This window comes from Microplitis demolitor, chromosome 2, assembly GCF_026212275.2.
Source record: "Microplitis demolitor isolate Queensland-Clemson2020A chromosome 2, iyMicDemo2.1a, whole genome shotgun sequence".
Taxonomy (NCBI): Eukaryota; Metazoa; Arthropoda; class Insecta; order Hymenoptera; family Braconidae; genus Microplitis; species Microplitis demolitor.
This window is the reverse complement of record NC_068546.1, coordinates 5,326,502-5,384,549: the sequence shown is the minus strand read 5'-3', so window position 1 is coordinate 5,384,549 and position 58,048 is coordinate 5,326,502. Positions and strand designations below refer to the sequence as shown.

Below are 58,048 nucleotides of genomic sequence, written 5' to 3'. Positions count from 1 at the left end.
GTCAAAGGCGGGAGTGTGTCTACTTTACTTGATGCCCACTACTATCAACAATTTGCCTCAACCAAGTAATAACCATTATCCAACATAGTTTCATTTCTTATCATTATTTTTATTATTTTAACTTATTACATATAAATTAACGAATAATATTTTTTATAATGTCCATTTTATTTTTTTAAATAACTTATCATCAGTACATCTATTTTTATCAATTATTTTTACGGTATATTCATTATGCACAAGTTTAATATTTTAATCTTTTTACTAATGGTTTGCCTTGGTCTTTTGGCTATTATTTATATTTTCCCCTAAATTATTAAAATATTACAATGTTTTCACAATTTTCATTCATTATGCACAATTTTTTCAATATAAAATTTTTTATTTTACTACACATAGTATTATTATTATTATTATTATTATTATCATTATTATTATTATTATTATTATTATTATTATTATTATTATTATTATTATTATTATTATTATTTTTTTTTTTTTTTTTTTTTTTTTTTTTACTTGAATATAAAATAATTTTATAATAATTTTAAAATAGTTTAATATATTATAATAATAATAAAAAAATTATCGGCTATATAAAATAACTAATTCATATCATTTATTATATGAAAATCATAAATAAATTTAATAAATTATTTCCTTTTTTTTTTTTTTTTTAATTTATTATAAGTATAGTATACATTTGATATATTGATAGCATTCCATTTACATATAAACCATTACAAAAACATCTTTTGGAAAATATTAAAATAAATAATATTATATTTATTTGCTATTCTCTAAACAAAAAAAGTTAGTTTAAATAAATACTTTTTTTTTAACATATTTATTTTTATTATTACTATAAAGATAAGCGTAATGAAAAAAATTTTGTACATATTTTAGAATTAAATATTTTACTAAATAATTTTATAAAGAAAAAAATACTTTCATTGGAATATAAAAAGAAGATAATAATAATATTTTTCCTATACCCAATTTTAGATTACTATAAATCCTCCAAGTAATAAAATCATGACTATCTTGATTCACTTTCATATTATTGAAACATAATTTCACTTAAGATATGTATATTTCTTAATTGACAAGATATTCCTATTACTATTAAATTACAATAACATGAATATTATTTATTATTATTATTATTATTATTATTATTTTTATAATAACATGAATATTATTTATTATTATTATTATTATTATTATTATTATTATTATTATTATTATTATTATTATTATTATTATTTTTTTTTTTCGATAAAAAAAAATGCCATAATCTAATTGTATGTACACGTAAATTTGCAAATTCAATAGTAATCATGTAAATATATTTTAAAATTTCATATTATTTCATTTAACATTCAGCAGTCGATTCCTTATGATTACTTTTGGATACTCTACTATAACAGCTAAAACACATATTCGTTCCCAACAATATCATCTTATAAATATATATTTTAACTATTTTTATTTATTTTACTTTCATATATTATCAATTGATAAAAATTTATAATAAACATTCGAATTTTAATAAAAATTTAATTAAGAATATATATATTTATTATTTTTTTTATCTAGCCTTTATTAAGTTTATTTTCATTTATATTAATCAATTATTATTTTTTCTACATATGTTAACTATATTTGAATAACATGACAGTATAAATTACATTACAATAAAAACATAAAAAATTTTGTTGATATTAATTATTAATAACTAATCATATGAAACAGTCGCAATTAAAATGAAATTACAAATTTACCTGCCACTTTTATTAATTTTTAATATTTATTTAATTTCTTATAAAACTTGAAATGACTTGGTAAACTGCGGTAGTACTTGAGTTACGCTTTGACCGCAGTTAGCGACGGCAACTGCTTCATGTTCAATAAAGCGAACTGAAATATATTGTACACTATTATCAATAAACTAATATAATAATCTTTATACCAAATAAAATCTTTCGACTTTAATAAATTGTCAACTATGTTATACACAACATATCCCCTTTTTTTTTTTTTTTTTTTTTTTCCAAATGGCAAAATTCAACTGCTCTGAATAATCAAACTATATTTAGATATCAACATCGTTCAAAGTATTCATTCTATTTTACTTTTAATATTAAATTATTAATTCAATATGGAATGTTGAATTAGTATTCTATTATGATTATTTTTATAAAATCAAAATATTAACGAATTACCTCAACCAAGTAATAACCATAACACAACATAGTATTATTTCTCAACAATATATCTATTTTTATTAAATATCTCTCTGTTTATAATATTTTTTAATATCATGTATTTATTAAAAAATTTTCTTTAATATTAAAGTATTATTTTAACGATATATCCATTATGCATGAATTAAGTATTTTAATCTTTTTACTAATGGTTTTTTGCCTTGGTCTTGCCAATTATTATAAAACGAATTGGAAATTATTCTTTAATTACTACGAAACTTAAGTTTAAATATAAATCTATTTTTTGTACATAATATCGAACTAAAGACCCAATAGTTCTCTTATAAGTTTCACTGTGTTTTTCCAATTTTTTTTAAATTTACGAACATTTTTTTTTTTTTTTAAATTCAAAAACATGAATAAAATTTTATTCTAAAATTTATTGCTCTGTAAACTAATTCTACAATATATACCTTATTAATAATTATATATATTCCAATGTATTTTTATTTATTACACATTTTATTTCTATTCTTATTCTTCATATTAATATAATACGAATTCGTAATCATTCAATTAATTTATTTTTTAATGATACCATTTTTATTATAATCATTCCTTTATTGCTCATATTTTTTTAATAAAGTGTGTGTGCTAAGAAAATTTTCTTGAATATAAATATTTTATCTTATATTAAAAAGTTTTTCACTAACTTGGTAGAATGCCATAACACTTGTTTTGTGTTTCGATTGTAGTTATAACTTTGGCTAAAAATCAATAACTTAAATTAATTTATAAAAAATCTCCATTATCGATAGACTACTAACCTATGTCTCAAAAAATTTGTCTTTTAACTTTAATAAATTTATATATTTATATTCATTTTTTTTTTAACGATAAATTTATTAAACTTTTTTTCAGATACAAATCAACTTTACATAGACCTTATAATATTCATTAATTTCGTTATATTTAATAATAAATTTTAAAGAGCTATGAAATGTACTTTCAATAGTTAAATTTTTATTATTTTTTATATATATACATATTTTTTTTTTTATTAAAATTACATATAATAACCATAAAGTTTTTTTTTTTTTTTTGTAATTTATTGATTATGTCCAAATAATATAGCAATATCTATTAAATACTGACTAAACTTTATTTCCCTCTGTACAACTTTTCAGTCTTTCACATTTTTTACATTCCTTAGAACTATAGATCAATATATATATTATTTAATATTATATTATATTTTTTTTTTTTTTCTTTAATATTTCTATCCTTTTTTTAAACTTATTTGGTTTTTATATATTTGACTTAGAATTTATGAACTGTCTTCGTGATGACACCTGATGTCTGTTTCTGACTTGCTTCTATGTGCATTTTGATATTATCTGACTATCACAATTCTCATTCTCATTAAATATAGTATCTATTATATTATAATAAACATAACTATTGTAAATAGAAATTAATTTTATTTTTGTCTTGATTATTTAAGAAATAGTTATTTTTTTAATTATGTATTATATTTCTTTTCATTACATCATTTATGTCAAGTTGATTTAAGACTAATTGATCGTATTTTATTTATCCTCAAATCTTATTTTTAAAACTATTTATTTGTTTCATCGATCATAGGGTAGTTTTAATTTTTAACATTATCTAAAAAAATTAGTTGACAAAATATCCCTATTACTATTATCAAACTATAATAACATAAAAATTAATTTTTTTTTTTTAAATGCCTTAATCTAATTACAAGTACACGTTAATTCACAAATTCAATAGTAATCATACAAATATATTATAAAATTCCATATTATTTCCTTTTTACATTCAGCAATCGACTCCTTATGTTTACTTTTGGTTACTCTACTATAACAGCTACAACACATATTGGTTTTAATCATAAATGTTTTATCTTATAAATTAATATTTTAACTATTCATGTTCATTTGACTTTTATATATTATCAATCAATTAAAGTTTTTACTAAACATTCAACTTTTTAAAAAAATTAAATTAAAATAATACATATTTATTATTATTTTTTTTTTTTTATCTAATTTCCATTAAATTTATATTACCCAAATATCTGTTTTTTCTACATACATCAACTGTATTTATGTAACATATCAGGATAAATTATATTATAATAAAAAAAAACAAACATTGTAAAAAAAAAATCAATAATAAAATATTTAAAGCTAATTTATTTTTATTATTTTTTGTGTTTATCTTTATAAATTTTTTTGATATTATTTGTCCGCAATGAAAATTAAATTACAAAGTTATCTGCAACTTTTATTAATTTTACATATTTATTTGAACGCTTATAATTAATTAATAATCAAATAAAACCCAGTATTATCACATTTATAAAACTTCAAATGACTTGGTAAACTGTGGTAGTACTTGAGCTACGCTTTTATCAATAAACTATATTGTACACTATTATTAATAAACTAATAATTTCTATACCAAACAAAATTTTTTGACTTTAATAAATTTTTTATTATATCATGTATATTTTTTTTTTATTTTTTTTATTTTAACTAAATAAAAATTTTTTTTTTGTACTAAAAATCTTTATTCAATCTAACTCTGTCATATTCAAATTTCTATTATTATTGAAATGAGTACTACTTCAATATTACTTTAAACTCTTTTTTTTTTTTTCTTGAATTTCACAAATTTTAAATACTCAAAACCTAACTATATTTTGATATCAACAGCGTCAACTACTTCATAGTATTCATTCTCTTATACTTTTAATATTAAATTATTATTGAACATGAAATATTGACCTAGTATTATACTATAATTATTATTTTTATAAAATCAACATCCTAAATAATTATAATGCGCATAACATTCAACTGCAATGAATTACAAATTTTCTTAAAGTTTTATGTTACATTAAACATCTTCTATACTCACGAGTCAAAGGCGGGAGTATATGTCTACCTTACTTGATGCCCACTGCTTTCAACGATTTGCCTCAACCAAATAATAACCATTATCCAACATAGTTTCATTTCTTATCGTTATTTTCATTACTCTAACTTATTACATACAAATTAACAAACAATATTTATAGTGTATTCATCATTTTTTCTCATATTTTACAATTTAATTTGATTTTTTTTTCGTTTTATTATTCAAATAACATATTAACAATACATCAATTTTTATCAATTATTCCTCCGTTGATTTTAGTTTTTAATATCATGTGTTTGTTAAAAAATTGTTGTTGTTGTTATTGTTTTTTTTTTTTTTTAAACCAAATAATTAAAATACTCAATTGTACAACTCCAGTTTCTTACATGTATCAAACCAAAGACCCACAAGTTTTTCTTATAAGTTTCACAACAAATATACAACAAATTTGTATTCTTTTATTATTAATTAATTTCGTAAATGATACTGCTGAACGAGGAATTTAATTAATAGAATCATATAATCGCAGCTTAACTAATATAAAGAAGAACAAAAATATTTCTTATAACGAATTATCGCAATGCATAGAAAGTAATTTTCGAATACTAAAATAAACAAATATTAATGTTACCACCAACTCAGAAATGAAAGAAAAAAAAATTATCTTTTAGTAATTCTACTGATTTATACATCGAAATTAATATTTATTTACTAAATACAAAATATTGTGTTTCTAAAATTAACAATTCTATAGCGTCTATTGTAAATAATACTTGCTGTAAGATTAAAAAATTCAAATTCAAACAAAATTTATTATCAATTATTATTAACATTTACCTTTCCAGCTCTACAACTCAAAAACTGTTGGTCGGATAGTATTTGCTCAAAGAATTTTTTCTGTAGCAAATTTAATTCTCTACAGAAGCTGTATATTTATTTTTTCTAAAAAAAATTTTTTAATACCGAAAAATCGAGTTGAAACGAAAAAAAATTTTCCCTTTGTTATATACATGGAAAATCAAATTTTTCAAAGAGCGAAGCCTCTAATTAACTCAAAATTTTAATACCGACCGCAATATTTTTTTCTTTTTTATTTTTATAAATTATCGGATTTTCAGGTAGGATCGAAAAAAATATGTTGCCTTAAAATGAAAAACCTTAATGTATTCCCATAAAAATTCTTATTTAATCATATTCGATTATTTTCAACTTTAATTAGTCATTTTTAAATATTTAAAATAAAGAAATCACTCATTATTGTGAATTTTCATTACCAACTTTATGCTATTTCATATACATTAGGGTGCGTCATTTCGGAGCAACATTTTATTTTTTTAAGTGCATGTAAGGAAAATCATAATTCAACACAAAAAAACAATTTTCGCCCAAAAAAAAAAAAAAAAAAAATTTCTATATCGATTACAAACCTAGGTCATTAAAAAATTCGATTTTCCATTCAAATAACACGGAATTTTTTTTTTTTTTTTTCACTTCGAGTGTTTTTAATTTGTTAACAAATCAATAGATAGAATAGACCAATACATATTTTTATAGAAAATTGAACGCTCTAAAAAAAAAGGTCTCTTATCATTTTTTGATAAATCCATCTGTTCAAAAGTTATTGAAGCTCGAAGTCAGATTATACTAAATTTCGTGATTTTTCTACTTTTGTAGCGAATCTATCAGACTTATCACAAAAGTCATAAAATCTTTTTTGTTGAAAATTTTATTTCTTACAAATTATTTTGGATAAAATTTTGTCGAATTCTGCATCATTTTCTAGTTATTTTAATTTTAATATCAAGCTCCTAAAAAAGTATTGTTCTAATCGATTTCAAGAGCTCGAGATTGAACTGAAAACAACTGTATCTATATTACATAATTTAAATGATTAAACAACTGAATTCAACCGAATTCAAATCTTTAATTCTGTTATATTCTGTCGAATTCTGCAAAACAGAATTCAACTGAATTGAAAATTTGAATTTGAATTAAACAGAATAAAACCGACTCAAAAATTTCAAAGTCGTTTTAATTTGGATTCAGAACCAGAAATTGAAGAATCATTTTTGAATTAATTAGAACTAAACCGAATAGGATTATTTAAATTCATTTTAATTCGGACAAATTCTGTTTTCCTGCCGAATTAGACAGTATTCATTTTTAAATTAGGTACCGAATTAACAGAATTTATCTGAGTTAAATAGAATTAAAAATTTAATTCTGTTTAATTCGATCATATTCAGTTGTTTAATCAGGATTATGTAAAATTGATCTAAAACTTATTCATAACATTCAATTTAGCCTCAAATCTTGTTCTTCAAATTATTTATTTGCTTTATTGATTGTAGGGCGGTTTTCATTCTTGAAAAAATTAATTGTCATACAAGGATTATGGTTGAAATAAATAATTATCTTACTAAATAAGATATGATTTGTTTATTTTATTTTAATTCAAGGAACGACAAATAAACATCGTGATGTTAATTCTGCTAGTCGTTGATATTAACACTTCTAGAGTTAAAAAGTTTCTAAAATTATATATCCAATTATTATCGAACCATATCATAGCCCAATGATCGACCGATCATCATTCTTTGTATGAGTAGGCCTCACAACCTGTTATTAAGGTGTAATGCACAAATCGTATTACTTTGCTATGGCAGTTAAAATACATTGGCTTTTAAAATTTTTGTAATCAGAACCCTATCAAAAAATTCCATAGTTTTTTTTTTTTATAAAATTTGAATTAAAATTGTATTTACATTCGTAATACTTTAAAAGTTTTCCAATTAGATTGCTATTACTATTAATATTTTTTTTTTTTATATTTTTTAACCGTATACTATGATTATAACAACATTGATTAACTTGAAGCACCTCAAATTCATGTTGTTTTAAGCAACGTATTTTGACGAATATACTTTCTATATTGTAACAGGGCATATTTCAACCTTGCCAAATTTCGCCCCTTTATTAATTTATTTTAATAAGGCCGCCACTGGAAGATAAGACTCGGCTTTCTAGAACTGGAGATGTTGTAGTAGAAATCATGGTCGGTGAAAATTATGAGAGTGAGGAGATTGAGGATTTAAATTTATTTAACACACAATTTATTCAATATAATTATGAACTTTTATTTAGTAATTACAACGCTGCCCAATGGGCTACTATATTGACTTATAATCATTTATACCACAATTTAGTCCACCGGACTTTACACTCTTACAATTATGTGTCCTCTGGAGTTTATTATAATGATTTATTTAGTCCCCTAGACTTTTATAAGATGGCCACCAGTCTGATCCCCTGGATCTTAATTTAAAATTTAATTCCTCTGGAATTATTCTATTTTACACACACACGCGCACACACACACACACACACACATTTTTACTTAACCAATTGTCCACCGGACTTAACTCACACACACACATACACACACGTTTTGCGATATATTCAAATTTCCTTTTACACTCTTTTTACTTAATCTCAATTTACTTCATTTATTATTAATTTCCCACTAGTAAATCATATGTTAACTCTACACGTTAAATTATCAACACGTTTTAATTTTACGTATATTTTCCTTTGTATTTTATTGTATTGCGAAAACTTACGTGAAACCGATGATTGTACCTTGGACTCCGACTTGGATTTTGGACTCACGTTCTGTTCTTCATTATTGATCGACGCACTTGTTATCCAAACTCAATCTCCATAACTTTTACTTGACCAATTAATTCAATGAAATTTTCTTATAATTTATAATTAATTGCTAAGTTTTTATTACACTAAATTAAATTAATAATTAATTGTGGATTCCCTTCCGAGAATTAAATTTTTCGAAATTATTAATTAATTTATTTATAATAAATTCTGGTTTTCCCGCCGAGAATTTATTTGGCCAAACTCGTGGTTAGTTATTACTTTATTTCTTAAAAATAAATGATGGCTTTCTCGCCGAGAATTTATTCTATTGGAGACGCTGGGTTATTAACACTTTTGATGATTTTATACTCGATATTAATTAGTTTATTAATTCTGGCTTATCTACTGAGAATTAATTTACGCACAGCACTATGATGTTAGTCGAGTTCTAAAAGCTCGAAAACATGAGTCTGAAAGAAGTTACGTTTCATATTTATCTCCGAGAATTCGAGAAATTGAAAATAACCAGTAAGGATCTTTTTCTTTTAAGTTTCGCACATGATTATGCTTGCTAAATTCATTGTTTTGAACCGAAATTGATAGAAATTTTCAAGATGGAATTATATGAACTTTGAATTAAACTAGCGCGATAATACACGAAATACCCAGGAAAAATCGTCAGAAACAGTGAATTTTCATAATTTTAGATGATAATATTATTTAAACTAACCAACCGATTTCAATAATTTATGTAGCGATCATCTAACACTACCCTGTTTAAAAATATTGATTGAAAAGAATTAAAAATGATGGAATCCGAATTCTTTTCAATAATTTAAATTCTTTTGTTTGTATATATAGGTAAACAGTTTGCATAGAGTGACCGCTTCTCAATTCTTTTTAATCAGTATTTTTAACCAAGGTATTCCAAAGGACCGATTGAGTTTTGGACAATATAAGTAATTACAATATGCGTTATCTCAAAAAATTAAATAAATTGTTCTTTTTATAATTTATCATCGCCGATGACCTTCGATCTCATTAACCGATTTTGATATTTAAGGGGGCATTCGACGTAGTTATTCAACCTTTAGCGCTGATACATTATTAGAATTAATCAGTTTTGTGATTTTTGAGTTAATTAAAAAAAATCGTTAATAGAATATTAAGTATACTAGCAGCTTGGGTAGTAGATGAGTACAGTTGTAACTACCCTGATAGCCAAGCGGCCAGCAAGCTTGCGACAATAACCTAGTGCAGCAACTTGTCATCAAGTTTGCCGCAAAAATTGGAATTTCCATTAGATTCGGCAACCTATCGCCAATTTTTTGAGAAGGTTGCAAGATTTGGAATTCCATCAATTGACGACAAATTGCCTTCAAATGCTGAAAGTTGTCAACAAGTTGTCATAACTTGATCGAAAGTAATTGGCATCATTTTCTTGATCAGAAAGTCTTGCTGTCAAAGTACTCCCCTTGATTAGAGATATTAAAGGTAGCCATGTAACATTGCGACAGTAAATTGACGACAATTACATTATTATATTAATTGTGATCAACTTGACAACAAATTGTCAACAACTTTCAGCTTTTTTTAACTATTGACTACAATTTGTCGTCAACTTTTTGGGAAAATTGAAGGCAACTTTCTGTCAACTAATGGAATGCACAATTTTATCACTCATTAAATTGGCCACTCTAAGGCTAGTTTTGGACACTTGAGAAATTTATTTTATTTTTTTATTTTTTTTTTTATTTAATAAATTTTTATTTGACCCTGAAGCTCAGCTCCCTAAGGGCCATAATACATAAAATATACATTAAATTAAATCATGGTATAGTATAATATCAATAATTATTTTAACTATTTAATAGAATTTATAAGGAAAATTTTTTTTTAAAAGTTACAAATAATGTTCATTGACTTGATCTAAAGATCATATAAAGCAAAAGAGAGGTCATAATATATACATGATTTACAGCACATGTATTTTAATTATTATAAGTCAGTAGTTCTTTCAAAAAACATAGTATAACAGGCTGTTCTAAACTCAGCATACTGATTTATAGCTACTATTTCCGATGGCAATTGATTCCATAATCTTATAGCTGACAACAGAAATGATTTTTCATATGATACTGTTCTACAAGGTGGTTGATAAAAAACATCATTTTGTCTCATCATGAATTCAAATAAAATAATTTGTAGAATATGCAATGACGTTATTAATTCTTAAAATTCATTCAAAGATTCATTTATTCCACTATTAAAATAGAAATTTTATTTTATACTTTTTCATTAATTAAATAAAAATGTATTAAACGTCCAAGTATGGAGCAGCGGCGAAAAATGGTACTTCTACCGTATTTACAATAATATGGAACAAAACTATCTTTTCATAATACCATCATCAAAACTTTGTTTCAGTGTCTTTTTAGTCAGTCGAAACAAGTTATTGCCCAAGAAAAAGCAGCTTTTAAATTGCACATCAATTCAAATTAAACAAAACGGCCCTTTTTAGGGCCACCAAATTTTTTTAAACGAAAGTTAAATTTTCCAAATTTGTCATCTGCAGTATTGTAGTATCCGTCTTATATTTAATCACCCTGATAGCCGCCTTATCCACAAGTTAACTTCAAGCTACTGCCGTATTCTGAAGCCAATATAAAGAAAAGTGTTGGAGAGCAAGCAGTTTGCTTCAAGTTACTGTCAGATAATGACGTTAAGTTAAGTTTCACTTCCAATTGACGGCAAGTTCTTCTGTCAAATTACATTCAGATGACGGACGTTGATTTGCATCAATTTGCACGCAAGTATTATCCAGCCGAGGCTTACCAGAAACTTGTCGTTAAGTTAGCCGGAATTGTTTCACTGCAAAACTTTCTGAGCAATTATTATTTCTCGCGAAGTTACAGCCTTGCAGAAATCACTAATAAATTTATAAAATTTTTCTGTTCTTTTAATTTTTTGCTTAAGTATATGTATTTGTGAATTATAAAAAACAAACAAATTTTGATTTTTATTTTATTTTTTTTTTTATTTCTCAGAAACGTCTTAAACGATCGACTTAAAAATCTAATAAGCTCTAGAACTTAATAAAACGCGTCGATTGCCGCCTCTACCACCTCAATCGGTTGATGCGTTTTATTGAGTTCTAGAGATGATTAAATTTTGAAAATATTTTATTTAGTCATTTTAAAGAAATTCGTGAAAAACCGATTTTTGACATTTCTTTCTCCTACGATTATTAAGTTTTAGATCTGATTAGATTTTGAAGTCAATCGTTTGAGTTGTTACTGAGATATTGAAAAAAAACTAAAAGAAAAAAAATTTTTTTTCGTAATTCGCAAATATTTTCGTGTCTACTGGATCAAATGACGAACTCTTTCAATTGCTGCCTTAACAATCCTGATCGGTTAATTAGTTCAAAAGTTATTTGAGGTTTACACACACACATGCATATAGACACTCGAACATCATTCTGAAAATAGTCACAATAGTTCTAGAGGCTCAAAACGTTGACATTTGATGAAAATTCAGTTTTCCAAAATTGGGGTAAAAAGAATAACTTTCCGAATTTTTGAAAATTTACAATTTTTTTAGCGCGAAGTTGAAAATTCAGGACTTTTTTTTCGTGACATTTTTTAGAAAAAAAGAAAACCCAAAAATTTTTATTTTTGAATTTCGTCTTTCTCTATCTTACATTCAATGAGTGAGTAACCTGAAATAGTAAGAAAAATTGAAAAAAAACTATCATTTTGATGATGATTACACAAATAAAGGACCAAGTTTTGTTTCTTTAATTGAGTTGTTTAACTTTAGTCGGACAATCGGTTCAATGGATCTATTTGGAAATTTACCGGATTATTAAGGGCAAAAAACCATGAAGTCATTTTTTTTGTACATTTTTTAAATCAATATTGAGGATGAAAAAAAAATTTTGTTTTTTTTCTTAAACGAAAATGCGACTTGAGGAGAATTTACTCAAGCCTATAAAGCTGCTCTCAAAATTACTGAGGGGCCATTAGTTGCTGAGATATCGATAATCAAAGACAAAAGAATACTTTTTCATTTAAAATGAACAGAACTAAAATATTTAAAAATTTTTTGTCTGGAGCTATATCTCATGGTTTCGTATTCATTGTGACTCAATACAAATTTTTGCTCCAAGATCTTTAAACTAGATATTTCAAGCTTAAAATTACCTTTTTTAGTTTTTCGATACGACCATTTTTGGATAAAATACAGCTTTTCACAAATTAATAAAAAATTTCTAAATTATAATCGTTCCTTTACTTTTTTGAATAAGTGTATATAAAATAATCATTACTTACTCAAATGATATATCTTGAGAGGTCGTTTCATATTTTTGTACATTATAATATTTTTTCATCCTATTTATCAGATATTTCTTACTTTTTAGAACTGCTGGTGTCCTAAGGGATTCGTAATTCATAACACTTTTCCTGTTTCATTTAGTTGTAATTTAAATTTGTATTATCTTATTTGTTATTATTAACCATACTTTTGCTTAATTAAAATTAAAAAAAAATTGTATTTTATATTTTAATATCCAGTCTTTTATTCTTAATTTAAATCTTTACAACATTTGATAACAAAAAGCGTGTTTCACAAATACATTTATTGTTTACAATGGTATATGCACTTTTTTCAGAAACAATTTTTTTTTTTGTACTTACATAACTAAAAATACATAAAAAAAGCTCTAATTTTTAAATTATATTTTATTTATATTTATTGAATTAAATTTTTTTTTATTATCAATTATTAATCATCGACAAACTTATAGATAAAATGAGGAAAACGGTTGATTTTGTTAATCGGCCCAAAAATATTATTAATTACTTATATAATAGCAAGTTCAGCTTCTTGCTCTGAGGAAATTTATTTGCTACACATTTACGCCTTTATTTTTATATTTTGTTCTATACTCATTTTTTTATAAGGCATTGACATATATGCACTCCGAGCGATAAGCAAAAATCGCCATTATATCATTCCAACCTCATAGGATTCAAAAAAAATTTTTTTTATTCAATGAAATTTAATAACGATTGATTGATGAACAACTGCCTATTCATTACCAAGTTATTTAAGCTGAAACCATGTTCATGTAACATAAAATACTGATAACCTTTTCAGCTTTTCGAGTTTCAATACATGTTTTCTCGAATACTTAGCAAGCAAAGAAAATTATCTGTTTTATTTTTGTGCAGTTTTGGATGACAATGCCTCCAATATTAATTGACCAATCTTTGTTCAAGTCTAGAATTTTATTCAATAAAAATTGATTAAAAAAATCATTTTTCCCTAAATCTGTCATTTACAATATTTTGAAATCATATAAATTGATTGAGACGGTTTTAATAGCAATTGAAAGCTTTAATTAAATTTTGGAACTGATTAAATTTTAAGAAAACTAATAATCCTAGTTGTTTTGTAATACAACTCTAAAACACAAATTCATTTCAATGCAAAACAAAATTGAAGGCTCAGTTAAACTTCTACGTATTGTAGTTGCTCGATAATCATGCTCAAGTAAGTAAATGCGGTAAGTATGGTTGCCCACAAACATGGTTAGCAGTTAAGCTGGATTTCATAATTAAAAATAAAAAGTGCGTAGTTGTGTTACGTCGTAAAATGGTTAAGAAATATTTTACACATAAGATAATATTCATTCGGTTAAATGAAAAGAAACTAAGTTTTCTGTGATTACTAGAATTACCAGTTCAATAAATCCCGTTATTTCTCTCGCAAGAGCTCATAATGGGAGATTGATAAGAAAAAAATTAATATCTAATTAGGTCATATTAATAAGAATATTGATAAGAAAAAAATTAATATCTTATTAGCCCGTATTAAAATTTTAAAAGTCTTTCGCAAATTCAAAGCCTACCGGTTCGTAGCCATAATTCCTTTTCTTCCATTACAAGATCTAGCTCCCTGCACCTCTGACCTAGTTACCTCTTATTTTGCAATCTCCCGTTTAAAAGTTCAAATATCGTAAGAAATAGTAAATTCAGTGGTGTTAAGAACAACAAAGAAGATTATCAACAATGTAGCCACCTTCGCACAACTTCGCCGCCAAACAACAGCACCAGCACCCCGGAAGGAGTCCAGCCACCTAGGGTCAATAATAATCATCATCGACTTGTGTATATTCAAATTACTGTTAAATAAATAACCGAAGTAGTAAGTCCTGACATTTTTTTATCACTAGATTTAAGAAACATATACACTCCTCCGTTTCCTATCCATGCTCGACACCGAATAACATGGTCCCCGTTACTTGAGTAAAGGACTTCATTGTCTTGACTCAAAATAAGGGACTGAGATATATGTTGTTTACCTGAACGTAACAATACTGCCAAATTTTTTTGGTCAACATCGAATACTTTTTTTTTTCAACATAAAAAAAAAAGTAAAATTGTGAAATAAAAGTAAAAAATTAAGTGAGAATTGAAGTGAGTGAAATAAATAATAATAAAAATTCAAATAAAATGAATTAAAAATTTAAAATGGATGTTTCTCTTCATGAAGCAAAAGTTACCATAAATTCATTATTAACTGAAATTCAAAAATTAAAGTTAGATCATGAACAAATAAAAGATACTTTTAATTAATGTTTTGAAACCGAATTAGTGCGATGCGTAGAACAGGAAATAAATAAAATAAATTTCACAAATTCAAATTCACAAATACCAACAAATCCTAACAGAACCCAAAATTTTAGTAAAACTGATAAAATTTATTACAAAAACTTTTTAAAAACCATTCCGTACTTTGATAGTGCACAAGACAGTTACCCAATAGAATCATTTACCAAAGCGTGTAAAAATGATAAGAAAATTTATAAAGACGATATTAATGAAGAATTTTTAGTTAAATTATTACAGACAAAATGTAAAGACGAACCTTTAAAAAAAGTTAGTACCGTAGACCCGACAAATATCGACGACTTTATTTCATTTTTAAATTTACACTTAAGACCAAGTAAAGAAATCTCACTATGGATGAGAGAATTTGATAACTTTCAACAACACCCAAACGAACGCGTTAGAGACTTAAACTATAGAATAAGCCAACACTTGCAAAATACATTATCAGAAATTGAATATACCGACGGAGAAAACCAAGCAGAAAAAGCTACGCTAACTAAAGAAATTCGCTAATTTATATCAGGTTTACATCCAAAATTCGCTATTTTCTTACAAGAAGATAAATACTCAGATCTCGACTCTACGACAACATGAGCTGAAAAGGTAGAAAAACAGTTACAACAAATGAGAAACGTTGATAATTTTTTTAATGTGTATGATTAATGTAAATGACATAGTCATTTACGTTCGTTCTGTAGAAGAACATAATACTAAATTTGAAAAACTGGTCGACTGTTTGCGTCGTGCAAATCTAATTCTTCAAGCCGATAAGTGTGAAATCTTAAAGAAAGAAGTAATTTATCTAAGCCATCTTATATCTGCTGACGGTGTCAAGCCTGATCCTGATACAATTAAAGCAATTAAATGTTTCAAAACACCCGTAAATACGACTCAAGTGAGAGAACTTCTTGGACTTGCTGGTTATTATCAGCGATTTATTAAAGATTTCACAAAAATCGCTAAGCCTTTATCTGATCTTACAAGTAAAAACCTAAGATTTACATAGACGCCTGAACATCAGGTAACTTTTGAAAACTTGCGGGAAAAACTATGTAGAACACCGATACTGCAATATCCTGATTTTTCGAAACCATTTATCTTAACGACCGATGCATCTAACTATACATTTGGGACAATCCTCTCACAAGGTAAAATTGGAGAAGATACAGCAGTAGCAGCAGCTTCTCATGTTCTTAATAAACATGTTATATCCTAGCTGTCAAGCAGGGCCCGTTCTCAGCTCGCTAGATTATTTTACCGACCTATAGTCTATTCTCAAAATAAGGCACTCTAATTAGCAACAATTAGAGTACCTTAAGTAGATAATTATAATAACGTAAGAGTATATTATATATCATAAGAACTATTCTATCATTTGAATGGTATATTACAAGAATATCTTTAACATACGTATATTTTTCAAATCAATAACCAAATAATAAACTAATCACCGGATGTACTTAATCCCACGTATGAGAACATTTTTCATTTTAATCTTAAAGTATACTCATGTTACGTCCCAGCCTGTATGTCAGATGACGTGGGCATTTACTTCTCTAATTACCGACCTGAAATCTAACTAATTATATCGAATATCGATAACCAAGTAATTTCCCTAGTATTTCATTAATTATATAAAATAATATAATATAATAATAATATAATATTATTTAGAATATTTGAAACATATTATAAATAAGCCCTGACGCCTCGAGTAAATCTTCGAGACTTGCAGCTGCACAAACATCTATTTTGTTTAAGATAACTTTTGTTAATAGATAAGTGACTCATTTGTTCGTAACAAAAGCGGAGAGATCGTGAGAATTCAGTATTTTCAATAAATATTAGAATGGATCATTCGAGAACATGCGTTATCTCGAATGACCCCTCCATATGAATCGATGCGTGGGTCTGATGCCCAAGCGTATTGATAAGAGTGACTCTAGTTTTTCTCGATCAAGAGAAGGCAGTCTGAAACATAGAATCATCGAGAGCAGTCAGGCTCAATATTAAAACCTCAACTTCGTTCTCACCCTCTCAAAGTTATTTGTAGGAGTACACTAACAATTTATAAATTAATTCAACTGTATATTTTCACATCACTCAAAGTTATACCCTTATAACTGAATAAATCGGATTTAGATATATGAAATAATATATATAATCAAACAACCAGTTTATTGCAACCACCGAATGGTGGCTGTTCAACCCATACTTAATTATTATTTATAATTATATGTAAGTTTTCATTACATCCAATTTAAATCGACCGCTCAACTACGCCAGCGCCAAAACATCTACCAGGATGTAACACTCAACTGAAGATAATTTAATCATCTTAAAACACAGCTGTATAAACTATTAGTAATAATTTGCAACAAACGCAGATGATATGAAAATGGACTTTGACTTTCAAATAAATAACTTTTCTTAGAAATTTACATCAGCCGAGGATTAAATCCCTTCTCGCGCTCGACGCATGGGTCTTATGCCCAATCGCCTCGCGCTGATAAGCAATAACAAGTTTAATGACCAATGAGTGTGAACTCTGATCAATAATGTAACCCTACTATTTTTGTGATTAGAATATCTTATAAAAACCCTTGCTCAGAGAGCAGAATAGATCATTCTCTCCTTAAATTTCACTCTCAGATTAGACTCAGTTTTACACCAGATTTTTGACATCTGACAACTTATAAAAACTATCAAGTCCATAGTCATACCTTCTGTAAGTTTGACTACTGAACATATTTAATTTGTACCATAAGTGTATACTTTCAACTTTTAAAATCTATAACTATCATTTGTGAATAAAGTTATTGCTATATCTTAATACAACACCAATTACTTTGGGTCACCGTGAGGTGATTTGCTGTCGAGAACCCAATACCTAGAAATACTACAAATCTAGCTGAGCTGAACATTAACATCGTGCAGCGAAAACGTAACAAACATGAGAAAAATTACTCAGCCACGGATAAAGAAATGGTTGCAGCGTTATTCGGTATGAAAACTTTTAGACCGTATCTCTATGGCAGAGAATTTACTCTTGGCACCGATCACAGAGCGCTTGTTTGGGTGAGTAATATGAATGAACCAACTTCACGTGTAATGAGATGGAGAGAACGACTTAAAGAGTTCAAATACACGGTATTATATAAAGCGGGAAAGATAAACACAAGCGCTGACGCGTTATCGCATAACCCGGTAATTGAAAATCGCGAAATATACTCAATTACAATTAAATGGAAACCCGGTAAACCTGGAATCGCTAGATTGCGATCTTCGGATCCATCTGACTCCGGAAGAGTCATAATTCAAAAATATGTCACATTACTGTCTAAAATTTTTTTTTTACAGAAAGTACTCAGTACTATCCCAGAGAGTAGTCACTACTGTTTTTTTCCGTCTAGTAAGTCCTGACATATTTTATTGGTAATTTTAAGAAATATACACACTCCCCCTATCCTTATTCATGCTCGGCACCAAATAACATGGTCCTCGTTACCCGAGTAAAGAACTTCAGTGTCTTGACTCAAAATAAGGGACTGACATACATGTTAAGTCTACATAGATGTCTGGACGTAACATAAATAAAAATTTTGGTGTCAGAAGTGGGATTCGCGTTGAAATGTCGGCGCATGTCTAAACAGACTCCTCTAGTAACGTGATCGCGTAGTAAAAATCGGCAACAACTCGAAGGCCAGATAGAGGGAACCGATTGGGAGAATATAAATCCGCTCCTTTTAACACCGAAACAGCGAGCTTTGTTTCACCAACAATTTTCACTACCGGGTTCTTTGGGTACGGTCAGAAAAAATACTGACTAACTAAAGAAAGCAGAACAAGCAAGACGGGAGCAAGAGAAAACGCTTGGACAAAACCACGGAATTAAATTAAGTGCGGAGGAAGAAGCGCGTCAGCTCGAGGAAAGGAGACGTTTATAGGAAGAACAGAAGCGGGAAGAGCGACGGGTGAGAGAAACAGAAAGGGCGCCTGTAGAAGACGACCGGGTAAGACGGGAAATTAATTTTGATAACTCGCAGATTGCACCAGTCGACGAAAACGAGCAACTACCAGCACCAGATATGAATCAAATACATATCGTTTCACCGAACTCAATTGAATATGCGATCGAGGTGGTTCCTTATTTTACGGGTCAGAATTGTAACGGGGTAGAATTCATGTAGATTATTTGAATGTGAAATCGACACGCGCCAAAAGTTGAAGCGACTTCCTTCTGCAATAACGGCCGATAAAATAACATCCTACTTATCGCTGAGGTCACTGCTATCGAGTTTCGGGCAGTCGATAATTTTTAGACGTTGGCCAGCCTGCGGGTGAGGGGTATAAGGCTCCGAGGTTGCAAGCGATCGGTCTCTTGGTTACGCCACTTTTAGTAGCCAAGAACTTATAAGCCCTCGTGTTGGGGAAGCTTATTTTTATTCAGTATACGTTAAATTATTATTTGGGAATTGGAGATTGTTGCGGAGTGGATTCGGAGAATATTGTTGGAGGATTGAAGGACTGGAGGATTTGGATGTCATTAGACTGGAGAAGATCGTCGGAAAGGAGGAGGTTGAAACGCCGGAATAGTCAGAGTTGATAAGTTTGAAGTGAGTGGAGTTGTCTTGTTGGTTAAAATCATTGTAAAATTATTTAATTATTGGTCAGTCGAATCATTTGTAATTTATGTCAATTTGTAATAATTAATCCAGTAGAGTCAGTAATAAATAACTAACACGAGCAAAACCTAGTATTAATGTTGCGAAATAAATTACGAGGCGAAGTGCGGAGAACCATTCAAGGGCAGACGGTTGCAACAATTGGCGCTTTTCTATCTTACTTACAAAAATATTATGAACCGCCGAAATCCTTGTATCAATTACAAAGAGAAATAGGAAAGATTTTTCAGCGCGATGACAAATCGGCATTATCATACATTAATCGAATTTTCGAACTAGGAAATCAAATATTAGATGTAGTGAAATCGCAGGTGCCGAATAACGCACCCTTAGCTGCGGCAGAAACCCTAAGATACGAGAACGAATTTCGAAATTGCTTAATACGTGGACTTAAACCGGAAGTAGAACAAAAAATTTCGATAAACCGACTTTTTCGTGAAACCGCAATTGAAGCCGCGGAAATTGAAAGATTTACGCGCTAAAGAATTATCAAGGGGAAAAACCCCGTCTAGACGAGACATAAATTATTCAAATCGAAGCTTTGACTACAAGTTACCAAATAGTCGGGATGGGAAACGAGTAGGAGTAATACAGGGACGAACCATTGTATGTCAAATTTGCAACAAAACCGGCCATAGTGCTTTGACATACTATCAGCGGGACCCAAATCGGGAAATTAATACTCGTGAGCGATTTTCAAATAACCCAACCAATAATTATAACAACAATCGATACAAAAATAATAATTATTCGAAAATTTTAAATTAAAATTTGTAATGCACCTTCCATTCCGTTGTCATTGTCACTTTTGAAATATCATAGTGCACAGTCGCATAAACAACAAACACTTACGATAAACCAACCGCAAGTCTAAACATTGGTTATGCGAAAGACTCAACCATTTTTTATTTCAAAAATAACCAGAAATTAAGTTTTATTTATTCATAGAAAACAATCGAAAATTATTTAAAATTGCGAATGAATTTTAATCATTTTTTATTTAAGAAGTAACCAGAAACTAAGTTCTATTTATTCATAGAGAACAATTGGGAAAAATTCAATATCATCAATTTATTTCAATTATTTTTGAATTCCGCATTAGATTGGAATTCATGAACTATTTTTTTATTCAAATTTATTGAACGCAATTAAATATTTTAATTTTTCTTAATTTTTTTCTATACTTGATAAGGTTTGAAATTTTCACATTACTTATCTATTCAGAACAATTCATTCTTGGGTGAATCAAATCATATGTGAAATAGAAAATGTTGAAAACAATTGAAATCATGTCAGATTCAATTTTTTCCATCAATAATTTTAATCAGGGACGTATCGAACTAATACAAAAAATTTTTTTATATTTTGTAAGACACTTTTAAATATTTCACGAGACCAAAGTTGAATCGGACTCTTGATTTGTCAAGTAACAAATTGATATACATTTTTAAAGATACAATAATAGATAGTTAGGTGGTTTTTATAAAGGATTAATAAATCTTTGAAATAAGCGAATGACCAAGTTCATAACTATTATTTATCGGCTATTATATGCATTATAGCAAAATATATGTAAGTCATATAATAAAGAAATGAAAAATTATGTATAAAAGAGAAAAAGTGAAACAAATTGTAATAAAACGCATATATCATTAAAACTAAATGAGATATAGATATAATGTAAAGGTCGCTTAGTAGATATTTTATCACTAAACAAAATTAATTTGAGGTTCATAGCTATAATTTCATTATTTAACAAGTTATAACTCATAAAAGATACGAAAAGGTAAAAAAATAACAAATTTTTATAAACAAATGCATACAATAGCTAATAAACAATAGTTACAAACTTGGTCATTTTTATGATTTATTAATCCTTCATAAAAATCACCTGAATTTCCAATATCGTATCACTAAAAGCTTTTAAATTACATGAATTTGTTAGTTCACAAATCAACAGTCCGATTCAACTTTGGTCGTCCGATTTCAAGTGGACTATATTTATTTATCAAATTTTTGCAGGCGTGCAGCGGCCAAAAAGTCCAAGAACATTGAAGCAATTAGCGCAGATACAGGTATGCAAGATTATGTCGACCCAGTACTTACTCCCGTTTCTGCACTTTCGCGACCTGACAGTTCTTCTGCTGAAGCCACTACTTCCACCTCTTCTGTCGAAGACTTCAGCGCTTTCAGGCGATAGTGGTTTCGTTTGTAATGTCGCATATACGGAAGAACCTAGAAGTCGTGGAATTTATGATTTATCGTGGGTGTTCAGCCAGCTTCACGAAATCTTCGATTATCATAGCCCTCACTGTACTGGACTTTTTCGCAACATCCGTAAAGTACGGTCATTCAATGAAGGCATGTTAACTCGGATGATTTGGGAATGCAGCGAAAGCAAGAAGAAGGCAACAATCTACTCGGAAAACAGAAACTCTCGAGAAGACCTTTCTCTTTCTACATACATACGCATAAACAGTGGTATACAATACCAAAACAAATATTCAAATATTGGGCGTTCGCGTGCGCGCACCCTGGAGTAAAGTGAATCAGGAAATAAACTAAGACGTCATGCTGCTTACTTCGTCTAAGCAACTTATGACTTTCGAATACCGTTTCTTGAACACAAGATTTGACTACGGATCAGTCAAAGAAAGCACAAAAGCACAAAAGATCAAAAGCAGAATGAATGTTCTCATTCCCTAGAGCAGCTCGAAAGCCGGTGGACCGCAGGGCCAAACTAGCTAAGAGCCGTGCTCGCATGGAAAAGGCCCAAGAGACTCAGACATCAAACTGTAGTTTAAGGTGTTAACCTCGAGGTCAGGGACTTCGGTTCTCACTACTTACGGGGCGATGGTTCAGACAGTCCCGGCTATGACCACTTAGTTCATAAGTGGACTGCTACGTGGATAAGGTAACTTAGCTGATATAGGTTTCAGTGGATCGGAGTACAAGCCGGGGTCCTTGAGAATGTAAGTTTATGCTGGATCTTGAAATATATATAAAATATATTCATAAGAGTTCAAAAACTCTCGAAGAGGGCAATATAACTCCCCCCAATAAGACCATAAGGGGAAGAAAAGTGATGCGCTAGGGTGTGTGCGCGCAGATACCCATAAATCAATAAGTCAATAAACAAATATGCCCACCTAAATTTGGCGAGAAAAAGTACAAAATGTCAAAACATATATGTTCCTCAGAAAGACGACTTTGATTGGTTATCAAAGTAAAGTGTAGTCCAATCTTGTGGGCCAAGGCGCTACACAAGCCTGAGTGACTACACATACAAAAACGGAGCAAAGACTCCAAAAGAATACTACGATTCTGTGAATTCAAGGAAGTTACACAGACCTGAGATGGTATTCATTTGAACGTAAAGAGGCCTAAAAACCTCGTATAGTACTACAATCTTGTGGACCCTTAGGGTTACACAAACCTGAGCGGGTACTTCGCAGCCGTCCAAAATCTCTTCCTTAGAAAGATCAACCTTTAAGTTGAAAGGAGAGATGAGGGTCAGGAAAGGCATTCTACCTCATTGCTTCCATGCAAATAACTCTGGCGGAAGTAACTCAGGAAAAGCAGCGCACTTTCGATTTGGAGGCTTTTAGGCCGTCCCGTTCCGAAAATGGATGTGTCATAATTTGTACTTGTACAACGCTGTGGACCTCTGTTACCGAAACTACGAGCAGGAAGTAATGATGTAGAATGTAACAGCCTGTGTGCGAGTAGGATTCCAACGGGACGGAATTCGAAAGGACACCGGCTTGGGATGGCAGCCCAACGCTGCCAACCCCTAAAAGTGATGCCAATCACTCAAAAATCAATGGAAACTTGAATGATTTGTCGAATATATATAAAAGTGATAAGGCCTGCTCCCTTCGGGGAAGCGGGCTTTTCACTTTAATCGATTTTGAATATATAATATCCCGATTGAGCATTCGGTCACGTGAGCCCAGATCATTGGATCGGTCCTTGATAGTCGTAAGCACTCGTATAATCGGTATATTATTTTCTACTAGCTTCAGAAGCATAATCAACGCGATATTAGCGTATAGCATCCGATCACGTGAGCCCAGATCGTACGATTGGTCCTTGATCGTTGTAAGTCGTTAACTAATATCAACCGTTTAGCACCGGTACAGCATTGATTATCTTCATCTTATTTTAATCCATTTAATTTCATTGATTTTTATATTGAAATATGCCACGAGAAAAGTGAAGAATCAAAGAATATTTTACCGCGATAAATGCGAAGATTTTAAATAATATTTTGCCGCGAAAAAGCGAAGAATTTGAATACATTGAAATTATTTTACCGCGAAAAGCGCGAAGACCTTCATTTTAATTTAACCTACAGAGATTTAAAAACGCATAAACATTGAAGCTTATACAACAAGGTAGACTAAATAAATAAATAATTCGATAAATTAAAATCACATTAATTGACCGCGAGAACGCGACGTGAATAAGTGTCCTGTGTAACTGCTGACAGTCTTGACACCTCACCAAAACCTGTTTAGGGTAAGTTTTTGAATATTGTAACCATTGTTTGGTATTTTTATTTTTATATACTCTGAAATAATTGTAACCCATATGCATGAAACATTTGCTTTTATATTTACTATTCTAAATATTGCCATTTGTAACCCTTTTGTATTTTGAGAATATTGAGTCATTTAATAAATAAATACTCGTTAACATAAAACATTTGAAAACATTATTTAACAGACAATTTTACTTTAACAATGAGATGCTAGCTTCACGAGGCTTTTCGGCAACCCACCTTCCTTTATCCCTTATTTTTCTACCTTTCTAGCCGCTCAGACCGATAGTTCACAGTAGGGGGTACACAATCTTACGTTTACCGCTCGACGTTTGATTGTGAAATTAGATCAGTCACATAATAAATTGGAAATCGTTTTGGGTTTTATCAATATTGTCTTCAACAATATTGTGTGGGCGCGAATTAAATATAAAATAGAATAAACTGAGCATTTGGTCACGTGAGCCCAGGTCATAGGATCGGTCCTTGATCAATGTAAGTACCTTTTTATTCACTATACTTTATACGAATATCGTACCTACGCCCATCACGATCTCCAATAGTGACACATACATAGATGTCACATTAACTACCCCAAAACTTGCACGGTACGTACGAAACTGGTCCATCAAACGCGAGTGGGTGCAAAGTACCGACCACTATGCGATTGAGATCAGCCTTGGAATTCCAAGAGACCGGGAGGGCCTCGATGGGGCGGACCCCAAGCGTTTCAACATTGCGTTGGCCGATTGGGAGAAGTTCCATGAGAAACTACCGGAACTCGCAAGAGTGAATCTTGAAGGTCTGGCGCTGGAATCGGTCGAGGATGTGGAAAGGTACGTTGTTGCACTCACTAAAACGATCATAGAGTCATGTGAATTTGCTATCCCACGAAAAAAGCCGCATAAGAAATCATACCCGTGGTGGACCAGAGAGCTAACAAGAGAAAAGAGAGCAGTTTACAAAGCCAGGAGAAAACACCAGAGAGAGTTGGAAGTAGATAAAAGGACTGAACTTAAAAAGATTTACCTGACACTTTGCAAGACATACTCAAAACACGTAAAAAGACAGAGAGAAAACAGCTGGCGAGAGTCTGTCACGTCGAACGGTAACAAGGAGCCCTGGGGCATCGTTTACAAGCTCCAGGCAGACAAACACCGAGTTAACAAAGTGCTCACCACACTCCGGCGTGACGGACAATCCACAGAGAGCTTTAAGGACACAGCTAACTGCTTTCTCAAGACACACATCGTAGATGACAACCCAGAGGAAGAAACGGAAGAGCAATTAACAACGCGAGTAAATTCAGAGACACCACCAGACACCGCGGACGCCGATTCATTCACCCCGCGCGAACTCTACAAAATTTTAAAGACCCTTAAAAATAAAAAAGCACCCGGAACAGATTTAGTGGAGAATGAGGTGATGAAAAGGGCGGGAGTAATTCTTTCACGGGAGTTTTTAGAACTATATAATAGATGCTTAGAGTTAGGAGTTTTCCCAACGACATGGAAAGAGGGTGGGATTATCATGCTCCTTAAGAGTAGTGACAAAGACGCGAGTGATCCTAAATCATATAGGCCAATATGCTTACTTTCGGTAATCGGGAAGGTATTTGAGAGGTTAATTAAGTCGAGACTCACTACCACAGTCTTAGCTGGGGATAAGATCTCCAGTCAACAATTTGGCTTTATGGCTAAAAGGTCGACTGAAGATGCAATCGTTGAGATGCGCCGCTTGCTAGACTCGACAACAGAGAATCTGGCAATCGGACTCCTCTTCGATATTTCTGGCGCCTTTGACAACGTGTGCTGGCCGCGAGTACTCGAAGGACTGAAGAAAAGAGAATGCCCCAAAAATGTATATAGGGTAGTGCAGAGTTACTTTGAAGATAGGACAGTCTCACTGTCATGGGGATTTGGGAAAGAAAACAAAAAGCCAACAAGGGGTTGCCCACAGGGATCAGTATTAGGGCCTTTATTTTGGAACATTATGTTCGATGATTTGCTTAAGGAATTAGAGTCAACAGAACACGGGAGTAAATTTGTAGCCTATGCTGACGACCTCCTCGTCATCATAGAAGGCACCTCACGTGCCGATATTGAGAGAAAGGGGCAAGGGACAGTAGACTCGATACTGGAATGGTGTCGTTCCGCGAAGCTTACATTGTCGGAGTCAAAGACCGAGGCAATATTCCTCAAGAGAGAGTACACCCGACGCGGTCCACGCAAGGACAAAGGTCCGTACCCCTATGAAGCGAAAAGACAGAAAAAGCCTAAGTATGATGCAAAGCCACCGAAAATCGTAATAGGTAAAACAAAAATAGCATTCAAAAAGAGCGTTAGATACCTAGGGGTACACTTCGACCAGGACCTCAGACCAACAACACACATAAAGACAAGGCGCGCGAAATTAGATAAAACTTTTGGTCGTCTACGCCGTCTCGCACGGACTGAATGGGGACTGCGCTTTCCGGCTATGTCCACTATCTACAAGGGCTACTTCCTGCCTGTTGTCACTTATGCGGCAGCAGGCTGGAGTGACCTATGTGGGGTAGAGGAATGGAAGGCTTTTAGGGCCCTGCAACGTCGAGCCCTGATTACGATGATGTCTTCATACAAGACGGCATCGTATGAGGGACTTTGTGTAGTTGCGGGGGCAGTGCCCATTCAGCTTGTGATTGATGAACGTTGCGCCCGCTACAATCTTCGCAATGGCAAACAGGCAACCCTTGGAAACGTGACCGTACAGCCAGATGACGAAGAAGGCCTTGTCTTCCTCAGGAAAGAAACCATTCGCAGATGGCAAGAACAGTGGTCCACAGCGGAAACAGGGCGAACAACATTCAACTTCTTCCCCGACGTTACTGAACGTCTAGCGAGCAAGCACATCAGCCCTAATTTCTAGCTTACCCAGATTTTAACCGGTCACGGCTGTTTTAAGATAGACTCTTCAAGTACGAACTCGCAAAGAATCGCGAATGCTCCCAATGCAACAAAGGATGGGATACCGTTCAGCACTTACTGCTAAAATGCACCGAGTTCGAGCCTCAGCGTGAGGTGCTCCAAAGCATAGAAGGGTGGGTCGCGGAGTGGCCACAAATCGGGCGGGTTCTTGCCGCATCCCCAGACTCCTTTAATATTTTTAATGGTTTCAGCAAAGATTGTCTCCACCACAAGCTCAGCAGCCAGTTCCAGCACCGAAAGGAAGGGAAGGACTACTAGATCGCGGTTCAACTGGCATCCACTCAGTTGTTGTCGGAGGTTCTAGGCATGGGTGTACAAAACTCACGATTTGTGAGGACTCTGTGCATCCCGGGTGTCAGTCTGAAGTTGGGTGTGTGTGTAAATGTGTTGAAGTATGGATGAATGAATGTTAAACAAACTGGGTGTCTTCTCAGGAAGGCAGGGGAAGAAACCACGTCCCCTCTTGACCAACTGTGGTATGTCGACCAATACATGAAATTGGTATTATGGGGGGCCCATTCCAAGCCCCACTTCGACCAAGTGTCTCTTTATTTCCTGAGACGGGAGGAGTGCATGGGCCCATTTGAGGTCGGACTCATAGTGGCTGTTGGTTTGGCACCCACACGCAAAGGATCTCTGATCCTAAGGGTTATAACATCCGCCAATATTGAGCTTGCTCAATGTTTCGCTTTTATAATATTATGGTGGAAAATAGGGGATTTGCGCAGCGCGAGTTTGCCCAATAGGGCGAGGTATCGGCCTCCGGAAGGCGGAGGTGAACTTAGGTTCCGTTACATTAATTAATTAATTCTTTGCTTCCTTCAATTGGCGCGCGCAGAAGCGTTCCAATATTTTAGTATTTTCACCAGAAATATAAAATCGTTCTAGTGTTTCTATTCTCTCATGCCTGATAGGAATAAGAAGTCCGGAAGTCGACTCCAATATTGGAGAAAACACGAGAAACTCCTCGCGGAAGTCGTAGAAGACGTAGAAAATTAATTAAAAGAGATCAGAAAAAATCACGCGAAAACCTCGCCGCGCATAACTGACGAGCGACAAGTAAAAAGGAAGTTCATAATCGCAATTTTAAGCACTAACTCGGAAGAAATAGAATCCGGTACCATCATACCCCGAGTCAAATCTCCAAGAACCGAACCGCTAGGGTTATACGTACCCTTAAAAGCGAACCATTACTATGTTAATTTAGACTAAGAATATACATTCTGATTATTTTTCCCTAAAAATTTATTTAAATTCACTAAATACACTGAGAATATGAAATAAAATTTATCCAAAAAAATTTTTTTTTTTTTTTTTTTTGGATCTGAGAAATCTGTTTGAAATATTCATTTTATTGCTATTAAAGTAATAGCTTCTTGAGAAAAGAGTATCAAATTTGGTTTGGTATTATATGAATTCGATATGATATTATCTTGGGAGTAAACAAAAGAATAGCTTTAGTTAAATTAGATAAGAATTATTTTCATAAATTTTACGAATTTTCGAGATAAAATTTACATATTCTTGAAAATTATCAAGAATATATGCTCTTGTGTTCTCAATAATAGTATTTTCTTTTCTCAGTGTACAAATATTGTAATGTGTTTGGTAAAAAGAGGTTCCGAGAATTTAAGATACACCCGATCGTCGATATCCCTTTGAAATCTGTTCATCTATGTCAGATGAATAACCAGAAAATCCCTATTCATTAAAGGGAAAAGGTGCTCCACCCTTTTCGGAAGGATTACCTCCTCCGTCTCGGAAATCGCGCAAATTTCAATTTAGCAAAGCGCCAGAAGATTCAGGTTTGGGTCAGACTCTTCAGGACCCTGAAATTTCAGAAGAGGCAGTAGTTATCCAACATGAGAATGAGAATAAATCCTTACCTGGTCCTGAGACACCGCCATATGATGTCGCCAGACAAACATCACTTTCCAACAGCTATCTGAGAAACAACCTTTTTTATCATTGGAGATGGGTCGTGTCTCTTTAGATCTCTATCCCAATTATTATATAAACATCAGTTTCACCATAAAAAAGTTAGAACATCATTTCTAAAATACGTTAAAGCAAATTGGGTAGAGTTGGGCAAACAGTGCTTAGACAACTCTGATTTGTCAACTTTTGCTTACAAGACGCAAGACGAATATCTGAGTTTTGTATCTAAATGTTCATCATATGGAACAACATTTGAATTGACGCAGTTCGCATCAATTTATAAGAAAAACATAACTGTCGTAAAATATGACGAGAGTGGCTGCATATAATCCTGTTTTAGTGTCTCAAGTGAGTGGGAGCCGAAAAATGTCGTAGATTACATTGGCTTCTTGGGTGTCGACAAAGGAGGGCATTTTTTCAGCTTGGTGCAACCGATACAATTAACTGATGATATTCCATACTCAAAACAATTGCGATATTATTATAATGTAAGTGGTAAAAGGATCGAAGCGATGGATCACAACATACACTTCATCCAAAACAGTTCCGATGTTATTAAAAACGTTTTTTCAAAATTAACCTTGAACTGCATTAAAAATGGTCAAGATGTAAAATTATTTATAGCATCATTGGGTCGCAGCGGATCAAGAAAGACGACAATGTTGTTGTATTTAATAAATGACTTGTTGGATTTGTTTAAAGACGAGGACATAAAATTCGCGGGTTGTATTGAGGCTAGCAAGAAATGCTGGGATGTATTAAATAAAACATTTGATACTATCCCTAACGATTCTGATTTTAAGTACGCCGCAATGCCCCAGGCAGAATCCCTTCTACATTGTGTTGCACAGCAGGCGACTCCAAATAATACGAATTCAACTCGGGATTTCTATCTCATAGTAAAAATAAATAATGCAAAAATATACATGCTGGATCAGACTAGTCATGAGGGAAGTGAATGTCAGGAAGACCGTAATAAAGAGCTGAAAAATAATTCGAAAAAATTGATGACCAAACTCAGTGAGTTCCGTAGAATCATAGCATCGGGAGTTGTTGGTGCCAACGAATTTTATAAGTTTATATTAACGAAATTAACAGCACAGCAGTGCGTAATTTTATGCGGATTGAATGATTTTTTGATAATAAATCATGATGTTAAGCATGTTCAACTTAGTTAATAATTAAAATTTATAAAAAAGTTGTTTAAATATTTTTATAATTATGATAATAATTATTATCAATAATTAGGGGATAATATTAACAACAATAATTATTATCGTTTGAGACATCGTAGCAGCTACAGTAAAACGACCCGATAAAAACCAGAGTTCTACCTTTAAAACAAAAAAGAACAACGATAAATTACTGACCGAGTTTTTTTTTGTGGGATCTGTAATTTTAGCACAGAGGCAGCCAACAGATGGTTTCTTGCAAGTGGCACCATCTATTAGATTCTCCTGTAATTAACCATTTTTGGGAAGTATATTGGCCCTTAATGCAATGCAGCGATCAATATTCAAAATCAGTTTAAATGCCTGAAAATACGAATGTGGAAAGATTTTAGATGGGATCCTACACAAAGACATTAATGAAGGCACCAATGACGACCAAGAAAAATATGTGATGGATAGATTCGAAATGCCGTCACACGATAATATTAAATATGTTGTAGTATACGTAGTTGACTATATTCTTCGAAGAGTTCAAAAACGAAAAAAAAACTTGTGAAATATGTATGAATTCTATTATAGCAAAACCGAAAGAACACGATAACAGCTTATATACAATGATACATTTATTAAATCGAGGTGCACTGATGTACCCCTCATTCAAACTAATAAATTTGTCAGATTGCATTGAGCAAGATTCGGAAAGTGACGCAGATTAATAAAATTAATAAGAATACATTATTTCAAAGTTGCTGTGTCGCTTTTGATAGCAAAGAAGCGATACAGGTAGTTGGATGCCACAAACATCAATAAGAATTCCGGGAATCACACGTGTGCATGAGTTCTTTTGGGAATCAAACTCTGAACCATACTGAACTCCGAACACTTGACGGTGTTCGTGGCTAGAGGATTGATATCTAGATTGAACATTCGGTTCACGGTAGCCGGGCGTACGAACTGGACCTTGGTCGTCGTAAGCACTCGAATAATCGGTATATCATTTTCTACTATTCTCAGGAGAAAAATTAGCGTATTATTAAATTCACTATTCGATCAACGGTAGCTGGGCGTACGAACTGGACCTTGATCGTCGTAAGTCGTGAATTAATATCAACCGGAAGCACCGGTAGCGTTGATTATCTTCATATTATTTTAATCATTTCATTTTTATTTTAATATTGAATTGTACCACGAAAAACGTGAAGAATCAAAGAATATTTTACCGCGAGAAAAGCGAAGATTTTAAAGAATTATCTTACCGCGAAATGGAAAGAAATTAAATACACTGAATAATACTTTACCGCGAAAACACGTGAAGATTTTAGAAAAATAAATTTATATTACGGCGAACAGCGCGAAGACTTTTAATAAAGTGAGCCTCGAAAAAAATTAATAAACCATAAAATTTATTATCCAAGAACGATTCGATGAAGAAAGTTTTTTCGCTGATGTAACTGCCACAATGTAATTATATAGAAAAGTTACAAAAAATATACCACCACAATCAGAGTTTCAAGATTGTAAAGGAACAGTAGTTTTTATGGGAACAGTTTAAAAATTTATTGAAGTAATGGTTCGTACTCCAAAAGGCAGTTTAAGATTAAATTCAGAAGAAAAAGAAGTGATTTCAGGTTTTTTAGATTACCCTTATCTATGGGAGGAAAAAGTAAATAAAATTGTCCGTTCATAACTGACAGCACTTGTTATGAGCTAAAAGTTACATTGAAAGGAGTTTTAGAATAACTTGAGTTTTTTATACTACAACACAATTATGATTATATTTTGACGTCCCGTCTAAATAAAGATGCTTTGGAGCGATTTTTTAGTATGACTCTTCAGGTTTGTTGTTCCAATGACCAGCCTGACACCATTTTATTTGGTCAAATGTTTAAATTAATGAACACGTATTCGTTATTATCAACACTGAAAGGTTTTAATGTGTCAGGAAAAGATTAATAATAATAATAAATTTTCACTATTTTATTAAATACCAAGAATACTGAAGAAATTGTAGCTCAAACAAAAAAAGAAGAATTGGATAAAATATATTAAATTTTCCATGTAAAGATCACGTTGGTGATGTGCTTACTTCTATTATATTGAATTATATTCGAGTGCGAATGCATAAAACTGCAACTGCGATTAATATTTCCAGTATAAAAAAAATTAAAGAAAAGAAAAAAAATTTCAAAATTTTATTTTATGTTACGTCCCAGCTTGCTCATCAGCTGGCTCTGCCAATTTTAAATCCTAAATAATAAGAGACCGACCTGAGACCTATTAAATCGATATATTTAAACAATAGAATTGTTAATAATAATATATTTTCTTTAAACGTAATTTACAAGTATGCATCTAAAAATAGTCAAATAGATAAGATATTTTTAATGCATTAGAATATTTCTTAATCACCGACGATTTCTCTAAAAGAATGTTGATGAATAAAAATATATAAGAATGATTGTACGACAAATAATGAATGTCAAAAGAATAAAAGTGAAATTAGTTTTTCCATGAAAAAGTGAAAATGCCGAAAAACATCGTCCGACTGATAACGCAACAGCACCCGCGTCGGACGATGATAACAAACTCCCACTTTTGGGAATAAGGCCCTAATACCTTATCGCACTTTTTTTTTAGGGTGTTGGCTCTCGTAATGATATAAAAAGCCGATGCCCAATGCATCACTCTCGCAAACTCTCAGATCAACCAGAAATTATAACAGTGCGACTTAGGACACGCAAGTAAACTCCCGGTTTAATTAAATTACATTATTCTTTTGACTCGAAGTTATTTATCAAAGAGTAATGGTAAAATTCAAGTGTATTTTCAACCGAATTCTCTGACTATTCTATTTTATTTTATTTGAATAAATCGAACATATTTATTCTTTAATTAACGACCAAGTTATTTCGAGTTTTCGAGAACTACCCATGTATCCGAAGATCTACAGTCACGTCCAATTCAAATAATTCGCGCTGGCAGATATCAAGCTGACACGACTCCAGGACGTAACACTACATGAGAACAACCGAATTAAAAGTTTTAACTTTCAATTTGTATCGGTTTTTTTAAAAAAAAGCGCCAGGTCATCAGCCTACTTAATAGTCAAAATCTGTTTTCGAGAGATCACACGTGTGCATGGGCCTAGAACTTTCGGGCGAGTCCGAGTCCTCTCGTATGGGAAACTGGTTACCACCACTTTTCATATGTGAGGATCATATAAAAAGACCATGGACTTTAGCTCATCAGTTCTTTTGGGAATCAAACTCTGAACCTTACCGAACTCCGGACACTTGACGATGTTCGTGGCTAGAGGATTGATATCCCGATTGAGCATTCGGTCACGTGAGCCCAGATTATTGGATCGGTCCTTGATCGTCGTAAGCACTCGTATAATCGGTATATTATTTTCTATTAGCTTCAGAAGCATAATCAACGCGATATTAGCGTATAGCATCCGATCACGTGAGCCCAGATCGTACGATTGGTCCTTGATCGTCGTAAGTCGTGAACTAATATCAACCGTTTAGCACCGGTACAGCATTGATTATCTTCATCTTGTTTAAATCAATTTAATTTCATTCATTTTTATATTGAAATATACCACGAGAACGTGAAAAATCAAAGATTATTTTACCGTGATAAATGCGAAGATTTTGAATAATATTTTGCCGCGAAAAGCGAAGAATTTGAATAATATTTTGAAATACTTTTACCGCGAAAATACGCGAAGATTTTATAAATGTATATTACCGCGAAGACGCGAAGAATTTGAATGCATTGAAATTATTTTACCGCGAGAAGCGTGAAGACCTTCATTTTAACTTAACCTACAGAGATTTAAAAACGCATAAACATTGAAATTGATACAACAAAGTATACTAAATAAATAAATAATTCGATAAATTAGAATCACATTAATTGACCGCGAGAACGCGTTGTGAATAAGTGTCCTGTGTAGCTGCTGACAGTCCTGACACCTCACCAAAACCTGTTTAGGATAAGTTTTTGACATTGTAACCATTGTTTGGTATTTTTTATTTTTTATATACTCTGAAATATTTGTAACCATATGCATGAAACATTTACTTTTATATTTACTATTCTAAATATTACCATTTGTAACCCTTTTGTATTTTGAGAATATTGAGTCCTTAATAAATAAATACTCGTTAACATAAAACATTTGAAAAACATTATTTATCAGACAATTTTACTTTCACAATGAGATACTAGCTTCACGAGGCTTTTCGGCAACCCACCTTCCTTTATCCCTTATTTTTCTACCTTTCTAGCCGCTCAGACCGATAGTTCACACTAGGGGATACACAATCTTACGTTTACCGCTCGACGTTTGATTGTGAAATTAGATCAGTCACATAATAAATTGGAAATCGTTTTGGGTTTTATCAATATTGTCTTCAACAATATTGTGTGGGCGCGAATTAAATATAAAATAGAATAAACTGAGCATTTGGTCACGTGAGCCCAGGTCATAGGATCGGTCCTTGATCAATGTAAGTACCCTTTTATTCACTACATTTTTAACGAATATCGTACCTACGCCCATCACGATCTGCAATCGTGACAAGTGATTCTAAGCCAGAGGAACATATTAACAATGGTGTACCCCTTACGAGCGACAAAAAAGATTCAGATGAAACTAAACATGAAGAAATTCAAAATTCTCCAAATAATCAACAACTTGATAAAAGTGATTTGCCAACATCGAACATACAAGATGATACAATTAAAAAAAATAGAATGGTTACTTGTTCAAAACCAATTGATAATTTTGACCGATCTCTAAAATGGATCTTACAAAAAGGAAGTGCGTCCATTTCATGTCCTACTCAATAAAATTATGTTATTAAAATCTAATATAATAGAAAATTAAAAAATATATATTTCATTTCATTCTATTCCATTCATTTATTTTATAGTTGCAAAACCACAGTGATCTTGCAGGTTACTAACATTCAGCAAATTAGGTTTATAAAATTATAATCGATTAAATTTACAAACTGCAATGAGAATGTCATCACATTTAATCTACATTATTCACTTTCTCTACCGTGTGTCCACTGTAATTGGTTGTATCTGTGGTTTTTGAACTGCGGTAATCCAGCAGTTTACTAGCAATTAGCAAATAAGATTATTTAAAAGATTATAATTTTTTAATAACCGAACTCCAATTAAAATGGCAAACAATCAACTTTATATATTCAGTCTACTGTATGTTCACAGTAATTGGTTATGTGTGGTTTTTAAACTGTGGTTATCTAGCAGCGTACTAGCAATTAGCAGATAAGATTATTTATATAATTGTAATTTATTAAGTAACGAATTCCAATTAAAGTGGAAAACTATCATCTTTATATACTAAGTCTACTGTGTGTCCACAGCAAGCTTTGGAAAATTGGAATCGACATTATATCTGCATTTATTTATTGAAAAATGAAAGAAAAAGAAATGAGACAACGATTTTATCTAACGCTGGTGATTTGTGGCCTATAAGGTATTCATGCTGTATATTTCTCTATCTCTGTCTTCCAGAAATCTTCAATACCTTTCGCATGATGGCAACGCCATTTAGCTTTCCTAAATACTGTCCTCTATTTTTCTGTTTCTGTACTTTTTCTTTGTCCAGGTTAGTTTTGTGATATCCTATCATGTGTTACGTCCCAGCCTGCTCGTCAGATGTCTCTGACTATTTTTAAATACTAATTATTAAGAGACCGATCTGAGACCTAACTAATTAATTAAGATGTATATTGATAATTTAGCAAGTTGCATAATTAATAAGTTACTCTATATTATAGGATATAATATAATATAATAATATAGCATAACATAATAATATAAAATAATAGAACATAGAATAATATGATATTATTTAAAATATTTGAAACATATTGATAAAGTTATTTTTCTCTTAATATTTGTTATGTACAAATAAACGCTGACGCCTCGAGAAAATCCTCGAGACGTGCAGCTGCACAAATACCTATTTCGTTCTAAGATAACTTTTGTTCATAGATAAGTGACTCATTTGTTAATAACAAAAACGGAGAAAGCGTGAGAACGGAGAATGGATCATTCGAGAATATTGCTTATCACGATCCACCCCTCTATATCGAACGATGCGCGGGCCTGATGCCCAAGCGCCTCGTATTGATAAGAGACTTACTCTAGTTTTTCTCGATCTAGAGAAGGCAGTCTGAAATATAGAATCATAGAGAGCAGTCAGGCTCAATACTAAATACTAAACTTCTTTCTCACCCTTTCGAAGTTATTGTTAGACGAACTTTAACAAGTTATAAATTGATTCAGTTGCATATTTTCACATTATTGAAATTATTCTTTTACAATTGAATAAATCGGATTGAGATATAAAATAATAACCAGTTTATTTCAAACACCGAATGGTGGCTGTTCAACCCCTACTAAATAATTATTTATAATTATATGTAAGTTCTCATTACGTCCAATTCAAATCGACCGCTCAACCACGCCAGCGCCAAAACATCAACCAGGACGTAACACATGGTTCGTACGAACCATTTAATACCTAATTTAATAATATAATATATACTACTTTATTTTAGTTGTAGTTTATTATACTTTTGGGAGTTTCCAAACCATTTATTTAAGCTAGGTCTGGTCACTTAAGTTACATTCCTTACTCTCCGAGATCATAAAATTGTAAGATCTCGGGAAAACCCACCGTCTTGGGAAACTTATTTTCACAAGTCTGTCCTTTTATTTAAAAGATGGAATTTGTTCTAGACGTAAGCTTTTTATTTTTCTGTAAACGTAAAATATTTATAAATATTGTAACTATAGTACCTAAGATAGAACTAGTTAAGCCGATTAGAGACCCCAATAAAACTTGGGAATCTCCAACGTCGACAAAAGGCAAGTCCGGAGCCATAAAACATCGCACCCTGGGAACACCCTTAACCACGCTGGACAACCGCACAGCTGTAGAGTGGACGAAGTCAGTGGTCAAGAGGAGACCCGATTCTGCCGCTCACGTGACGTCAGATGGACCAGTCCCTGGGACGGGCCCAACCCCCACTCAAGCTGCCAGCGCGGACTTGCCATAATTTTAAGTTACCAAAAATCAGAAACATTTTATAAGTCGAATCGAGAAGCCGTAATTTTGTAACTTGTTCGACAGAATATAGACTTCTTGAATCTTAGTTATTTATTAATCTTTTTCATTTAGAAGAACCCTTAACATAATTTAATTCAATTTATTTCTCAATTATATTATTAATAAGTACACCGCGTTCTCGAAGTTGAATATTTTAATAATCCCGGGCGAATCGACCCCGTCGATAAAAAAAATCAAACTGAAATTAAATATCTAGCCAACCGCTAGGAGGAGGCGATAACAGTTTTCTCATCTATTTCATGTGCATTTTCTTCGTCAATAGCTTTTACCAACCTAACCATTTAATCGTCCCCTATTCACTGAGGCACATTTTCGCCGTCCCGGCTAAGGTCTTCTATAAGATTGTCTTATTTGAATATGAATACATCAGAAATATTTAATTTTCAGTCTAGTCTTAAGTTACGATTATGAATATTTATCTCAACCACATGTCTCAGCTTATGCTGCCTTAAGCTTATGCTTAAGATGGACTTACACTTAAGGTCTGACTATGAATACGGGTCTGAGAGCGTCAACAACAACCTCTATTTTTCTAAATGGTTAAATGGGAAGTCGGAGAGGACTAGCCCCGACTAAGTCCCCACAGCCAGCCAATAAGGGCAACTTATTGTACTCGATACTTTAAAAAGATCATCAGCATTGAACTTGGTCTAATAAATTGATACCAACGTTTATTTAACAGAGTTACTTGTTAAACATTTATTATTCTCAACAAAATTACTTGTTAAATTTATCATCATACACCAAATTTAATTTATTATTATTCAACAAAATTAATTGTTAAATTATTCTCACGGCAAACTAGTCGCGAGACATTTCATGCTCCTCAAAGACAACGTCCCTTTAAACTGAGAGTAATTTCAAGATAAAAATTGTAAGGCAGAATAAGCCAGAACCTCGAGTAAATATAGATAAGAACGATTGTACGACAGATAAAGAACATCAAAAGAATAGAAAAGAGAAACTAGTTTTTTCCACAAAAATTTTGAAGTTTTGAGAAGCATCGTTGACTACCATCGCAACCGCATCAGCGTCGTTCGATAATAACAAACTCCCACTTTTTAGGAATAAGTCCCTTTTTCTCTATCCTATTTTTCTCTAGGGTGTTGGCTCGCGGGAAGATATAAAATTAATTCAATTATAATTAATAAACTCGATTTTATTTAAATATACCATTCTTTTGAATCGAAGTTATTTATCAATAATATTTGTTAAATTCAAGTGTATTTTTTAATCGAATTCTCTGACTATTCTATTTCATATGAATAAATTAAACTTATTTATTTTTTAATCAACGAACAAGTTATTTCAAGCTTTTAAGAACTACCCATGTATCCGAAGATCTACAGCCACGTCTAATTTGAATAACTCTTAACCCAAACATCGAAATAACCTAAAAATTATATCCATTTATCATGATAGGCCTTTCTGACTCGCAAAAATTACAATTTTCGTGTATTTCGGAGAAATTTCCATCCAAAATTTTAAAGCATAAATTCAATTCCCTGTATTTGTTGAATATTTTATAAAGTATCAATTAAACTTTGGTCAATCGAACCAATCGTTAATAAAAAATTTTTAATTAATCAATATCATTGTTAATTGTCGTGAATAATTAAATTGTGAAAACTGATTACTTCTAATCGAGCATCGTTTTTTTTATATCTAATTAATTTTACGAAAAAAATATAAATAAATAAATAATATCTTTGGGCATAAAATTAACGAATATAGGGGGGATTAGCCAACAATCAACCGTTTTCCAGACATAATAAAAAATTAAAAATTAAATAACAACAATATGTGTAAAAGAAATGATAAATACTTTCAATTAGAAATTTTCTACCAATGATCAGAGTCCTGTCATGTCTAATAAGGCGTTGCGTTGAGTAGGAACCCAATTGTAGACCTGCACGTTGCCAAATTTGTACATTTGTGTACAACTTCGTGATATCGATTCACCATCGACATAAATAGGACCCCATGCTCTTCGCACTCCTTCTACACAAGATCTTTGAAGCCTTGAGGTATCTGCGAAGCAGTACGTTCAGCTTTGGCGAATCTATGATATAAAGAGAATTAATAAAAATATATTAATAAATAATAAATAAAATAAAAAGAGGCAAACTGAATTTTTCGATCGTAAAACACACTCTAATACCACGCATTAAGAGTCGTGCAATATTTACCTCAATACGTTGTTAAGATGAGGCAGATATCTGAGGAACTAGCTGTGTTCTCTTAAGAGTTTTTAAATAGGAAGTACCAGTGCTTTATCAGGTCATAATTTGGAGAATGATTAAGCCACAGCGCCAATTGAACTGCTTCGCGAATCGATGGCATTGATGCATTCCAAGTCAGCTGATTATATGGACTCATTGAAGTCCTAGATTGTATAACATTATTACCAATGCTCAATATGTCTTTCCACTCTTTCATTGTCTTTAAATAATGTGTTGGCTCCAGCGGCAAGTTCCAACTAGCCAGACCTCTTGAATTTCGGCACAACCAAACTGCTCCCCGATTCACCCAACTCATATGTTTTATAATCATTGTAGTACTTTATCTTCACCCTTCTTTTAATCTTCACTTGTTTCTCCCGCTTGCTAAATACCACCCTCTGTATGCAGCCTTAATGCCTATAATAATATATTCAATGTATTTAAAATAAAAATATAAATTACTCTACAATAAATTAATTTTTTACTATAAATATCAGTCATTTTGTTAATAAAAATAAAATATGAAGAAAAAAAAAAAAAAAAAAGAAAAAAAACATTTCAAAAATTAAAAAAAAATTGTTTTCTGATATTTTAATCTCGAGTAATCTTTGTAAAATAAACTAAATATTTTCAAGTGTCTGTTACTTTCAGTATCATAAGTGTGAATGAAGCTGACGATTAATGGCAATTGTTTAAATTTTGGAATAAATAAATAAAATCCCTGATTAAAAGAAACGATTTGCAATGTTAAATGCCCATAAGAAGGACGATTCAAAAGTATTCAAAGCATTAAAAAGTATTTAAAAATTTTTTTTCTACCGTTTTATATCGTTTCTTTTAATAAGGTTACGTAAGTGAAAAATAAAAATTAAAAAATGCGTATGTAGATAATTAAGAAATCAGTAGGCGCATTATTTTTAATTTCATTACATTAATTAATTAATTTATTTATTTAAAATTTATAAATTATTTCGTGTTTGCTACAACAACATTCATTCTGTTTTCCCTGATTAAACGACTGAATTCGACCGAATTAAAAACTTTAATTCTGTTATATTCTGTTAAATTCGGTAAGACAGAATTTAAAAGAATTCAAGAATTATTTTGAATTAAACAGAATAAAACCGATTTAAAAATTTTGAATTGGTTTCATCCGGAGTCAGAACCAGAAATTTGAGAATTATTTTCGAATTAAACCGAATAGATTTATTTAAATTCGTTTCAATTTGGATAAATTCTGGCTTTCCTGCCGAATTAGACAGAATTCTTTATTAAGTTAGGTACCAAATTAACAGAATTTATCTGAATTATATAGAATTAAAAATTCAATTCTGTTTAATTCAATCGAATTCTGTTGTTTAATCATAATTATGATATATTAAATAAATAAATAATGAAATAATATACCATCAATAATCTTTCGCTGTTTCTCGGTCAATTTTATCCGTAGACAAGTTAAAGTACAAAACTCGTCAGCTTTATTTTCCAACATTATTATTTTTTTATAATAATTAATACGTTTTATTTTATTACAGAGCGTCTTGATCCACCATTAACCACTGTAATTCTTTTCTTTCCTAGTTGGCAAAAATCCCTTATGAGGCACGTAGGCCACGTGCTACGATCACACAGCATGTTCTGCACCGGATGACCAGATATTTCTGCCCCCACTCTATGCCATCAGGTAAATTCCACATTCGCTGCGCGCGTCTGCCGCACAGAGCCAACACCAACGGCGCGGAATTTCGAAAACTTGAATTTCAAAATTTATATCCAACTCATTCAAGTCTTACCAATTATGAATCTCACACTCGAAAACATTAGCTGACTTTTTGTCAGATATAAAAATTACAACACTTTATTACGATAGTCAATTTACGGTTAAGTCCTGGTTGATGTTTCGGCGCTGTTCGGTGATAGATTCAAAATAGACGTAATGTAACATACAACGTGGCGTTCGGGCATCAGACCCGCGCATCGTTCGAGATGTTCGAGATATAGGGGTGGATCGAGATAAGTAATATTCTTGAATAAGCCATTCTCCGTTCTCACGCTCTTCCCGTTTTTGTTATTAATAAATACCTCACTTATCTGTGAACAAAAGTTATCTTAGAACGAAATAGGTATTTGTGCAGCTGCACGTCTCTATAAAAACTCGAGGCGTCAGCGTATATTTGTGCATAACAAATATAAAGAGAAAAATTTTTTTATCAATATGTTTTAAATATTCTAAATAATATTATATTATTACATATTATTACTCGAAAACAGCGGGGAGTTTTGGAGCTAGCCTGCAGAGTCAACCGGTATACATATTTTTTTTTTTGTTGAAAAAAAAAAAAAAAAGTAAAGTTACAAGAACGCTCTGGAATACACTGTTAAAAAAATTGTTGGAAATTTCAAAACATTGTATATAACGCAATAAACACATACATTTGTGCTTGAAATTTAATTACTAATTTCATATAGAATTTAAAATACACGTTTTTGGATTTTCAAATACAATTTTTTTAATATTCAAATACCTTGCATTTAATTTTCAAACATTCTCTTTTTAATTTTCAGATGTATATGGAAAACTGAAGCGTTTATTTGAAAATTCAAAAGCGAGTATTTTAAATTCTATACGATCGTTACAATGAAATTTCAAACACAATTGTATGTGTTTATTGCGTTATATACAATGTTTTGAAAATTCAAACAATTTTTTTAACAGTGTATGGGTACATGGAAATTAAAGACTATTCGGTACATAAAGTAATAAAATGTTTATTGATGAAACTTCAACATTTTGTAAACCGTCATCAATTCCTTATAAACAACATTATAAATTTGTTTTTTTTTATTAACCATTTTGTTATAATATAATATGACATAGCGAGTAATTATATATTTTTTTTTCTTAAACGTTTGAAAAAGTAGAAATTAAATAAATATTTTTAAGTTAAATCACATTTTAATATTTAAATCACTATAAAACTTTATTATGTTTATTAGCATTATGCTATATCACATTTAATACTATATACTGTCAATGATGTTCAGTTCAGTCACAAGTTTTATTTACTTTATATTATTGAGGAAATAAAAACTTAACAACAATAAAGTTTGATGTACACCGCTCACATTACTCAAATTCATTATATATTTAACTAATTAGTCTTAATACACAATCCTTGATTACTGAACACGCAGCACGTCACGCGCAGAAATTTCATATACAAATATTTGAATTTTCAAATAAGTATTATGAAATTTCAAATGGAATTATTAAAATTCAATGTGTCTTAGAATTTTCAATACTTGCTTTGAAAATTTAAAATAAAAGTATAAATTTTAAGTACGTTTTTTAAAATTCATATTCTTTTTCTTAATTTTAAATACCAGCTTGATTATTAAATTACGTACATTACATTTGAAGCTTTTTTTTATTGAGAATACAATGCAAATATTTAGTTATGAAAATTCAATTCCTTTTGTATTGTAATTGTCAAATTATTTTTTACAGTGTACAATTCCATTGAGCTTCAAAATAACAGTACACGAATTATTTCAAATTTGTAAAATTAATTGAAGTTCGAGCGAAACTAGTGAGTCAAAGTAGTGTAAATTTTTTAAGTTTACTAAATTCTCTGAATAGTTATAAAATTTCATTATTTTAATTTATAACAACATAACGAATTGCTCAACCCAATTGACAGTAACACTAGTAGTCAAAATGAATTCAAGTTTAGACAATTTACTGTCACCTTAAATGTAATTAAACTGCTTGCTCTCCAACACTTTCCTTTGTTGCTTTCAGAATACGGCAGTAGCTTCCCTGATAGCACGAGTTGCTTGTCAAAAAGTTGGTCTTCATTAGTTTGCGATCAACTCGACGACAAGTTGTTGACAACTTTAGCTTTTGCAATTGTTGGCTACCATTTACTGCCAACTTTCTGAGAAAGTTAACGTCAGGGAAGAGCTGTAATTCAAATGCAGGTTTCTGAGAATATTAAAAGCAACTTTTCGTCAACTTATGGATTGCCAACTTTTGCAACCAACTTTCTCAAAAAAGTGACCGTCAACTTATTGGATTTCTAATTTTTGCCACCAATTTTTTCAGAAAGCGTCTATCAACTTTGGAAGTACTAACTTTTGCGGCCAACTTGGTGTCTAGGTGCGGCTGTTAATTTGACGCCAGTTTCTCACCAACCTTGATTAAACAACTGAATTCAATCGAATTCAAAATTTTAATTCTGTTATATTCTGTCGAAGTCTGCTAAACAGAATTCAACTGAATTGAAAATTTGAATTTGAATTAAACAGAATAAAACCGATTTAAAAATTTCAAATTCATTTTAATTCAGTTTAATTCGGATTCGAAACCAGAAATTGGAAAATTATTTTCGAATTAATCAGAATTAAACCGAATAGAATTATTTAAATTCGTTTTAATTTGGACAAATTTTAGTTTTCCTGCCGTATTAGACAGAATTCATTTTTAAGTTAGGTACCGAATTAACAGAATTTATCTGAATTAAATAGAATTAAAAATTTAATTCTGTTTATATTTTAATATGGTGGTAATAAAGATTTCACTCTTATCGATTTACAACAATAGATGTTTACTTTATCTTCATACGTATAGTAAGTGTGTAAAAACAGAATATATATAGTACTAATAAATTACATTGATTTTTTCTAACTTCCCGTCTCTTATTTCTATTGTCTGTGATTTTACACTCCGCACATTTCTATTCACATTTTGTTCACGGCCTGTTTCATAGCAGTCGACCAAGAACCATGATGACGTATGGTTTGTGTAATCTCTTCATAAACAATTATTTTCAAACGTGAGAAATTATTTTATAGTTAAAAAAAAAAACAAATTAATAAATAAACTATGTTTTCTAATACATAGTATTCATTTCATCAAATACTGATTATTTAGTCGTAATAATATCTTAATATCTGTCACCAAACTCGTTTAATTGAAAGTTTCATTATAAATTCATTTATTGACGGTGTTATTTAATTTTCCTTTGTATTAATTTGTGAAAATAATAAAAAGTTAAATGGTTCACAATGGTGAGACTAACGGAAGAAATGGTTGTTGCTAGATCACGAATTTCGGATCTTACTGCTGTTAAAAAACTCAATTGTTGGTAAGTAATACTCTGATTTTATTTATTTATATAAATAACTAAATATATATAAATACAATTTATTGTAAAAATTTTTTTAAATATTTTCCATTAATTATAATTTTTACAAAGTAAATTTTTTATTTATTTCTTGAAATTAAAAAAATTTTTTTTAAATATAAAATTAACTACAAAATTAAAATATGAAACCTAATTATTGTTTTTATTTCAGGGGCTCCGAATTAACAGATGTTAGTATTTTACGTGAATTAAAAAAAGTCGAAGTTTTATCACTGAGGTATGGATTTAGAAATAAAGTATTAAGTAATTTATTTACTTTAGATATCGATTAACTGCTTTACCTTTAAAAGACAATTCAATAAATGTTTTCCTTTTTTTTTTTTTTTTACATATGCATGTGATTGCTTGATGCTTGTTCAACTTCAAGGCCACTGAGCCTACACGTTTCTTCAGAATAGCTTGTTCTACCTACTTTAAATCCTTCAAACTCAGCAAATACTATTATTATTTAATAATCTATTTCGTATACTTTTTATTTGAATTTATAATTTTATAAAATCATTCATTTTAAATCATCAAATTATTTTTTATCTATACCTTTGAAAAAACATCACGTTTTCTTCTATAATAAATTCTTCTAAATAAATAAATATATGCGGCTTTTAGTTTAGAAACCAAACATTTACAAAAAACTACAAATTGAGTTTCCTAATAATACACAGAATAAATGATTTTTTGGCGCTAAAAATTTTTTACTCGTCCCCTGATTAAAAAAAACGATTCGAAACGATTTACAATGTTAAATGTCCATAAGAAAGGCGATTCAAAAGTATTCCAAGTATTCAAAATCATTCAAAAGTATTAAAATTTTTTTTTTTCCTAATCGTTTTAAATCGTTTCCATTAAGAAGGGTCCTAAAACAATTTTTATTTATCGTATTATTCTCTAGTGGTTCCAAAATACGGTAAATTATCGTAATTACTCGTAAAATGCGGTATTTCTACGGCGAATTACCGAAATTTGTGTAAATTTTACCGTAAACCCCACGTGTTTTTCTACACGGAAAAAAAATATTAGTAAGTATTACTGAGATTCTCGTCAACAGCGTGCCTAGACCGAATCTCAATAAATATTACTGAGTAGAACGTGAGAAATTAATAACAGATACATTTTTTTGACAAGTATCTTGTAGTTTTTTAAGGTTTAAGTAGTAATTTTAAATAGCCAAGCAGTATCTTTCAACGATTAACTGTTAATTATAGCAGTTTAAACATTAAAATCATAATTTTACTGATTGAAACGACTTTAGTTATTGAATATAATATAAATAATTAGAAGTTGAACTACAATTATTATCAATCATTTTTTTCGTGTATTTTTTACGGTTTTATAATGCAAGCCTTTACTTAACAATAAAACAGCGTAGGCTTTCCGCGATTTTACAGTAAATTACTGTCATTTTGCGGCAAAAGTACAGTAGTTTCCTACAAAAGTGTGGCATATTTACCGTAAATTTGCGGAAAGTCTGCGGTATTTTACCATAAACTAAAATATTACACTGTAATACTATAAAAGTAAAAAATCATACTGTGCTTACGGTAAAAATCTTACAAATTACGAAAAATCGCTATATTTTACCGCTATTTACCGTAAATTACCGTAAAATACGGGAAATTTGCCATAGAAATATTGCATTTTATAGGATACTCCTAGGAAAAAATTTCTTGCGTCAAGATTTTTTTTCAAGTACCAAGAAAATTTTTGTTTTAATTTCCTAAAGCAAAATTCTTGTACCAAGAATTTTTTTTCCCGCGTATATTTAAGAAAATATATATAACATCTATTATTTTTCTCACAAATATGTAAACAAGCGAAGCGTTCCTCGGTACGCTTATGTAGTAAATAGAAATTTCACATGAGAAATTCTAAAAAATTAACTGAAATTTCCTAACAAAAAACATACCCGAATAATAATAACTTGATATTTCAAATAAATCATTTTATATAATTTAGGAATTTATCTGTGCAAAAGTTTCATTTGAAAATTATCTGCTTCACTTTCTTAATGCTACTTAATTCTTAGACATTAAAATCCACGCTTGTTTTCAAAACTAGACAAATCTAATGCGTAGTAGGTTTCAAATCCGGACATAAGCAAAAATTTTTTTCTGCTGGTCTTTATTTTAGTAAAAAAATTATTAAGAAAATTACAATTTAGTCGCCTAGTCGTGATGAAGCTGAAGCTAGCGGCCGGAATAAGTAGCGGCCACGCAAAAAATTTCTGGCCGCTACTTATTACGGCCGCTAGCTTCAGCTTCATCCCCTAGTTGTGCAAGCTTGTGTGGTTTTAATTTTAAAAAATCATAGTTATGATACTCGGCAACACCGAAATATTAAATAAATGGCGGCGGAACGCATCGGCGCGACTAACGAAGGTTGGCGAGACCGCGCGATGAAGGGTTAAAAATATTTTCTATTGTGTATAATAATTTAAATCTATAAAGCTTCATATTAACCAATAATTAGTAATGTAATAAGTAATTAACGGTACAAATACATTCTTAATAATGAATTATAATTATATATTTCAGCGTCAACAAAATAAACAGCTTATCAGATTTTCAATTCTGTTCAAATCTAAAAGATTTATTTGTTAGAAGAAATAACATAACAGATTTAAATGAAATATGTTATTTACAAAATTTACCAAACCTTCGTAATTTATGGCTTGAAGAAAATCCTTGCGCTGAAAGAGAGGGGTAAGAAACCGTATAAAAATATTATAAAATATCATTTGTAATTAATCATTATATTTTTTATATTTTTACTTTAATAATATACTAAGTGTGCACAACGTTTATTACAAAATTTCTCTTATTAAATAATTTTCCTTAATACTGATTCATTTGAATTGTATTAATAAATATCACTAATTGTTATTATTCTAGATATCGTATGGCTGTAATTAGAGCTCTACCAAATTTAGAAAAGCTTGATGATAAATTTGTAACTGCTGATGAAATAAATGTTGCATTATCACGGGGAAAAATTCTTGTCCATCCTCTGAGTATGGATGCGTCACCCCCACATTCAGATCCAGCAAGTCCTGAGGTAAATTTTAATTATAAACTATTTAAAAAATATCAGCGATCCCTGCATGTTTAAAAACATTATAATTGTATACTAAAATTAATCATTTTTACATATTAATTTATTTTATTTATTTAAAAAATTGATTTTTTTGTTACTAATATTGTGTGTTACTAATGCTTATAATCAGGAAGTCGCTGAGTTCATTGACGACGTTGTATTAGAGAGAAATAGGAGATACAGTTCATCTAGCGACCAGGTAAAAAAAATATTTAATCGTTTTATCTAATAAAATATTCAAGTTAAGTTGAAAATTGTAATTAAGACTTCAAGAAAAAGAAATTTTATTTGAATGTCGATAATCAATGATGTTTCGATTAACATAGACATCATTTAAAACAAAAATTGCGTTTAAAGATTTAAGAAGGATCTACAGCAATTTTTGTTCAAAAACTGCAAACTAATCCTCTAATCGCAAAATTAAGAATTCAATGCGTTAATCCATCAATTTACGTTTTTATTTTTCAAAAATGTTTATTTATTGAAGAGAAAAACGTGGATACAGTTTCTATTTAATACACAAGTGCAGAAAAAGTTAACAAGCATTTTGATCTCCAGACAAAATACTATTGTATTTTTTGAGAAATTCCTTTATTTTTGTATCATTTTTTAACTTTTATGTTATTTCAATCCCAAAAATTTTTGAAAAAGTATTTGTCAAATTTTCTTTAAATAAATGATATAGTTCTATTATAAGTGTATGCGTTTATATAAAACGATTAGAAATGATTTAAAACAATTCAAACCGATTGAATTTTACTACTATATAGATATACATTTACTACTATATAGATATACATTCATCATTGAGTGGATTATTTTGTTTAATCAGGGTTATCCAAGTACATTTTGTCCAAGGGTACTTGTCGGGGATATTTTGTTCGGGGACCAAAACGCATAGAACCCAACTAAGATAGTATCATTCGTCGATTTGAGTTTGATAGAGAAAAAAGATCGGACTCTTTTTAAAACTATGTTTGATAAAATTTATCTCAAGTTATTCAAACACAAATTACTTCCTTGTGCTTTTATTAATCAATTCTCAGCAAAAAAAAAAAAAGAAATAGAATAACTTGAGGATCTAAAATAAGGAAATCCATAAAAAATTAAATTTTTTATTACGAAGTATAAAATAGTTAAATTCTCAAAAATGTTATTATAATGTTATCATTATAATTGTTATTTGTGTAAAAATATGAGTATTTATTTTAACGCTATAAGCACCAGAAAAATCGGGATTATCGTGTATGTAACAAAACTTAAATATGGCGTTTAAAATCATATAAAATAATAAAGGCTTATAACGAATAGTCGAGAACAAAACTAAACGCACGGTAGTGGTAGAAATCCCCAAAAAAATTTCCCCTACGTCCCCTAGACCAGGCTTATGACGGGTAGTCGACAGTACAACAAAATTTCCAACTTGTAATAGAATAATCAGTCAATGACCCTTTCAATCTAGTATTTAAACTCAAGTTACTCAATTTAATTTTCCGAAAAGTTACATTTTAGATAATTAATTTATGTTATCAATTTTCGGGATTTTATTATTTTTTTTTTTTTTACGCTAAATTATTTAAAAAATATTTTTTGGTCAGTAAGGAATCATTTGGTAAAATAATCTTCCATATTAATTTTTTGTGAGGTGACATGTTATTGCTTTTCTACGTCCATTTGATTATGGATTTTTTTTTAATTTTTTCAGAGAAGTTATGAGGATCCTCATCAAGTTCATGAAGAATATCAAGATACTGATCGAAGAAATGCTAATTATAATGCATCATCTCCTCATCAATATTCTCAAAATAATCATCACTACAATTATGACGTAAATATATTTTTAAATAAATATTTATCTAATATTTTATAAATATTTACTTTACAGCTTTTCTAAGACCAAAATAATCTTGCGGTTCAAGCGGCTTGAACTTTAAAGCTTGAACTTTTATGTGTTAATACTTTTTTATATTAATATTTATTTATTTTTATTTAAAATAAACTGATAATTATTAACAATTATTAATAATAACTAACAGCTTCAAAATGGACAAACTAAAAATCAAGTAAAAGATGAAACAGCTAAAATTGAATTACGTACCAATGGACACAGCTTGCAGAATAACATTCCTGAATTTCCTAAGGTATAAAATTTATGTTAGAAAGAACAGCATTAATTATTTACGTGTAAAATTAATTCAAAGTCCGATAAAAATTCTCTTTTATTAATACCCTAATGCAGATAATTAACAATTTTTAATTAAGACATTTTAGTACAGTTACTGTACATTAGTTATTTTTAATTATAATTGTGAGGTTTTAAAAAAAAAAGTTTTATCCGAAAATTGAAAAAAAAATTTAATCGGAACTTGACTTAATTTTCTAATTTTAAACTTTTTAAATAAAAACATCTACCCGCATTAAGGTAAAAGCCGCTATATCCGCTCACTTTTAATTGCAGTGAGATTAAATCACTCAATATAAATGATTAAATAAAATAAAAAACCATACTTTTTTTTATAGTTTTAAGTATTAGAATAAAATTTTAGTTTGAAGAGTAATATTGATAGTTAATTATTATTAATTTTTTAAATAACATCCTTGAGTGTACCCATAGTCACTCACTAAAAGTTGCGATGTACCATTACTCGATCAACACATGGCCCTATAGTCGCTCAAAGACAATATCAATTAAACTATGATAAGTTTATTGATTTGGAAAATAATTTATAAATTACATTACTTTAATTTTTCATAATATAAAATTTCATGAATTTTAAAAATGTATTTAATAAGATATAGTTATAACAATTATTAAAAAATTTGACGTAGCCTAAATTGAATCTAACGAATAATCGTCAAAGTAAAAAATGCCCGACTAAGCGCGATTTTCAAAACAGTCACTTAATTTAAATTTATAATCTATTATAAAATAATTTGATACATCATATTTTAATATATTTAGATTCATAAATAATTATTTATCAATAATAATTTTTTTAGTTGAAATTTTTTTTTTAAATTATAAAAAATGCATTAAAAAGTTAATGTGAGCGACTATTGATACTGAGCGGGTATAGACTTTTACCTTATTTATGATAAATTTATATTGCGATAAGAGAAATTATTTTCAATTTCGAATTCGTTTTAATTCAAACAATAAATAATACGTTTTCGTTATGCACACTGACATGAAACGATAATCTCTATTTACGCAACAGAATTAGAGCATGTGATTTACCTTGCCACGATTGTAATTCTACTTAGCTTATACTTTCATTCGCTACTTTTTAATCTTTTATTATAATATTAATTGCTAAGCGTTTTTAAAAATTAACAATTAAATTTTTATTGTTCGCAATAATTTTTTTTATTTTTTTCAATTAATTTATTCAATAATCAACCCGGGTAAAAAAAAATTATATATAATTATGTGTGAAAAATGGCCCAATATATAACGACATTTATATTTTACACATTTTTCAGGGATTAAAAAACAATGAAGGGAGTCTTTGCTGTTTAGAATGCATATATTCTATAGCTCATTTCTGTAAAATGATATGATTCTATATAATTGTATCTGCGTCACCACGATAATTATATGTAATGATATTCAATTACTCATAATTATATGCAATTATATACAATCATATATAATTATATGTAATTACCTAATTACATACAATTATGTACAATTTATGTCATTTTATATTAGGGTGTTTAAAAAAAAACAATTTTTTTTTTATCGAAAACAGGTTCAAAAGTTATTTGAACTTAAAGTCAAATTTACAGTAAATTTTTAGATCTTACTTTTCCGGCGAAACTATCAGATTTATCACAAAATGTCATAGAATCTTTTTTGTAGATAATTTGTCTGATAGTTTCTCCGAAAAAGTAAAGAAATCTCAAAATTTACTATAAATTTGACATTAAGCTTAAATAACTTTTGAACAGATGGATTTATCAAAAAATGATTAGAAACTTTTTTTGTAGAGCATTATTCCCTACGAAAATAGGTCTGCAATTTTTTCCTACGACGCATCATTAGCTAGTTATGAAATTCAGAAGGTGCACAAAAAAAAAATTTTTCCCTATTATTCTTATAGAAAATAGAAAAGTGCAATTCGGAACCTCTTAATGTTAATACATATTAAGAGCTCTCATTTCCCAGACGTATCTTTATATCTAAATGAAACTTTTGAACCTGTCGATGCAATTTCACTTGAACCCGATGGTTTGGCACCGGTATCCGAAAACTGTCCGACGTGGAAGTAACCCATAACTGGGACGGTTCGTGGGATCGCTCAAGGTCTTCGGTTATAGTCCGGAACACGCGACGTAGCTAAGCCTTCTTGCCTGAACTTCGGTTTCTCGACACGAATTTCTGGATCCGAAAAGGAAGCGCCTGGGCTGCCGGTATCAGCGCCCAGACTTTAAATAAGGAGTGCGTATTTCAAATAAAATACTAATATGTATTTTTGCCTTGAAGTCCGAGTGATAGCATCAAGCCAGTACGTTTGTGAAGAGTTCTTAGCTCTACTAAATCTTGTGATTGACTGCCTTGATCTGTCGCTCTTTGATAATATACATTCGTCAAAATGTTTACGTTACATCTCAGGTTCCCTGTGAGAGAATCGTCGTGATATGACCCAGGTCCCAGGCATCGTCGTCTGTTTAGACTATTCTCGAGCCACGGTGATTTTCTTATCGCGAGAGATTTCCGTTACATTGTAGGCATTGAAAATAAATAATCTCACTAACAAAGTAACGACTTGTTGATTTATTTATGATTTTAAGAAGTGTCGGAGCATTTATTCGCCCACCGTGGTGAATAAAAACTTAAAAAAAAAAATGTCTAAACATTTTTATTTAAATATAATTAAAACCAGAATGTAACAATATATTTATATATAATTATATATAATAACATCGAGCTATTTTCTATATATAATTATATATGAATTACATATATATAAGTATATAATTATAAATATTTTTTTTTCCCGGGAACTTAAAATTTCAGTATCAATTAAAATGAGAAATAAAATGGAATATTGATATTCAATATGTTTACGGATATTCAATACCGAGCAGTTTTTTTTTTGTTATTTTATTTATACTTAAATTAAAATCATTATTGATTTTTTTTAATACAAATTAATTATAGGATTACGATGATCGTCCAGCTGTTGCAAAACAGAATGGAGATTATGAAGATCGTCGCGGTTATAGTGCTGAGTACGAGAGATCGAGTGAACCTAATACTCATCGTTCGCAGCAAGTTCTGCCGTCACCAAGAACAGCTTACTCTGTCAACGAGTATGGCGATGAAAGACGATCTATAGATCGAAATATTTATGAATGTGAAGACAGAAGACAAATAGATTATGAGGAATTACATCAATCAAGACGAACGTCTGCTCACCAAAACAGTGAAAGGGTTAGTAGTTTTACAAAGTATATGTAATTTAGTCCAACTTACATAGCTTCCCATGTAAATAAATTTATATTCACAATGAATTTAGATCTTAATTTCATCATGAAACTCAGATCATAACACAAATATGACTTTCATCATAAATTTGTATCAACAACTTTAATCACGGCAGAATTATGACTCAGTCAAATTTTGATCCAAATGATTTTGAAGTTCATTCACTAAATTAATTTTACAATTGAAACTGCTTTACGTAAGTCAAGTACTTGATAGAAAAAATTTATTGGTAATTTATAAATCAACAAATTTTACAAAATGTTTAATATAGTGAAAGTTTAGTCAAGTTTCTATCGAAGTCATCCCACATCTAATTTAAAGGCAATGAAAGTCATATATGTGTCACAATCGGAGTTTCGTGATGAAATTCAGATCTGAACTCATTATAAATAAAAAAAATTTTTTTTTTCAAATTTTACTAACTATAGTAATTACAAACAAACAAAATTTGTGAAGAAAGGGCGCTGTTTCGCACGCTTTGTGTTGGTTTTTTTTTCATAATTGCACATACATTACATTCGTGAAAAAGGAACGCTATTTTTCACCCTTATTCGTGTGTGTGTCTATTTCTACAGTTACAAATATGCACAAAGTACATGAAATCGTGTCAACGAATATTCTATTTTTTTTTTTTTTTTCGATTTCTTTGTCCGTGATAAAAATAAAAAAAATTATGCTCTTCACATTACGATTGTATTTTTGGAATATTTGGAATTTCTACCTGAAATATTGAAATCAAGAGATAAATTAGTGGGCATGAGTTGTCAAAGGATGAACTGTCGCAGGTTTGAATTGTCACGGGAAAGTGTTGTCAGGGAATGAATTGTCGGGGATGAATTGTCTTGGAACGAAAACGCAGTGGACCCAAATACATGAGTAATCGGGTACTGGGTCTCTTACCTTATAGACTATCGGAATACGCAAAAAAAAAAGGCCATTCAACAGCCGAAATGGAAGTAGATTTCTCATTATTTAGTTATTTCAACCTGTTGGATTCTCTGTACAAAAATCAATCTTTATTCTTATATATATTTTATTTAATATTTCTCTTTTACTAAATATTCTGTTCGAAATAATACTTCGAACAGTGTTGCATTTAAGTCGTAGTACATATATATTTTAGTTTAGTTCAAAATATGTATATGTTTACTTAAGGAAAAGAAAGCTAGCATGGATCAAATTTTATGACTTGACGGCCCATGTTCCAAGTAAATGCAAGGCAATATGTTTTTCTTCATTTGCACACATGTATATATATATTTTGAACTTAGACATCTTTGTTATACAAAAAGAGGAGAGGTTGTTAGACCTCAGTGTTAAATAATATTAAAAGAATGAGTTAGTCTAAGCTAAATCTCTTGCGAGTGAAGACATACCCTAGAGCGCGTATTTGAATAAAAAGAAATAATTTTCATTTGTTTGATAAATTGATTTGCTTCATTCACGATTACCATACCTAAATTCCTAACACAACCTTTCAAATGAACATACCGAGAAATCCTGATAATGTACGATAAAAAATACATTTATAGAGAATAATATTATTAAAATATGTAAAATAGCTATATTATTATTACCATCATATTATTATCATCATTGATATTGCACGACTCATAATGCGAAGCATTAGAGAGTGCTTTACTATTATTCTTGTTATTGATATATCATATTATTTATATACCCTCAATAAAATAAAATTGGTTACAACTACTTGAGTTGAAATTTTTTGTTTTTAAAAATGTTACATAGCAATAATATGAACTCGAACACTTTCATGAATTTACTTAAAAGTAGGAGAACTAATGCAATAGCTAAATTTCAAAAATTTCAATGGATAAATAATAAAATTTCTGAAAAGTTGCCTCACGAGGACCAATACAATAGTTAGATTTCTATGATATCTACTAAAAAAAATGGATTTTTTTTTAATTTTACACAAGTGGTCCCCCTTAATAGAAATTGCGGCGCTGCGCTCATAACGCAATGAACAAAGGGTTAACCACTTGAATTGTATGAAACTGAATTCTATCTTAACTATTTCATTTATTATTTATTTTTAATACAGGAGGATCCTAGAGAAATGCCAGGTTGGGTGCGACATTCGGAGAAAGATAAATGCCGGTTTCATTATCACAGGAGACCTGTTACGAGAGTAAGTAAATTCTTTTTTTGTTTTATTTAATGAGTATAATGTTATCTAATAAACAATCATTTTTTTTTTAGAATTCAAACATTTTATCTGCTGTTTTGTGTCTTGTGAAAGAATTAGATTACCCAAGTTTGGAAGTTGTCGAAATGGCAGTTCGCAACAGAATGGACGAATTAGAAGAATGATGTATCTGACGCCGTCCCCATCTTACTCGGGGTACGGCGATGTTGCCATCATCAATGGCCAGTGTCGAGTCAATGGCACCAAGTCCTGATTATACTGATTCTTTAAATACAATACCTCTTGATTTAGATCGTTTTGATGATTTTTGTTACTGTGAAACTAAAACAAGACCTACCAAAAATGTTTCTATTGATCCAAGTCCGCGTTATTTTGGAGAACATGATAAAATGACCGGAGAAAAAAGTCCATTATTAAATTCAATGCCGACATCTCGTGGGTTTGGTGATAAATTTACAGATGATCCATCAATTGATTATACATCAAAATTAACAAATGACAAAAATCGTAGCAAGAGAATTAAAAATCTAGATCTTTCGGAAAATTCATGTTTCAATAAAATTCATGAGCTCAAAGGAAGTCAAGTAAGAAGAGTTGCAAGTAGTGATTGTATCCCTTTAGCAATCACTAAACGAGAAACTTATGTAAGAGACTATCGGGCTATTGATGAAAATTGTTGTGTTGGACGAGTTAACAGTCCAGATGTCAGGCAATTGCGGTATATTCAATCAGCTAAAGGAGCTTGGTCATATAATTTGTAATAAAATGAAATAAAAATAAGGAGATTACTTTCAGGCTGTGGGATAAATTTTTCAATATAATTAAAAAGCCTATTTAACTTTTAAATAAACAACTAATAAAAGTGCAATAATTAATCATTAATATTTATTGCTCTACAAAATAATTTTTGTATTATAAAAAATGAACAAACAGTCGTAGGAATCTTTTTATAATAATTTACATAAAAAAAATAAATCCAATTTTAAAAAATTTATAGACAAAAAAAATATAATTGAAATTATATTATTTTTTTATTAATTGGTTGTAATTAATTTTAATAATTTAATCAACTGCATACTTATATTTAAGTACAATTTATTTTATTCCCATGATAAATTTAATAATTTCTTACAATTATTTTTGCTGTTAATGACCGTCCATTTATTATATTTATTCCATTACTTGCTTTTGCTTTTGATCATTATTAATATAATTACATTAATATATGAAATTAATTCATATAAATTTTTAGAAAAATAATTTAAATAAAATTGATTTATTTAAAATTTTTTTTTTCTTCATTAAAAAATTAACGGATTGTTAATAATTTTTTGATATTTTGTAAAAGTATATCTTGTTGAATAATTAGTTAATTTCAGATAAATCCTTATATTATAATTGATTATATTTATTATATAAAATTAAATCTTCCAAACACAAAATGTATATATTAGAAATAAAAATTATTGAATAGAAAAGCAGAACAAAAATTTATGAAAAAAAAGAGAGATATTAGACTAAAAAAAAAAAGGAAAAAAAAAATAATAATTAATTCAAAGTTACAATGAGTCTATTTGTCAGGAGTATTTTCATTCCATAATTAAATATTGTATTAAAATAATTTGTAATTCAATACGTCCAGTAAAATTATTTAAGTAGTATAAATTTATTAATTTAAACATTTCTTTGTAAAATAAAAATTTTTAAACTGCATTAGTGAGAAAATCGTTCCTTCTCTCTAAGTCAATTTTCTTGCCGATTCGGCTTAACTAGAAACGATCAAAAATTAAATTGTACCTAAATTGATAAGCTTTTTAAATAAAAACAAGAAGATACACCTTTAACAAGTATAAACGTATGTTATTTTATTTATTTATTTATTTCCATGTTCTTAATAAGC

The 58,048-nt window shown here is 30.3% G+C and overlaps 1 protein-coding gene across 3 annotated transcripts; it reads left to right on the top strand.

The window, feature by feature from the left end:
* Window positions 1-44,887: 44,887 nt before the first annotated feature.
* LOC103568764 (cilia- and flagella-associated protein 410) lies at window positions 44,888-56,327 on the top strand. 3 transcript variants are annotated; one of them, XM_014441200.2, is made up of 10 exons: window positions 44,890-45,337; window positions 45,549-45,614; window positions 47,929-48,096; window positions 48,286-48,448; window positions 48,618-48,686; window positions 50,193-50,315; window positions 50,524-50,628; window positions 53,652-53,924; window positions 56,044-56,130; window positions 56,202-56,327. In XM_014441200.2, the coding sequence occupies exons 1-10, from the start codon at window positions 45,258-45,260 to the stop codon at window positions 56,310-56,312; spliced, it is 1,245 nt and encodes a 414-aa protein (XP_014296686.1). In that variant the 5' UTR covers window positions 44,890-45,257; the 3' UTR covers window positions 56,313-56,327. The 3 variants fall into 3 exon arrangements, with proteins under 3 accessions (XP_014296688.1, XP_014296687.1, XP_014296686.1); XM_014441202.2 differs by lacking the exon at window positions 50,524-50,628 and having other exon boundaries at window positions 44,888-45,337; XM_014441201.2 differs by lacking the exon at window positions 48,618-48,686 and having other exon boundaries at window positions 44,889-45,337.
* The last annotated feature ends 1,721 nt before the right edge of the window (window positions 56,328-58,048 follow it).

What these genes read in the sequence shown, in the direction of transcription:
- LOC103568764 (XM_014441200.2), top strand. Translation starts at nt 45,258, where the DNA reads ATGGTGAGACTAACGGAAGAAATGGTTGTTGCTAGATCACGAATTTCG. An exon ending in GTCGAAGTTTTATCACTGAG is followed by an intron (nt 45,615 to 47,928) that starts GTATGGATTTAG and finishes TATATATTTCAG; the next exon opens with CGTCAACAAAATAAACAGCT. An exon ending in CCTTGCGCTGAAAGAGAGGG is followed by an intron (nt 48,097 to 48,285) that starts GTAAGAAACCGT and finishes TTATTATTCTAG; the next exon opens with ATATCGTATGGCTGTAATTA.